General features: G+C 35.7%; 1 protein-coding gene across 1 annotated transcript; it reads left to right on the top strand.

The window, feature by feature from the left end:
* Window positions 1-38,318: 38,318 nt before the first annotated feature.
* Window positions 38,319-54,078, top strand: LOC105049020 (aspartokinase 2, chloroplastic). The gene is given in 15 exon segments (XM_010928554.4): window positions 38,319-38,479; window positions 38,808-39,147; window positions 39,150-39,241; window positions 39,332-39,414; window positions 39,514-39,554; window positions 47,506-47,660; window positions 50,823-50,972; window positions 51,077-51,172; window positions 51,305-51,421; window positions 52,228-52,347; window positions 52,445-52,537; window positions 52,643-52,759; window positions 53,210-53,326; window positions 53,516-53,578; window positions 53,700-54,078. Coding segments are annotated over 14 exon segments (1,701 nt in total). The 5' UTR covers window positions 38,319-38,479; window positions 38,808-38,840; the 3' UTR covers window positions 53,850-54,078.
* Window positions 54,079-72,089: the final 18,011 nt, after the last annotated feature.

The raw sequence follows: 72,089 nt of genomic DNA on the forward strand, positions 1-72,089 counted from the left end.
GAATAAAGATTTTCATGCATGCTTTCCAGTAAGTGTAGTTTGTGCTATTAAATAGTAGGGATCTATTGGTTGATTGGCTTCAATAAATGATGTATCAATTGGTGCTACCATTGATCTTTAACTCTTGATTGTTAAATCAATTGGATCGAGTACTTGCTTCAATACCACTTATTTTTTAGAGACAGCAACTCAAGAAGGGGGTGAATTGGATTTAATAAATTTAAAATTTGAGTAAGAAATAATTTATGCCTAAAATAATTTAAATTGTGTATATGAAATGAAAAGCAAGAATTGTAAAGATACAGTAGAAATAAATAGAAAATAAAATAATCACAATCACAAACATCATAATTTTATAGTAGTTCGGTGATAAACTCAGCATCTACATCCACTCCTTAAGCAAACCTACTTGAAAATTTCAACTATAACCTCTCTAAGATTATAGTCTAATTATTTTTATGGATTCAAAATCCAACCTAATTAGTTTCACTAACTCACCAATTAAAACTTTATAATTCACTATTTTCTTTCTAGCTCACAATCAACCTCGATTGAATTTTTCAAAGATATCAATCAAAACCAAAACTACATCTAATTTCTTAAGCTTGGACCAATCCCAAATTTCTAGATCCAAGAAATTTGTTACAAAAGAATAATAAAAAAGTATAAGAATAGAGTTAAGAACAAATAAAACTCTTTTTGGAACTGAAGAAGTCGAGAGAGCTAAGAATTTAATGCTTGGACTTCTTCCTTAAATGCTTGAGAGGCTGAGGTAGCCTTCTGTTAGAAATATGTCCTAAAGTCAATTATCTAATATATAGATGATTGAGCTCTTTATAATTTGTGTATGAATTATTAATAAATAAAAATTATTTTTGATAAGTTCATCATATAAGTGCATCTTCCTTTAAACTCTTATGTCATGATGAAGTCCTTTAAACTATAATATAATCGATAAAGGAGGATTTATCAAATAATTTTTAAACTTATTTATAACCAAATGATATATTTTTAACAAAGATAATAATATTTATCAAGTATAGATTGTTATGTGCCATATGGTTTAGTTGTCCTCTTAACTAAAGAGTATGGAGATACTGGTATGACATATAGGTGAGATGTAGGAGTACCTCATCACTGAACAGTGACTCACCAGCAGAGCACTCTACTGTCAAGAGTAGCTCGCAAGGATATGGACATAAGTATACCTCTGATCTGAAATCACCATGGTGATTTGTAAGTAACTCACTATACTTTGATGCCAGACTATCTGTATTTCTAATATAATGATTGAAGGCTACTGGATACAATCAAGTACTTAAAAAATCGATGTGTGAGCTAAGATGGAATTGATCCCTCTGGATTACAGGAGTTAATGCATTACTATATTTTAATTTAGTAAAATTTTGATCAGAATAATTCATGTGATGGATTTAAAAGGTTGAAATATAATGTAGATGATTATTTCAGGGTTGATAGTTAAACCCTAAGTCATCTTGAGCATTAGGATCAAAAGGATGGATTATGTGATAACCATATGCCAAAGTTCTTGAGTATTACTTTATAATTATTCCACCTATCCAGACATCGAATATCATTGCTAGATGGTCACTTCGATTAGTATAGGAAGGAATTCCTATGCTACCAGCTTAGTGTTCGAAACTATAGAGTTACGCACAAAAATCAAACAAGGTAGGAAAAAATTGACCAGATATTTATGTTCAATTTAAAAATATGAGATTTGATTGAATATATAAATTAATTTAATTAAAAATTAAGTTATGGGTCATACGAAATTAAACACTGACTATATCCGCTAGCACTGCACATGATGTGCGGGTTTGATTCTGGAGATGAAATTGATCAAATCAATGTTCCAAGTAATGATGAGAGATTGGATTGAGTCCTAATTACTTTAGATCAGATCTAATTTAATTGGATATAATTTTATTATGATTTAATTGAATTAATTATCTAAGTTAAACTTAGACAAGAATCCTAATTAGATTAGGATCAGCAGTCTTTTCGAATTTGATTCGAATCAGATTTGAATTGGATTTGAATTGAATCCAAATCTGATTTGATCCATTTAGCCATATTTTTCTAATATTCTCTCACCACATGGGCTGACCAAGATGGGGAGGGGTCCCTTTTGGCAATGCGGCATAAAAAGAGAAGGCACAAGTGGCATCTCTCCTACTTTGCTTGGAAATCCTTATATTTTAGGAAGTTTGGATTTGATTCAAACATGAAGAGTCCTATTCCTAACATATGAAAGTGTTTGATTTGATCTAGAACCTCTTGTCTATTTAAAGAGAGGTGTGAAGAAGAGAAAATGCAATCAAGCATTGGGCTAGGTGTGAGACTTCCTCCCTTGGGTGTCCCCTTTTTTTTGGTGTGCTCCCCTGGACATCTCTCTCCTCTAGGCATCCTCCCTCCCCTTGGTGGTGAGGCATGTGGGCTCCTTCTTAGCCTTGAGATCTGATCTCAAGGGTCTTCTCTTCCTCCTCCTTGAAGAGTTTTTCATCCCTCTCTTCTATGTTGCTTGGCATGCATGCAAAGTAGAGGATCTATGCATTCGGATCTCGTGAAGCAAATCGACTGAGGAACTTCTTTTACCTTGAACTTCTTTTCGTTATGTATCAAGGTGAGATTTCATAAGTATCATAAAAAATTTTAATTACTAATTTATTTTTTCTTCCTAGCATTCGATGCGATCAAACAATTTTTTCTTCAGCTGGTATCAGAGCCAGACTGTATGTCATGATCGCATAGTTTGATTTCTAGATTTTTTTGATCTAATTTTAAATTAGATTTTTTAATGTAATTAAACTTTGATTTGATTTGATATCTCCTGTATATTTTTAATCTAGTTTTGACCAAATTATCAGATTGAAACTGACCCCTAAATCTGGTCTACTAAAAATCTAATTTAGTAGAATTTTTGTGCAGATTTTTATGCAGATTTAAAACCTGATTACGCATGGATTTAAATCTATTTTTAATAGATTTTTTATGATGTATTTTAGAATTGATGTTTCAATCAGGCTCAGATCTAAATCTATTTGATAGAGTTTCAAATCTGATTTCAACAACATATCTACACATGTTTGATCATGTCTTAAAACAAAATTTTTCTATGCAATCATACATATATTTTGAATAGATTTCTTTATTTTTTCAGATCTAAAATTAATGATTCATGTGATGATATGATTAAGATTGAGATACAAAAATATCATATAGTAGTATTGATCTAATTAGATTAGATAAAATTCTGTAAGCTATCATGTTGAGAATATGATATGAATCAGAATTTTCCTTTTACAAATATGATATGTAGTGTAGATTTTTTTCTTAGTAGCAAACTACTCAGATTGAGTTGATCACCATGGCCATCCGATCATAAGAGAAAGTAGAGATTGAAGTCCCTCTCTTGTCTATTTGATGGATTCTCTCGTGACGTGTACGGGTGCCAATGTGATTGTATCTCATGAAGAAGAATGACAAAAAGAAATCTTAGAACTCTTCTAATCATAAATTAAGTTTAGATTTGATCTAAAAATTTTATGATTTAATTTTTTGCTGATTTATGCAAAATTATTCAGATCTGAACATTAGTTTTACTATCTGAAATTAAGGACACATGATGTAAGGTTTTGCATGAAAACTTTTGTAAAATAGTTTTACAAGTTAAAATTATTTCAATACAGAATTTTATATACTTAATTATGAATTAAGATATGATTATTAAAAGATCTAGATTTGAGAATTGAAAATCTTAGGACATCTCATAAGCCACTAGAGCTATGGGTTAGCTTGAATCAGGTCATCTAACCAGGCTAGACCTAGGATTAGTAACAAATATGGACCACATAGAGAAATTGATCAAATCTAATCAATAATTGAATTAGATTAGGTCAAATTTTTTCTAAGATCAATCTCAATAATTGTAGCTTGATCAAGTCCATATTTTTTATCATACCAAATGGACCTGATTGTGGCTCAGTGGTTGAGCTTGAGTCCTTTAATAGACCAAATCGAAGCTAATCGATCAATTGATGTCTAAGATAAGTTTGACTGATGATTTTTAATTAAGGGCATGCTTATCTGACCTATATGGTGACTAAGGCAAGCATTAGCTATCCTCCCATCAATCTCACTTATCTGACCAATTTGATAGATTATATTAAGATTAGGTTACTAAAAGATTCAAGTTGACCCATTCCATTAAGATTAATCAGTGTGACTGATCCAGGTGTTCTTAAGCCAGCTTGTTTCTTATCCTCTTTGATGACTTGGTGAAGTCAGTGGGAGGATCATTGAAATGCTGATTAATCTCTTCTCTTTTTTCTTAAACTAATTAATCAAATCTTGTAAATTATTAGATCCTTAAAATGAAGATGTCATGGGGATAATATATTCATAGCCTCCTATTAAGGTGGATGATCATGGGTCCAATAGTCTAGGTAGATATTAGAGGCTCCTTCCCCTAGCATTTATTTGGCTATTCGAATTATCATTCATTATATGATGACCTTGTTGTACTATCTGATGAATGATTGGATTGGCTTAGTTTTCCTCAGGCCTAGTCATTCATTAGTTAGATTCACTGAGTCTATTCATGTTAATGGTTGGATCTAACTGGAACTTTCAGTAGAGGCCTATGCCTACTGAAAAGAAACCAAGGGCAAAATCATTATTAAAAATTATTTGAAAAAATAATTGGTTAAGAATTTACCCATAGATGCACATGGATTGGTCAAGCTTTTCTTGGATCCGTATGTAGTCTATGTGGATTTTAGTACCTGCTAAGAAATTAAAGTAATTTCTCGAATTGAAGATAGAGATTATCAATTCATATGAAATAGTAGAAGAATCTTTAAATTAAAGTCTAAATCTTTAGAATTAAATAATTCATATGCTAATATGGTCTTATTTTTTCTTTCAATAATTGCTAACAATTTGTCACTTCGCTCGTTGTTGGATAGCGACAAGCTTATCAGACCTAATTTCGATAACTGGTATCGAAAGCTCAAGATTATCTTGGAGCACGAGAGGATCCTTTATGTGATAATAGATCCTGCACCTAAGAAGCCTACCCCGAATGCTCATGGTGTGATTAGAGACACTTACCAAAAATGGCTCAATAATCGAATCACTGTGCATTGCATTATGAGGACGGCTATGAATGATGAGTTCAGTCACAAGTTTGAGGATGCTCAGTTAGAGAAAATACTTTAAGTATTGAATGAATCTTGCGGTACTCCCGATGATATTGAGAGGCACAAAACATCTTGTCCTATCTTCAACGTCCAGATGAGGGAAGAGGTGTCGGTCACTGATCATGTATTGTATATGATCGAGCAGATCGAGTGCCTGAGCAAATTCGAATTTCTCTTGCACAAGCACCTAGGGAAGGATGTAATTTTAAACTCTTTGCCCAAGTCTTATCTATCTTTTCTTAGTCATTATAGAATGACTAAATCTATAGTGAACTACTATGGTTTACTATGGTTAATGCAGACCTTTGAAAAAGATCACCAGCTCCAAAAGGAGCCCATGAATGTGGTGGGTGGTTCTTCTTATGAACATTATCCCTTTAAGAAAGGAAAGAAGAAGAATAAGAAGAAGGTGCAGCATGCTGGAGCTTAAAAGCCCAGTCAAAGCAAGAAGTCAAAAGTTGATAAGAGCTCAATAGAGTACTTCTTTTACAAGAAGTTGAGTTATTGAAAGAGGAATTATCATCAGTATATAGCCACTCTTGACCCCAACAAGCCGTACAAGAGAAAGCAGCAATCTGTTGCTGGACAAGGTACTTATATGATTACTCTTAATTTTTTTGTTTGTAATACTACTATCCGGATATTGGGTATCGAAAGTCTAATTAACATTTATAATTCATTGCAGGAATTTCAAGTCAGTAGAAAGTTCAAAGATGGCGAACGATTCTTGAATTTTGAAGATGGAAGCCTTGTTCCAGTTCTAGCTCTAAAAATTATTCAGCTTGTTTTTGAATCTATGATTATCATGTTAGATGATTGTCATTATTATTTTTTTTTTATAAATATCATCTCTATAGGCCTTTCGTCCAAAGTTGGTTTTCACTTTTTAATAAAAGATAATTTTTATGATATCATTGTAAATGGTACTATAATTATGTGTGGATAATTAAAATATGACATATACCTTCTATCACAGTCTGTTAATATAATTTACACATCTAATAAATATTCTAAAATAGATAATATTTGTAATACTTATCTTTGACACTATCGGTTAGGTCATGTGAACAAGAATAGGATAGACAGGTTAACTATAGAGGAAATCCTCGACATTAATGATTATAAATCATTACCGACCTGCGAGTCCTGTCTTCTTGCGAAAATGACAAAGTCATCTTTTAAGAAAAAAGATGAGTGAGCCGCTGATGTTCTAAGTCTAGTGCATAATGATATATGTAGACCCATGAGCACAAGTGCCAGAGGTAGATTCAACTACTTCATCACTTTTACTAATGACCTATCGAAGTATGGGTACGTCTATCTTATGAAATATAAGTCTGAATCATTTGAAATGTTCAAATAATTCTATAGTGAAATAAAAAAATAAACTGAAAAGAGTATTAAAATACTTCGATCAGAATGAGGAGGTGAATACATTTTCAATAAGTTTCCAACATATCTAGAAGAGAATAAAATTCTCTCATAATGGACCCCTCCAGAGATATCCAATACAATGAGGTGTCAGAAAAGAGAAATTGAACTCTAATAGACATGGTTCGATTTATGATGGACTTTACGACTCTACCAATCTCCTTCTAGAGATATGTTCTAAAAACTGCTTGTTATGTTCTAAACAGAATTTTAAGCAAATCTGTTACAAAAACTCCATATGAGATATAGATTAGGTATAAGCAAATACTCTCTTACCTTAGGATTTGGGATTATCCAGCTTATGTCAAGCATTTGCACACCAATAAGCTTGGACCTTGATTCAATAAATGTATATTTGTAAGATATCTAAAGAAAATAAAAGGATACTATTTCTATCTCACTGAAGAATAAAAGGTGTTCGTCAGCAATAAGATAATATTTTTGAAAAAAAAATTCTTAGGAAAAGAACTGAGGCCACTAAGATCGAACTTAGAGAAGTTCATGAGATAGAAAAACAGACACCTTTGAGTGAAAATATAGAACCAAATTTGATTGGAGTAAAAATATAGAACCAAATTTGATTAGAAAATTAAATCAGGAGCTTGTTATAGAGGCACCATTAAGGAGATTCGGTAGAGTACTACATCAATAGAACAGATACTATGATTTCTTGATCCGAGATGATGAGGATCCATTCACCTATATAGATGCCATACAAAGGTCCGACTCTGAGAAGTGGCTAAAAATCATAAAATCTGAAATGGAGTCTATGGAGATCAATGATATATGGACACTTATTGATCCATCGAAAGTGATAAAATTCATAGGGTGCAAATGGGTCTTTAAAAGGAAAAGATGAGTGAACAGAAAGGTGGAGACCTATAAATTTTGTTTAGTTGCCAAGAGATATTGTCAACATTATGGTATTGACTATGACGAGATATTCTCTCCTATGGTAATGCTCAAGTCCATTCAGATTATGCTTGCTGTAGCAGCATACTTAGATTATGAGATCTGATAAATAGATGTCAAAAGTATTTTTCTCAATGAAGAGTTGGAAGAAGAGGTGTATATGATACAATCTGAAGGATTCACATCCACAAATGAATCTAAAGTGTGCAAGCTAAACAGATCCATTTATGGACTAAAGCAAGTCTCTCTAAGTTGGAACATGTGTTTCAATAAGACAATCAAAACATATGATTTCGTTAAGAATGGAGAGGGGTCTTATATCTATAAATGGGCTAATGGTTCTATAATCATCTTCTTTGTATTGTATGTAGATGACATATTCTTAATAAAAAATGACATCCCTGCTTTACAGAGTATAAAGCTAAATGTGGCTATCATCGCAGTTCTCTATAAAGTATTTGGGAGAAGCATCCTACATCCTAGAGATAAAGATTTATAGAGATAGATCTAAAAAATTGCTTGAATTATCTCAATCTATGTACATCAATACCATGCTGAAGCGGTTCAACATAAAAAATTTTAAGAAAAGCTATCTACCGATAGGTCAAGAAATTACTTTCTCTAAAAAAGAGTGTCCGACAACTCCTCAAGAGAAAGAACGTATGAGTAGAATCCTGTATGCCTCAGCAGTAGGATCTATCATGTATGCTATGACATATATGAGGCTAGATGTAGCCTACTCACTAGAGATAGTGAGTAGATATCAGTCTGATTCGGATGAGAGCCATTGGAAAGTTGTGAAGATAATCTTTAAGTATTTGAGAAATACTAAAGACCAATGGTTAATCTATCGAAATACTGACTTTAAACTTGTGAAATACATTGATTTCAGTTTTCAGTTAGATCATAATGACAGTAAAAGTATCTGGTACATATTCACTTTATTTAGTAGAGCGACTTGCTGGAAGAGTTTCAAGCAGCACACGGTAGCTGATTTAGTACGTGAAGTGGAATATATTGCGGCATCCGATGCTGTAAAAGAAGTGTTTGGTTAAGGAAGTTCACTGGTGAACTTAGAGTGATTTTCTTAGTTGAAAATCCAGTTCTACTATATTGTGACAGCACTGGAGCCATCGCTCAAGCCAAGAAATCCAAATCCCATCAGAGAACCAAACATATTCTGCGATACTATCTCCTATTCCATGAGATCATCGATTGGGGTGATGTCAAGCTGCTAAAGATTGATGGAAAGAAAAATCTAGCTAACCCCTTCACTAAAGCTCTCGGAACCAAAGAGTTCGATGACCATAAGTAGAAGATGGATATTAGATACAATCCTGATTGACTTTAGTTGAAGTGGGAGTTATTGAAAAATATGTCCTAAAGTCAATTATCTAATCTGTAGATGATTGAGCTCTTTATAATTTATATATAAATTATTAATAAATAAAAATTATTTTTGATAAATTCATCATAAAAGTGTATCTTCTTTTAAACTCTTGTGTTATGATGAAGTCCTTAGAACTATGATATAATCGATAAAAAAATTTATCAAATAGTTTTTAAACTTGTTTGTGATCAAATGATACATTATTAATAAGGATAATAATATTTATCGAGTATAGATGTTGTATGCCATATGGTTTAATTATCCTCTTAACCAAGGAGTGTGGAGATACTAATATGATATACAGATGAGTTGTAGGAGCACATCGTCACTGAACAGTGACTCATCTGTGGAGTGTTCTGCTGTCAAGAGTAGCTCACAAAGGATATAGGCATAAGTATTCCTCTAATCTGAGATCAGCACGATGACTTGTAAGTAATTGTGCTTTGGTATCGAACTATCTGTATTTCTAATATAGTGACTGAAGGTTACTGGGTACAGTCAAGCACTTGTAAAGTTGGTGTGTGAGTCAAAATGAGATTGACCCCTCTGGATTATAGGAGTTAATGCATAACTATATTTTAATTTAGTAAAACCTTGATCAGAATAATCCATGTGATGGATTTGAAAGATTGAAATACAATATGGATGACTATTCCAGGATTGACAGTTAAACTCTCAGTCATCTTGAGCATTAGGATCAAAGAGATGGATGTCGAGATTTTTAAATATTGCTTTACAATTATTTGATCTATCTGGATGTCGGATATCATTGCTAGATTGTCACTTTGATTAGTATAGGAAGAAGTTCCTATGCTTCCGGCTTAGTGTTCGAACCTATGGAGTCGCGTACAAAAGTCAAACAATATAGAAAAAAATTGATCAAACATTTATGTTCCATTTGAAAGTATGTGACTTGATTGAACATGTAAATTAATTTAATTAAAAATTAAGTTATGAGTCACATGGAATTAAATACTGACTATGTCCAGCTAGCATTGCACATGAGGTGCAGGTTTGATTTCGGAGATGAAATTGATCGAATCAATATTCCAAGCAATTATGAGAGATTGAATCGAGTCCTAATTATTTTTGATCAAATATAATTTAATTAGATCTAATTTTATTAAGATTTAATTGGGTTAATTTTTCAAGTTAGACTTGGATAAGAATCCTAATTAGATGAGGATTAGCAGTCTTTTCAAATTTGATTCGAATCGAATTCGAATCAGATGCGAATTGAATCCAAATCTGAACCAAATCTGATTGGATCTATTTAGCCATATTTTTTTGATGTCCTCTCACCACATGGGCCGACCAAGATGGGGAGGGGTCCCTTTTGGGTGTGCGGCATGAAAAGAGAATGCACAAGTTGGTGCCTTTCCTACTTTGCTTAGGAATCCTTGTGTTTTAAGGAGTTTGGATTTGATTCAAACATAGAGAGTCCTATTCCTAACGTATGAAGGTGTTTGATTTGATTTAGGATCTCTTGTCTATTTAAGAAGGGGTGTGGAGAAGAGAAAAAGCAATCAAGCATTGGGCTAGGTATGAGACTTCCTCCTTTGGGCATCCTCTTTTCCTTGGCGTGCTCCACTGGGCGTCTCTCTCCTCTAGGTGTCCTCCCTCCCCTTAGTGGTGAGGCATGTGGGCTCCTTCCTAGCCTTGAGATCTTATCTCAAGGGTCTCCTCTTTCTCCTCCTTGAAGAGTTCTTTATCCCTCTCTCCTACGTTGCTTGATGTGCGTGCGAAGTAGAAGATTTATGCATCCGGATCTCGCGAAGCAATTCGACTGAGGAACTTCTTTTTTCTTAATATTCTTTCTACTGCATATCAAGGTGAGATTTCATAAATATTATAAAAAAATTTAATTACTAATCTATTCTTCTTTTCTGGCATCCGATGCGATCTGACAAAATTTTTTCTTCACCTTTAATACTTGTTTCAATGGTAGTTGGTTGAAATTCAATCACGCTTCCTCTCTATCATACTAATTTAATGTAGGAAGGACTAGAATGAAGGCACCCTTAATTTTTTTCCTTTTTCTCTTTATGGTTTCTTACATTATCCTTTTGAACGTTTCCTCAACGAGCTCCTTTTTCTTCAGAAGTTCTCCAAAGTTAGTTTCCTCCATTAATTCTTTATATTTATTGGCTGAAAAATACCTTCATTTAATACTCTAGCCATTTGGAATAAGAAAATAGTTGTCTAAAATGATTTAGCTATATTTCTAAATTTTTAAAAAATTAGTCATTATTTTGTTAGTATTCTCAGAGTCGACTCACCATTGCACTAAGTCAGCTAAGTGAAACTTTGAGTTGGCTCTATATTAGATGCCAAAAATCTAGTATCCTATCTTGCTCTACTCATCTGAGATGAGTCGGCTCAAATCCTATCTTGGTCGACTCACCTGAGAAGTAGGTCGGCTCACTAAATTATTAGGAAGGCTCAGAAGATTTATTGATTTATACTGCTTTCTATGTTCATCTTCCTCTGAGACTAAGTCGGCTCTCTTCTTCATTGAGTTGATTAAGCTCTAAATTGGATCAGCTAAGTTGATCGATGGGTCGGCTCAAAATATTATTCTATATTTTGAAAGTTTCTATCTTTTCTATCTTCTGATATTGGATCGGCTCATATATGTGCCAATTATACTACAGAAAGTTTTAGATAGTATTTTCTAATCCAACTTGTTTCTAGGCTAGCCTTGCCTTCTTAAACATAGTTTATACTTATTACAAGTGCATTTAAACTAGATTTATCCCTTCAAATCTTAGGCATCTTTTACTTCTAATTTTAAAGATCTTAACTCTGAAAAACTAAATTTTCTTGAGGATATATCCTTTGGATTTTCTTGAGGATATTGCCTTTGAGTTTTTTTGAGGATATAACCTTTTTGAGTAAAATGATTAAACATTTTGAGGTCACCTACAAATATTCTCAAGCATTTCATTAGTAAATATAATTTATACTCAAATATCTTTTGACATCATCAAAATCAATTCTAAAGCTAACATTAATACAATTATTTTTATATAAGATCATTAACAAAAACCTTAAACCAACTAAGCCTCATAACACTTAGTTAACCATACAAGTCTAATTTTGGGCTTGGATAGGTCTTAATCTTCAAGTTTCTATCTTCAAGAAACTTGTAACAAAGCAATTAATGCATTGAATAAAAATTTAAAGCTCAAACATAATAACTCCTTGAAGCTTGTGGAAGTCATTGAAATAGCTTTTTTGATTGCTTTGATTTCCTTCTTAATGACTCAAGAGAGGCTTAATGAATAGTTTTGAATAATTTCTCAATTGGTGGTCCACATAATGAATGCTCTTATCCTTTTTTTTTAGGTAAATTGAATGTGTAGAAGGATTGGAGTTGAAAGCTCTCTTAAATAAACTTCCTATTCACTTCTCTTTATTTTCCATAAGTTCCCCACTTGAATTCCTTGCTTAAATATGTTCAAAAATGATTATTGGGCTATTAGGCATAGAGGGGCTGACAAATCTCATCCAAGAGTCAACTTGTTGCCATCTGGAGTCGACTGGTGAAGCATTGTATCTCAGGATAGCTTTCTATCTTTTGATTGTAGCCTTTATGGGGTCGACTTATGCCATCCTAGGGTTGCCTTATGAAGCGCCGAGGTCGACTTAGGAATAGACCATTATTCACTACTCTCTGTCTTTACCCTAAGACCATTCTGAGATTGACTTATATCTTACTTGGCTTCGGCTCCTATCCTATTGAGATTAACTCATGAGATGCTAAAATTTCACAGCACTACACTCTGAGATTGCTTTAAGGTCAACTCTTTCCTAATGGGGTGAACTCGTGAATTATGTTGGTCTTCTTTAGATTGTCGGATTTGAATCCTCATACCTAGGATCGGCTCCTGAACATTTAAAATAATTATTTGCCTTCTATTTAAGCCTATGGATGTTCATAGGTCAACTCTTATTGGCTAAGGGTCGACTCTTCTCTTCCATCACTTATTAAAATCTTTGAAAATTTTAAACTTTGATTATTTTGAAGAGGACTTCTTCCTGATTTTGTGTACAACTTTTAAGCATTATAAAAAATCTTATAACCACTATCTTAAGCTTATATTAGTATCATTTATACTTAAGTATTTTGGCATCATCAAAATCAATCCTTGGATCAATATAAGAATTATGAGAAACAAAGGAAAGCGGAACCGCTTCCTTCTTCCTCTATCCACCAGTCATTGGAACTCTATTGGCCACCATCCAAGGCCTATAGATACACCTTCCTTCCTAGTGCTTAGCCTTTGCCTCTTCCCCTTTCATGTGTGAACAATGACCTTTGATATGGCCAATTCTGCCACAAAGGTAATAGAAGGTGGAGATGTTCTTATATTGGAGCTACTGCCATGAGTGTTTCCCTTTCGTAATAATGTTAATGCCAAGATGAAAAGCTAAGAAAGATCTATCTAGATACAGGCTTTCACAAATCCACCCCTAATTACTTCCTTCATCCATGATTCAATGAACAATGGAGTCCTGATGATTGAAGCTATCTTCAACAGCATTCTTCTATCCCATGTCTCTATTGACAATTCGAAAAATCTCATCCAAATGGAAGTATGATTTATCGAGTCAATATTAGAGCAAAAATGAGGATGCTACCATTCCATGGCCAAGATTTGTCTAGCAACCACCCATGGTCCATTAGCCAAAACCTAGTCCTGATCATCAACACAAACATATTGGAACAACCGATGGTCACCGCATAAAGAAATAATCCTAAAATCTTTCAATGCGTTCCATCTAGCCTTCAATTCCTTTGAATGAATTCATATATAAGACAATCCCACACATTAAAAAAAAAAAAAAAAGAAAAACTTACTGATTAAACACCAATTCTAGTGCTTGCAGATCCATTTGTATTTCTCATAAAAGAATATCACCGCCTCAGGGAACTTTGCCTGAAGCCTAGCGATCTCCTCCTCTGCCACTTTGCTCGATTCCCACTGATACCTTCATCTTCCTTATGTGATTTGAGCCCATGTAGGTGAACTCTAAAGTAACCCTCCAAGTTTCTTTGCAAGTTTGTTAGTCTTCATCCTTGTAACCATATCTTCTACAAGTGGAGGGCCATCAAGGCCCACTAAATGATGCGGAGACTCACCGCTAGTTCCTCTAGGATGCAACTTCAATGGTTCTCCATCTAGGGTCATCAGGTCATCTTCAAGGGTCATCATGCCTTGTATTGATGGATTCAATAATGAAACTCTTTTTTGCATGCATGCATATAAATACAAATAGTTGGAAGCTTAGATCAGAAACTAGAAACTACCATTATGCTCTCAATGGTTTTTTTTATCTTCGAATTCTCGTGTCATTCTAGAATACCTAACATATTATAACCAAATATACCAAGCTTAAAAATAATTATTTCATATATAAATCATAACTTTTATGAAAGAGTTATACAATAAGGATTCCAACAACTATTTTGTCTATAGAACATTTATATGGAACTAATTTTTTTGCTGTTATTTTCCTCACATAATTTTGTGGTAACTCTCAAAAATCATCTTTTGGATAAGCTATAATGATGGGATCAAGGATCTCTATTATGAAAGGATTGCTGACATCAAACAAAAAAAGTTATATCCAAAAAAGAAAGGATTACACATGTTTGTTTCTTTGATACAAGTGACATGAGTTTAATCTCGCCGCCCCCCTAGTTTTGGCTATATTTTCTCCATTCTAATGCAATAATATATATATGTGCATAGTTGCATGCACCATAACTCTTATAATAGAATTAATTATATAATAACCATAGTAACTGTTAGATGTATATCCTAGAAGTCAATATGGCTGACACATTGTAATAACTCTAGGACATAATTTTATACTTAATATATTGATTTGATCAATAAAAAGATAAGTTTATTTCTCATTCAAGTGTGATGTATTTTTGAATCATCTATAAAATTAACTTTCAATACATATTCTCAAGGTGTTGAGAATTAGAGACATGTATTTAATTTTTAAATACTTTCGATCATAAGATTATCATGAGGACAGTGAATGATCCGGATAGACTGATGCACAGATCGCTTCTTTCGAGATAGATGAGTCTCTAGTCTATAGTGTAGAGTATAGACTAGAGATACTAGACGACGAGTGCGAGTAGTTGTTAGAGAATAACTAGTACTGAGCATGACTATACGAGAGATCACTTGAATTTTTATTCAATCATCAGTGATTGTCTTGATGCTATAGTTATGTGACTAATTTTTTGACTTAAAATGGTACTACTGCTCACAGTGAGACTGTTGGAGTTTGATTGACATATAAACATGAATCTCAATGAGCTCTTATAGTGGATGTTGGTGATAGTTGGTCCATTATAAGAGTAGGATACGCATCAAGATAGGATCTATCGATCTTGATAAAGAAGAGTAGTCTTATGAGATTTGAGAGGTTAAGTCTAAGAATCTGTGGCCACAACAATATGATTGATGAAAAAAAAATTCATAGAAATTATAATTGGACTTGAGCTGATCGAATCTATCATATGATTGATGTTGAGGTTTGACGATTTATCCATGACCTACTATCTAGTCAAAATTTATGATAAAGAGACTGAATCACACGTTACCTATATCTGGAGATTCATTTCAGTTCTATTGGATTGCCACTACATACTGCTAGATATCACTGATGGATTGTGAGAGCTCACTAGAATTATTCTGGATCGATAATCTCTAATGAGTTAGAGTGGAATTGTTCTAATCCATAGAAAAAATTTTAATGATACTTTGATAGAGATCATTGTATATCTCACTATCAGATAGAATTAAATCTATGAGATCACACAATAAAAAAATTTGGTCTGAAATTAGCAATTGAGCTTATGAAGCATTAATTGGATTTAGAAAAATCTGATTAAGTTCAAGATAACCTTGCTAGCACATGGTTGGATCTAATTTTTTCTTTATGTTTAGATTTTTTATTTGATAAGATAATTCAAACTTAATTATCTACTAATAACCTAAATGAATTAGATTCATTGAATATCAATTGTTGGGTGTCTAAGATTTTTGATCAATTGAATTTAGGGTGCAAGTCCCTAATTAATTTTCTTAATAGTTATTTTTGGACGCCACCTTGATTTGATCAAGTTGAGCATGTCCCATGATTAGAGGGCATGTGGATCTTTATTGAAATGTTCCTTAGGTGCACTTTGGGGTGTGTTTGTGTGAGTGCAAGGGCTCCAAGAGTTGATGCCTAAAAGGATTCCTAAAGGAAGTTAAATAACTTAAAGTTATTAGGAAACCTAATGCAAGTAGAACTTATATTATGAGATTGAATAAGATTCAATCCTTATGGCTATTTAAAGAGACCTCCCCTAAGATCCCTAAGCATCCAAACCAGTAGCCCCACACCACCTTTGGAGACCCCCCACATCCTCTCTTCTTCTCTCCTTTTCTTCTCCTTTGGGCGTCCTACACGCCCCACCTTGGGCGTCCCATCTCTTCACGCCCACAAGCGCCTTGGGCATCCCTTGTTTGCTGGTGTTTCTTCCTAGTAGTAGCATAAACTAAAGAGAAAAAGATAAGAGAAGAAGAGAAGAAGAAGATCAAGGAAAGAGATCAAAGAGTTGATCGCAATCCAGGCTTCATTCAGATTCGCAGACTAAATTTTCTTAGAGAAGAAAATTCAATCTTAAGAGGATTGTTCCAGACTGATCTCGAGTGGATACTCATAGAGATCAGATACTTGTATGGTTAAAAAAGAAATTTTCTCTTTCAGATCAAATTTGAAGAAAAAAATTATGAATCAGGTATGTGATTCAATCACATGTTAAATTGCAGCATATGTACAATTTTAGTATATGAAGTAGATCCTTATGATTTATATTTTTATGCATGCATGATATAATTAAAAATATTTTAATCTTCTATTCTACTACGGTATTTAGAAAATAAAATTTTAAAATACACATACATGCCCATACATACGAATTCCAACAGTGGTATCAGAGCCACAGATTTCATATGCATGAAATTATCATACATATTTTGAAAAAATTTCAAAATCTGATTTTTTTTTATACATGAGATGTATAGATAAATTTTTTAAATTTAAAATTTAATTTTGAATTTAATTTTAGAATATATAGTTGATATGTGAAAGCATGCATAAATCTGAATTTTGATCTTGAATGATTTCTAGTTCATATTCACATGATATATAGATACATGCATAAATCTGAAATTTTATATAACCTGATTCATAATTCATATATGAGATATGTGATTGTATGTTTAGGTCATAAAATTATTTTCAATATGATCCATGATTAGTATATGAGACATATGATATCATATTATAGATCTAAATTTTATTTAGATCTTAATTTTACATGCATATATGAGTTATATATTTGTATGTTAAGTCTAAAAATTATTTTTATAATTTAAAACTTACTTTTATATAAAAAATTTAAATCTAAAATTTAATTTTGAAATCTGAAATTTGTGTTTGTGCATCAGGATTTTGGTTATGAAAAAATCAAAAATTAGATCATATAATAGGATTGCATATAAGATTTTGATTTGATTCATATGGGTCTAATTTGATTAAGTAATTGATCAAATCAAGTCAAGTATTGATTAAGGTTAGATCAATTAAGTTAAATGATCATACAATTATTATTGATCAAATCGATTGAATCTCATATGTAGAATCGATTAATCTAGGGACCTAATTTGACTCAATGGTTTGAGCTTGATTCACTTGAGTTAACATGTTTGGACCAATTAACCTATTGGTGTCTAAGGTAAGTAATTGAGACTTGATTATTTAATTGGTTTCATTCACTTATCTGATCAATTTATTGGTGTCTAAAAAAAGTAATGAGGGGACCCCCACCGATCTCCACTTGATCAATTTGGAAGATTGGATCTTGAACAAGGTTGCTTAGCGGTTTGGTTTAGCCCATGCCAATTAGATCGATCATATGATGACTGATTAGATAAAATATAAACCTAAATCTTTCTACAAATATTAAGTCTATAGGTCTTCCACCGTTGTAGATGTGCGGGCATACTATCGACATTGCTTGTTCTCGGCTGGTCACAGTGGTTCAGTTGCATCGAGAACACGCAATAATTATTGAGTGAGAGACCCAATGACAGCCTTATACCTACTTGTGAATGGTGGGTCAAGCTTAACTAAGGAGTATGATCAATAACTATTAGGTAAGTCCACATGACTTAGAGATCAAGTCGCTGTAATATGTTTAGAGAAGTATCTGGGCAAAGAGTTGTCTACGCATCGGTGTGTATGTTACCAATAACTATTAGGTGAGGTCCATGGCATCAAAGGGATCACAGCACCACTAGAAATTCTTTTATCACGTTAGAATTTTTGTTTCCTTCTCAGAGAGTGGAGGGATTCGAAAAATTAGTAGGAGTCATTGTTTGCATCTTAAAATCTCTAGAAGCAAATATAATATTTAAGTATAAAAATTAAACTTGAATCTCTACTTTCGTAATTAAACCATGTCAGCCTCAAATCTTCTAGTCTGCATCTTTGAAACTAATCATTTGACTGAAACTAATTATAAAGACTAGCTCAAAAATCTCAGGATTGTCCTGACATCAAAAAATTTAGGTCGTGTACTCGATCAGGAACCCATAGTGTTATCAAACTGTCCTACTGCTGAGCAAAGAGCTGCTTATAAAAAGTGAACAAATAAAGACAGTCGAGTCAAATGCTATGTGCTGGCATCTATGTCAAACGAGTTGCAAAGCCAGCATAAATATATGCCTACTATCAGGACTATGATAACTCACCTACAAGAGTTATATGGTGAGCAGAACCGTACTGCATACTTCGAAGTATCCAAGAGACTCTTCAACTTGAAGATGTGTGAAGGGCAGTTTGTCCATGAGCACTGTATAACAGTGATCAAGGATATTGAGGACCTTGAAAAGCTCAAACTTGATATACAAAAAAAATTACAGATGGATCTGATCTTTCAATCCCTTACAAGTTTATATAGTCAATTTATTATAAATTTTTATATGAACAAATTCGATTGTACTATACCCGAACTGCTCAACATGTTGATCATTACAAAAGAAACCTTGAAGAGTTCAAGGGGCACTGTTCTCATCGTGGAGTGAATTTCTTTCAAGAAAAAGTCTACTGGGAAGAAGAAGACAAAATCTATTAAGATGCAGAAGAAAGAGGGCAAGCCAAAGAAGGATGCTCCTAAAAAGGTGAAGCAAAGAAAAAGTGTTTCTACTGTGATGCTGAAGGCCATTGGAGGAGGAACTGTCCACTATACTTGGAGAGCCTAAAGATCAAAAAGAATGATAAACCTTCAGAAAGTATGCTCGTAATTGAATCTAATTTTATGATTTCTTTTACTTCTAGTTGGATATTAGACTCTAGCTCAAGTGCTCATATATGTACCTCAATACAGGGTCTAATAGAAAGTAAGAGGTTGAGAGAAAGTGACATGATCCTTTGGATCGGCAATGGAGCAAAAATTACTGCAGAAGTTATTGGCACTTATTTCTTCGATTATCGTCTGATTTTAGATTAGATTTAAAAGACTGTTATTTTGTTCCTGTAGCTAGTCGAAATTTAATTTTCATGTTTGTACTAGCATAGGAAGGTTTTGAAATTAATTTTAATAAAGATTTTTATTTATTTATTTATAAAATAATTGATTGCATGATATTTTTTAATTGACAGTCTATATCACTTGCGGGTTGATACGAATGTGAACTTAAATGAGCAAATAGTGAGTGCCATAGATCAAAAGAGATCCAGAGATGAAATTAACCAAAAGTACTTATGACACCATAGACTAGGCCATATTGGAGAGGACATAATAAACAAATTAAAAAGGATGAGATCCTTGACTCTCTTAACCCAAAATCATATTCAGCTTGTGAATCTTGTCTTCGAGAAAAAATGGCCAAGTTATCCTTTGTAAGATATGGGAAAAGGCCACTGAGTTACTTGTCCTGATACACACCGACATGTGTGGGCCATTTGATGTACAGATTAGAGATGATTATAGCTACTTTATTATCTTTATCGATGATCAGTCTAGGTATGGGTATGTGTATCTGATGAAATACAAATCTGAAGTCTTTGAAAAGTTCAAAAAATTCAGACATGAAGTAGAAAAATAAACTGATAAATCCATTAAGGTTCTTTGATCTGATCGAGGAGATGAATATCTTAGTCGAAAATTTTTGAATATCTTAAGGACAATGGTATAGTCTCTCAATGGACGCCATCCGGACACCTCAGCTCAACGGGATATCTGAAAGGAGGAATAGGACTCTATTAGCTATGATCAGATCCACGATGAGCTTCATTGATCTACTCTTATATCTTTAAGGACATGCCTTATTAACCACCATTCACCTATTGAATAAGGTTCCATCAAAGTTCGTTCCTACCATACCGTATGATATATGATGCGATAAGAAGTCGAGTGTAGGTTATCTTAAGACTTGAAGATGTCTGGTCTATGTCAAGAGATAGATGACTAATAAATTAGAGGATAGATACATAATAGCTGGTTTTATAAGGTATCCAAAAGAATCCATGAGATACTACTACTTTCATAAGATCACAATATGATTGTGAGTCAGAACGTCATATTTCTAGAAAAATAGTTTATCCAGGATGGTGGCAGTGAGAGATTAGTTGAGCTCAAAGAGAAGATCTCTGAAGAGTAAAGAGCTATAGATCCTCAAAAATTCATTATTCATGAGTTAGTAGTAGATATTTCTCTACCATCTCATAGATTTAGCAGGATCTCCCGATCTTCTAAAAGGTATATGGGTATGCTTACAGAAGAAATAAAGAAAATATTTCTTATGGGAGATAGGGGTCATGGTAATCATCCAACACCTTTGATGAGGTGATGTCTGACATCAATTTCGAGAAATGGTTAGATGCTATGAAATCAGAAATTGACTCGATGCATTCGAACCAAGTATGGACCTTAGTGGACCACCTGAGGGATTGTACCCATTGGGTGTAAATAGATCTATAAAAGAAAAATAGGTGCCGATGGTAAGGTAGAGACCTATAAAGCTAGGTTTGTGGCAAAAGATTATAGTCAGTGCGAGGGCATTGACTATCAAAAAATTTTTCATCTGTAGCCATGCTGAAATCCATCCGCACTCTGCTTGCTGTTGCAGCTTACTATGACTATGAAATCTGGTAGATGGATGTGAAAATTGCTTTTTGAATGGATATCTTGAGAAGATATCTATATAGAGCAGTCTTTAGGTTTCACATCTGGTGATGGTGATCACAGATTCTGCAAGCTGCAAAGGTCCATATACGGATTAAAGCAAGCTTCTCGGAGTTGGAATCATCATTTTGATGATGCGATCAAATCATTTGATTTCATCAAAAATGAAAAGGAACTATGTGTATATAAAAGGGTCAGTGGGAGCACAATAACATTCTTTGGATTGTACATGGATGATATTCTTCTTATTGAGAATGATATTCTCATGCTAACTATGATCAAAAGATGGTTGTCCAAAAAATTTTTATGAAAGACCTAGGAGAAGCATCCTATATTCTTGAATAAAGGTCTATATGGATAACCTAAACGGATGCTAGGTCTGTCACAAAAGCTGTACATAGAGAAGGTGCTGAAAGGTTTAGTATGAAAAACTCTAAAAGAAGACTCTTACCTCTTAGACATGGTATTAATCTTTCTAAGATGATGTGTTCGACCACATCTGAGAAAGTTCAGTGCATGAGTAAGATTTTTTATGCCTCAGTCATAAGGAGCCTCATGTATACCATGCTATGTACTCGACCTGATATTATCTTTGATGTGAGTGTCACGAGCAGATATCAGTCGCATCTAGACGAGGAGTACTAGATAGCTGTGAAGAACATCCTTAAGTACTTAAAGATCTGTTCTTGATCTTTGGAGGAGATTCTGAGTACAAGTCAAGGGGTATACTGACTCAGACTTCATTCTGATCCTGATGATAAAAAATCTACATCAGGATATGTGTTCGTTTGCAATGGTGGCACAGTTAGCTGAAAGGATTTCAAGCAACCCATCATAGCAGATTCGATCATAAAGGCTGAGTATGTCGCTGCTTCAGATGCTGCAAAGGAAGGCTTTTAGTTCAAGAAGTTTATCATAAAATTTGGGATTATGACATTAGATGCCATACCACTTTACTGCGACAACAATAGAGCCATTGCACTTGCTAACGAGTCGAGATCTCATTAGAAATCAAAGTACATCGAGCAGCAATATCATATCATACGCGACTATCTCGAAAAGAAACATATCGAGGTACGAAGAGTAGACTCTCCGGATAATGCGGTAGACCCGCTAACTAAGCAGTTGAGCCAACCAAAAATGAAAGTCCACCTTGAGAAGATGAGACTTAGATTGTGGCCAATTGTTTTAGTTCAAGTGAGAGATTGTTAGATGTATGTCTTAAAAACCAATATGGCTGACACATTGTAATAACTATAGGATACAATTTTGTACTTACTATATTGATTTGATCAATAAAAGAATAAGTTTATTTTTATTCAAGTATGATGAGTCCTTGAATCATCTATGAAATTAACTTTTGATACATATCTCAAGGTATTGAAATTAGAGACATATTTAATTCCTAAATACTCTCGATCATAGGATTATCATAAGGATGGTGATTGATCCAGATAGACCGACGCACAGATCACTTCTTCAAGATAGATGAATCTTTAATCTACTGTATAGAGAAACTGGACGACGAGTGCGGATAGTTTTAAAGAACAACTAGTACTGAGCATGACCATACGAGAATCACTTAGATTTCTATTCAATTATTAGTGATTGTTCGATGCTGTAGTTGTGTAACTGTCTTTTATCTGAGATGGTATACTGCTCGCATAAGATTGCTGGAGTTTGATTGACACATAAACATGGGTCTCAATGAGCCTTGTAGTGGATGTTGACGACAGTTGGTCCACTATAGGAGTAGGGTATGCATCAAGATGGATCTATCGATCTTGATAGAGAAAAGTAGTCCTATAAAATTTGAGAGGCTGAGTTCGAGAATCTATGGCTACTGCAGTATGATTGATGGAAAAAAATTTCATAGAAGTCATAATTTAACTTGAGCTGATCAAATCTATCATATGACTGTTGTTGAGATTTGACGATTTATCCATGAGCTGCCATCTAATCGAAACTCATGATAGAGGACTGAATCATACGTTAACTAAATCTTGAGATTTATTTCGGTTCTACTGAATTGCCACTATATACTGTTAAGTGTCACTAGTGGATTGTGAGAGCTGATTAGGATTATTTTAGATCGACAATCTCTGATGAGTTAGAGTAGAATTGTTCCGATCCATTGAAAAGAGTTTCAATGATACTTTGATAGAGATCATTGTATATCTCACTATCAGATAGAATTAAACTTATGGAGTCACACAACAAAGGATTAAGCCTGAAATTAGCAATTGAGCTTATGAAGTGTCAATTGAGTTTAGAGAAATCTGATTGGATTCAAAATAACCTTGCTAGCACATAGTTGGATCCAATTTTTCTTTATGTTTGGATTTTTTATTTATAAGATAATTCAAACTTTATTACTTGCTAATAATCTTAATGAATTAGATTTATTGGACTCCAATTATTGGGTGTCTAAGATTTTAGATCAATTGAATTTCGGGTGCAAGTCCCTAATTAATTTTTTGATAATTATTTTGGGACGCCACCTTGATTTGATCAAGTTGGGCGTGTCCCATGATTAGAGGGCATGTGGACCTTTATTGGGGCATCTCTTGGGTGCACTTTGGGGTGTGTTTAGGTTGGTGTAAGGGCTCCAAGAGTTTGCACCTAAAAGGATTCCTAAAGGAAGTTGAATAACTTAAGTTATTAGGAAACCTAATGCAATTAGGACTTGTATTATGAGATTAAATACGATTCAATTCTTATAGCTATTTAAAGGACTTCCCTAAGGTCCCTAAGCATCCAAACCAGCAGCCTCACACCACCTTTGGAGAACCCCCACACCCTCTCTTCTCTCCCCTTCTCTTCTCCCTTGGGCGTCCCACATGCCCCACCTTGGGCATCCCATCTCTTCACGCCCACAAGGCCTTGGGCATCCTTTGTTTGCTGGTGTTTCTTCCTGATAGCAGCATAAATCAAGGAAAGAATGGTAAGAGAAGAAGAGAAAAGAAGATCAAAGAGTTGATCGCGATTCAGGCTTCGTTAAAATTGCAGGCTGAATTTTCTTAGAGAAAAAATTTAATCTTAAGAGGACTATTCTAGATTGATTCGAGTGGATATTCATAGAAGCGGATACTTGTGTGGCTAAGAGAGAACCTCTTCTCTTCCAAATCTAGATTTGAAGAAAGAAATTACGAAACAGATATATGATTCGATCATATGTTAAATTTCAGCATATGTACAATTTCAGCATATGAAGTAGATCCTTGTGGTTTACATTTTTATGCATGCATGATATAGATTAAAAGTATTTTAATCTTCTATTCTGCTGCGGTGTTTAGAAAATAAAATTTTAAAACACACATGCATGCCCATACATACGAATTCCAATAGTAACTTTGCTTAAATCCATCACTATTTAGTATTCACATAATCCAATATATCCTTTCAAAAGTTTAATTTTAACTTATATTTTTAAGTATTATATATTTTTTAAATAAAACAAAGAGTAAACAATGCATTTATTATTATTTCACTAATATAAGCTATTGTTGTCGGGTTGTTTAATTTTTCTTCCTTTGTAAACATGAATAAATTAAGTCCATATTCAAGCTTAAACCTTGGCAAGACATGCAGGATTATTGTAAGAAAAGTGGCATCTATGCACCAATTCATTTTCCTGTATATTAGTCTACATCTTTTCCTATATTTAAAGCTACCTATCCCTACGATCATGTAATTCAAGTTGGATCAATAGTTCAGACAGATGGTATAATATTCGAGAGGCCCTATGTTTATTATCCAAATATATTATAAATGTTGAAATGATAATAGTTATTAGATATTATTCTATTGTCATGACTGTTTTTTTTTATAAAGAAATAATAGCCATTAATTATCTATTCATCTTATTACGTGACCCCAAATGGTTCACGGTTAAGAAGCTCAAATTGATAAAAATTAATAATGCATTGTATTGTATGAAATGCAACAAAATCTTGTTAATAATGATCATTGAGTTAATATCATTATTATACTATAATTACTATTTATTATTTTGACTACACTTTTAATAATGATCATTATATTTTTAAGTATGTTGTCAGGATAAATAATAATTTTATATCAAGATGGAGATGTTGTACTTCAAAAAAAAAACTAAAGTTACAAAGACGCCTTTCAATTTTTGATGAAAATACTTACACCTCAAAATTTTTATTTTTAATAAATTTTAAAATTATTTTTTTTAATAAATTTTAAAAATTATTATTTCATTACGATATGGTCCAACCATCCATCTACATTAAGATTAATCAATATACGATCATCATGTGATAATAAAATATTTTTAAAATTTTAAAAATATTTATTAAATTATTAAGGTGGTTTTTAGCATCATTCCATCCCACTGCTGCAAATGTCCTAATCCTTTCATAAACAAATTATTTTTTATTTTTTATTTTTATTTTTCATCAATGGTGTTGATAGACAGCTGAGCTTTATACATTGAAAAATTATTTTTTAAAATCTAAATAAAAAAATTAAAATTTTAGCTTGAAAATATTTTTCTCTAAGAAGAAGAATCATTATAATTATTTAAAAAAATTTATTATTTCTACGTATGATGCAGACTGCCAAGAGAAAAACTTTTGTCTCTATCCCCTACAGTTCATCTTCTGCTCTGGTTATTACTTTTACTCAATTTATTGAGCTCTGCTGCACACGCCGAATACTAGTAATAATATAATAATAATAGTAGAACTATTGCACCCGTCATCTTGCACCAATCGAAGTACGGATTTGGGAAGAGGAATCTAGCTACAATGGACGGGAGATGAGCATACACCAATAGTTTTCTTTTGCGAAACCATAGAAGGTTACATTTATCTACTTAATTATTTTTTTAATTATGATTCTTTCTTTTTCTGTTTTTTTGGTAGAAATATGATTCTTTCTTTTTCTGTCGCGTGCTAATTGTGAGAAATGAATCCTAACTTAGTCCATATCCACGTTCCAGGCCCCAACTCTGTCGGCTCCATTCAGTTGGATTTAGACTGAGGCGCTACGAAATCGTCCTTTCGTGGCTGCTTTCTAGAAAGATCCAGCCATGGTCTGGCTTGCCCCCACTTCCAAAGGGTGGTCAAAGCCATCGTCGCTTTTGAAATATAAAACTAAAATGAGCTCATGGTCACCTCTGGTAAGGACAAGCAACCATTGACCCACATTTCCTTTCTAGTGTGAATGAATCTATGAGGTCAAAAGACCATGAAAGGCCTCTTGACTTAACCGGTTCAGACTACCTCCTGAGCCGGTTCCCGTTCCATTCCGGTGAAATGAGTCTCTCCCCCTCTTCTCTATCACACACACATACGACAAAGCTAACTCCATAAAAACTAATCTAGACCGAAACATCCTAATATCCTGACCCGATTTAAAACCTATTATAGGGTCATATCATCACGGATTTATTTTTGAGATTCATCCTCAAATTATAAAAATAATTATACTGATCAGATTTTACAAAAAAATTTTGAAAAAAAATAACTATGCAATGTTCAATCCATTGAATCAGATCTCAGACATCCTCATCGGATAATGATTAAGGCCACCTCAATCAAGAGCATCATCTAGATGTCCTACATCCTCCATACTAAAAAAAAGTTCGACGACAAGCATCATCTGGATGTCCTGCTCCTTCTATGAGAGGATCTTCTTCATTATGTCCTAACTCGGCCTTCAAAATCCAAAAGGAGACAGATGACCGCATCGGACTCCACTAACATGGTCCTCGGCCATAAGTTGAGGACTACATTGCACCACATTGACCACCTAGTCGAACTCAGGACGACAACTTCAGCCGATGACTTTCGAAGACCTAGGAATGCTGAGCCATTATAAGAAAAACGTGGGCTGGCTCTATATCCCTTAAATGTTAGATAGTTATAGTGGAACCCTCGATGGTTACAACCAAATATGACGCATGACTTAACGTCATTAATCACCATTATCCACAACACATCATGGACCATGCTTCTCCGAGACAGTTATCGGCAATCGAGATAATGTGTCCCTCCTCCCCTCTATAAAAGGGGATCCTAAGGGACCTTTCAGTAAGTTTTTGTTTAAGCCAAAAAGCCCCTACTTGTAGCTTCTCTATCTTCTTGTCTTCAAAGCTTTGACTGACTTAAGTATCGGAGGGTCTTCCATCAGAGAATCTCCGATGGTCGAACTTTTTTAGGTTCCAAGGAGTGCTCAAATCCTCCTTGGATCACCACCACCACCTTCTTCCTCCTCGGACCACCACCAACCAAGCTACTCTTTCTTAGATGGAGCATTGTGACCGTAGATTGGCACTAAAGAAAGGGTCCAGCAACCCATCAAAGAGAGAAAATAATAAAATATAACAACTCCAAGGGCTATGCAACCAGCACATCCACTCGTGGTAACGGACCCGCAACGATTCGACGATCTGGTTCTATAGATCCAAGTGTTGACCATCACCATACAACTTATAGTAGACCAAATACAGTAACAGCCACTGCCATCTGCTCCCCAAGTAGTGCCTTCTTAATATAGTCATCAGAATCACTCTCTAGTCCCTGAGAACCCCCCTTGGGGTACACAACGATCTGCTTGCCCAACCAACGATCACCGTCTAGGTGGGGGTCCAAGCATGAAGGGTGACACCACCACTCCCCAGCCTCTTCCGATGGAGACTCTACCCCAGGCTATTCTCCACTCCACTAGGAGGAGGACCTCGAGCAGAAGGTCTGAGAGATCGAGCATCATTTGGGTGAAGTCCAGATGGATAGCCGAGAGAAAAATGAAGCCCTCAACTTTAACTCTTGGCCACCCTTCATCCGCTCCATCCTTTAGGAATTGATTCTAGGTCAGTTAAAAATGCCATAGGTGGAGTCATAGTTGGCTCTATTAATCATTTTGAGGGCTACAAATCCCTCATGATACTCTAAGATACTTCAGACGCCTCTTCTATCTTATCTTTCCTATGACTTTGAAGAAGACAGTGCATATCTGGTACTTCAATCTTCAGTTGGGATCGATTTTTTCTTTCAAACAACTCGGATTCTAGTTCGTTGCTCAGTTCAGCAACAACTGAGTTCAACCAAGAAACTCTGACAGTCTCTTCTCCATCTTCTAGAGGAGGGCAAATCTTTGCATGACTACATGGTACATTTTAATGTGGCCATATTGAAATGTACAATCTGGATGAAGCCATCGCCATATCAGCTTTGAAGCGAGGCCTCCATAATGAGTGCTTCATTTACTCCCTCAACAAGATCTATCCAGGGACTACACCGACCTTCTAATCCAAGCCCACAAATACATACAAACTGAAGAGGGCCAAGTCGCATGTCGACAAAAGGGGGTCGAGCTTCCAACAAAAAAAAGCATGTATGGGAGGATCCACACCCGAACCAATCTGAAGCAGGTCCCTCCCAACTAGCAAAAGCCCCTATCTCAGTGCTACAACAACTATGCCTCATTGATTGCCCCTCAAGCTCAAATCCTTATGGAGATTGAGGGTCAATGATATCTCCATCAACCTTCATCGATGAAGTCCCCATCGATCGGCGGAACAAGCTAAAGTCTTGCCACTTCCATTGTGACCACGGTTACGATACTAAGGAATGCCTCCAACCAAAGGATGACATCGAGGCACGCATCTGATGAGGCTATCTCAGAAAATATATTCAGGGAGAGCAAAATCAAGCATGTATATGTTGAGCCACCTCAGCACTACTCCATAAGAACAACAACAATAACCGACTAACGGCTAGTGTCATTAATATGGTCTCAACCTCGAAGGCGACAAGAGAGCAGAAGACCATACCAAAAATCCAAAGAGATGAAAGACTAATGGCATTATTTCTTTTTCTGATGATGATATCTAAAGAGTTCAAACTCTTCATGATAACACTATCATTGTTTCTATGATGATAGCTAATTATAATGTAAAAAGAATACTTATTGATAATAAAACTCCACAGATATCTTATTTTATGATGCTTTTCAACAAATGAAACTATCAACTAATCAACTAAAACTAGTGAATACTCTCTTAGTCGGATTTTTGGGAGACTCTATGGTAGTGGAGGGAGAAATCACTTTACCAGTGACTCCTTGGAAGGCACCTCGGTAGCGAAGCATGCAACTGATTTTTCTTATCATCATCTACCTTTTGCCTATAATGCAATCCTCGAACGATCAGAACTCAATGCACTTCAAGCAATCATCTCCATGTACCATTTATTGATCTAATTTCCAGCTTGAAGTGGAGTAGGGGAAATCCAAAGAGACTAGATACTTGTCGATAATGCTTTCTCACCATGATCAAAGGAAAGAAGTCAATGGAAGCCCTGCCAATCGAAGATCATAGGAAGGAAATAGAAAAGTCCCGAGGAGAGCCAATCGAAGAGCTCATCACCATCTCCTTCGGAGATAATCTGACCTAGACAATTTGGATCAATTGTCAACTGATGGCTGACCATAAAGGTCGGCTAATGATCTTTCTATGGGCCAATGAGGACGTCTTCGTCTGATCCGGATCAAATATGCCAGGTATTTCTCCTGATGTTATTGTTCATAAATTGAACGTGAATTCAGAATACTAACCAGTGCAGTAAAAGAAGAGGAGCTTTGCCTCAGAGCAGTAATGAGCCATTAATGAGAAACTGGACAAGCTGATGATGGTGGGATTTATCCAGAAGCACATTATCCAAGTGGATCACCAACATCGTCATGGTCAACAAAACCAATGGCAAATGATGGATCTGTATAGACTACACCGACCTCAACAAAGCTTATCCAAAGGATAGCTTTCCTATTCTGAGGATTGATCAACTTGTAGATGCTATTTTGGAACATCAATTGCTGAGCTTCATGGATACTTACTTGGGATGCAATCAGATTTAGATGGATCCCAAAGGATGAGAACAAGACTGCATTCATAATTGATAAATATTTGTATTGTTACAATATGATGCCTTTTGATTGAAAAAATATAGGTGCCACATATCAGCATCTCATCAATAAAGTGTTCAAGCACCAAATTGATTGCAACATAGAAGTCTATGTTGATGACATCCTTGTTAAGAGCAAGAAAATAGATTGGCATGTTGCTGACCTGAAAGAGGCATTCAGTGAGCTAAGGCGATGCCAAATAAAATTGAATCCAGATAAGTGCATTTTCGGCATCGCTTTAGAAAAATTTCTTAATTTTCTAGTGACCCAGTGAGGGATCAAAGCCAACTCAAAAAAAATTCGAGCCCTCCTCGATATGAAGCAGTCGAATACCAAGAAGGACATCCAAAGTCTATCTGGTCGGATGGCAGCCTTCATCGATTCATCTCTGGGTTGGTTGAGAAGTGTCTTCTTTTCTTTAAGGTGCTAAGGCAAATGAAGGTGTTCGACTGGATGGATGAATGCCAAACTTTTTTTGAGGATCTTAAGCAGTACCTCGGATCTTCTCCACTCCTCTCAAAGTCAGAGAAATGTGAGTAGTTATTATTACATTTAGTTATCTCACCTGTGCTGTAAGCTCAGTACTGATCCGACAAGATGCAGGGATCCAGAAATTGATCTACTATATGAGTAAGATTCTTCGAGATGTAGAAATCAAGTACTCCAAGACTGAAAAGATGATCTATGCACTAATTATCTCTGTGCATCACCTCCGACCCTACTTCCAAGCCCACTCGATGGTTGTCTTGACTGATCGGCCTTTGAAGATGATTCTCTAGAAAATAGACACCTCCAAGTGTATGGCGAAGTGGGCAATTGGGCTTAGAAAATTTTATATCAGTTTTCGACCTCATCTATGATGAAAATCAAGCTTTGGCCGACTTCTTAGTGGAATGCACTGTGCCAAATAATGAGCTATCCTCGGCATAATCCGAAGAGAAAAGAGAATTCCACATGGGTCCTGCACGTTGACAAAGCCTCAAATTCACAAAACTATGGGGCCAGCCTCGTTCTCACTAGGTCGAAAGGAGTTGTGATTGAGTATGCCCTTCAATTTGACTTCAAGGCTTCCAACAATAAGACTGAGTATAAAGTCCTCATCATCGGACTTCGACTCACAAAAGAGCTAGAAGTGAAGGATCTCATGGTCTTTCCGACTCCTAGCTCATTGTCGGACAAGTCTAGGATAAGTATGACACTTGCGACCCCACGATAGTGAAATATCTGCAGAAACTCAAGGAGGTATCAACGGTCTTCCAAAACTTGGAGATTCAGTGAATACCTAGGTCAAAAAATACCTGAGTAGATGCCCTATCTCATTTTGCCACCTCAATCCTAATCGACCATAATAAATGGATTTTTGTCGAGCATCTATAGACTCAGAGCATTGAAGAATCCATAGTATGCAGTTTGGGCATGAATTGAGCTGGATGGACCTTATCACTGACTATCTGGTCAAAGATAAGCTACCTACCAATCCCATCCAAGTCTGAAGTGTTAAGTGTCAAATGCATGGTATATCTATCTACATGGATGGAAGACTTCATAAAAAATCTTTCCGATGCCTTTACTGTGCTGCTTATGTATGTCTGAGGCGGATTATGCTCTTCGAGAGGTCCATGAAGGGAGCTATGACAACTACTTAGGGGGCAGATCTCTAGCCTGTAAGATCATCCAGCAAGGACACTATTGCCGACCTTGCAAAATGATATAGCCGAGCTTGTTAAAAGGTGCGAGCCATATCAAAAGTATGCCAATATTCAAAGAAAATCAATATGGCTGAGCTCACATCAATCATTACCTTCTACTCTTTCATTATGTGGGAAATTGATATACTCAATCATTCCCTCCAGCCACCAGTCAGAGGTAGTTCTTGATCGTGGCTATTAATCATTTCACCAAATGGATCGAAGCTAAGCTCTTGGTATAGATTACTGAGGCAAAAGCTTGGAATTTTATGTAGAAATCTATCATCTGTTAGTTCGGACTCTTTTGAGCAATCATTACTGACAATGGATGTCGATTTGATAATCAAAAGTTCAAGAATTTCTGCTCAAAGCTTTACATCGACTGTAAGTTCATCTCGATAGGACATCCATAGTCAAATGGAGAAGTCGAGGTGACTAATTGGATGATCCTATAGAGGCTGAAGATAAGACTCGGCCCAGCAAAAAAAATATAGATAGAAGAGCTCTACAACATCCTATGGATATATCGAACAACTCAAATGGCAACTGGAGAAATCCTCTTCAACCTCGCCTTCAGAGCTAAAGCGGTTATCCCTATCGAAATCAAGATACCATTGACCAAATTCATGATCTACGACGAGCAAGAAAATACAGATCACCTTCGAATGAGCTTGGACTTGCTTAAAGAAATAAGAAAGCGAGCTCAGATCAGGATGGTCTCGTACCAACAATAAGTAGCTCGTTACTACAATGCTCAGGTCAAAATAAAGACTTTTCGACTTGAAGACCTCATCTTGATATGAGCTGAAGTATCCAAATCCAAAGAATAAGATAAATTAGTCTCGAACTGAGAAGGACCATATCAAATCATGGAAGCCATCTAATTGAAGTGTACAAGCTGAAGACTCTCAACTGTACTCAGATTCCTCGGACGTGAACTTTGAGAACCTCTAAATAGACTATTAGTAAAAGGTGTAACCACTTTAGCTTCATCAATAAAATTATTTTTCTCTCAACTTTATCTAGATTTTATATAAGTCAAAAAGGTCAGACAATGACCGATGACGATTATACATCCTCAGCCACAAGTCGAGTATGATGATCATAGGATATTCGGACATCAATCTAAATCGGATGACTAGATTGAAGGACTAATCCCTTAGAGATATCTCAATTCAGATTCAGACCTTCGAAATTTTGCTTGGCATGGTGCAGATGATAAGGAGTTATTCTGATCCAAGTTGGGACCTCCGCAAGCTAAATATCTTGAAGGTAATCTGATGAAACGTTACGAGGTTAAATGTTAATCGATGCAAATGACTTGGCAAAATTCTTACCAAAAAGTCAATTCAAAATAGCCCTCGCATATCTACATCGGTTAAAACATAACTTCAAGATCATATCTCATTCGAAAAGATAATTTCAGGTGAATTGATCATCGAAAGATAAAACTTCATAGATTAATCAATGATGTGAAACTAAATTAGACTTCAGCCAGTAAGTAACCAATGATGTGAAACTAATCGATGCTAACGACTTGGCAAATTGACTTTGGAAAAGACATTAGATAAAAGATTACTTTGACATCTGTTTTGTTCGAGAACTTTGATTATACTTTGAATAAGCCAGCAAGTAAGTGTGCATTTTTGACAAAAAGAAATTCATTTCATTCAAAAGTTTTTATTACAAAATTACTGAAGACAAATGAAAGAGCAACACGTGAAGCCAAAAAAAAGAACAATCTCAAAACTCCTTGATAATACTTTGGCTTCAGCATCGATGATCAGAACTTTGGCTACAGTCAGCTCAGCAGTAGGACTTTTGGTTATGGCTGGCTCATTGGTAGGAGGTTCAGCTACAATAGACTCGATGAAGGCCCAGTCATCTTTCAACTTGTGGCCGATCTTCTCCCTCAACATCTACATTAGGGTCAAGTTGACTAACATCGACCTCAGGAAAGAAGTGTGCCACCAGAGCCTTGCAAGCATCAAGCTGTACCCATAGGCCACCAAAGATCCTTCTATAACCTCCCCATCAAACTTTGATGAGGCATTGTACTCCTTGACGGCCTTCGACTTGGCCTCGAGAACTACCTCCACCTTTTTGGCTTCTGCCCGAGCTCCACTAACTTAATCTTGTCTTCAACAGCCTTTATCACTACCTCCTCAAGCTGAAGACTCATCTCGAGCTCGACAATCCTCTTCTAACACATCTTTGCAAGCCCGTGCTCCATGATAAGAAAGCTCTCAAGCTGTGTGATCCACTCCTTTACAGCTAGAAGCTCGAACCTTGCCTGAGATGAATCCTCCTCGAGGCCTTCTTCCAAGCCTCTGCATCCAGAAGATCTCTCTCAAGCTTCTTTTTAACTTGGTTGAGACCAACGACCACCTTGTCGAGATAAGCGACATCATGGATTAACTGTAAAAAGAAATTGAAAGTCAAAAACTTCAAAAGTAAGAAGGCAAATCGACTAAGTCAGGGACTTACCTTTAGAAGATCTCTAAAAGAAGAAGACAAAGCTTTGTCCAAAAGTTGGGCCTTTGTCTCAACCCAGCTAGATGGTAGCAGTAGCAACTTGATCATCTCTTAGATGAGTTGGTGATTGTGGAAATCCGAATCATCTCTCTAAAATCTCTTCACCAAAGTGATGAACTCTTCCTCAAGATGCTAACAAAGAGAGATCTACTCCTTGTCGAGCTGTGCGAGTTGGAGCTATTGGAGAGATCGGGAATGATTTAGATTAGGTCGGAGATGAGGCTCGAGGGAGGTGGTGGAGTCACTGCTCGAATGGATTTTAGAGTGGTCGGGATAGCTACCCTCAGGGGTAGTATGATGATGACTTCCTGCATGTCATCAATCTTGATGGGATCCATGCTGGAAGTCTCAGTTAACTTGCTAGGGGCAGGTAGAGCTGGAGCTGAAGAAGTGTCGGCTCATCTTCTTCCTTGAGGAACCATCTGTCAAGATGAAATTAGGCCTTTTCTTCTGGAAGGCTAACTTGATTGATTCTAATGTGGACCTCATCGCTGCAAGATCGAAGGCAAAACTTTAGCACAAAAACCAAAGAAGATCAAGTAATCGACAAAGTAAAGAACTTAGGTATACCCCAAGGAAGGGCTATACTAAGATTGACATCGTAAAGATTCTACTCGATCACCTGCTCATTCAACTTTGGCACTGTGATGTCGAGCAGTTTATGGTAGTCCTCTTCATTCTCAGGAAGGACCGACTTCTCCTTATTCAGAGAAAGTTGAGGATTGCTCCAGACATAGCAGAAGCCCCAAGAAAGATCCGAAGAAATGAAGAAGAATCGGCCTTTCTGATTATGAATAGAGAGAGGAAGGCCGGAAATAAACTTGCATCCATACCGAGGACTAAAATACCACCATCTTTTCTCATGTGGGTGCCTCTTAAGGATGAACAATGCCCTGAAGAGTGAAATCCTCAGTTAGATGAGTTAGATGCTGAGCCAATCATCCAAAATGATGAAAATAACAATCACTCGAATGGAGTTTGGAGTGATCTGAGTCGAGAAAATTTCCAAGAAGTCAAGAATTTTGGTGGCAAAGGGATAGAAAGGTAACCAAAGATCAGTTCTAAGAGTCTCCTCATGCAAAGCGACTCGACCCTTCAGAGCATTGGAGACTCGATCTTCCCAGCTCAGGACTTCAAGCTGGAAAGTAGAAGGAATGGAGTATTAAGATCAAAACCTTCTAAGATTGGCCTCAGTGATGGATGACTCCTCATTTTTAAGGCTGAAGAAGTTCTCGAATTTCTACATAGGATTCTTCGACTTGCGCGGCTTGAAACCTCGGTGCCCAAATAAGGAGGCAACCTCAATAGTGGTCCGAAGACTATCCTCAGAACCGACCAAGGGAGGATGTAGTCGAGAACCCTAGCCACCTCGATGACTTTCAACCCGATCTTCTCTACTGAAAGGCATTATAGAAGAAAAAAAAGCTGAAAGGGAATAAAGAAGAAAATAGATAAAAAAGCAAAGTGAAGGAAGGATCAGCTAAAAACAGACTCGAAGAAGGGAAACTAGAAAAATGGGGGCTTGATTGGAAAACAACTGCTAGAGTCGGAGAAGAAGGCAGCACAAGCAACAATAAGAACTCTTTGATAGAATAGATGCAAAGGCAATGGCAAAAATTGGCAATAGAAAAAATAAAAACTAAAAGAGGATAGGACTATTTATACTATGCATGGACGGTCCAAATCGAAATCCAAAGCCGCACGTAGGATTTTGGCCACATGGCTCAGATTAGGACCACCTAATCAGGTGGCTCTTTGATGCACCACCTCTCTGATCCGGCCATGTAGGCCGATTTGTGCGAAACTACATTAGACCAAACAACATCGGTTAAGTGGTATTTTCTGGCTAGCTAGCCTGTAACCATCGATTCCTGACTTTCGAAGCAAAAATAATGATTTGCCTTGAGCCATCCATCCCTCATAAATATGTTGGGATCTGCGAAGTGTCGAATCTCCCTAATAATTAAGGCATGATTTGCGAAGCAACTTATCAAATCAATGTCAGGATTCGTGAAACGACACATCGATTTGATTCCATGAAGTACAAAGCGATGCAACTCAAATTTGCTAGCTCAGACAAATACCAAAGATTATTTCTAAGAACTGCTACTTTTTTTGCCTGCGACAAATACCTCAGGCTCGCAAGTGGGGGGGCAAGTGTTACGAGATCATATCACCTCGGACATTATCCTCGGGGCTCATCCTCAAACTGTAGGAATAATTACACTTGTTAGACTCTACAGAAAATCTTTAGGAAAGGATAGATGTGTAATGTTCGATCCATTGAGCTGGACCTAGGACATCCTTGTCAAATAATGGCCGAGGCTCTTAATTAATCCGGATCAAGAGCATCATCTGGATGTCCTGCTCTTTCTGTGAGAGAATCTTCCTTAGTATGGCCCCCAACTCAGGCTTCCGAAAGTTAGAAGGGGATAGGCGACTGTATCAGACTCTACTCACATTGTCCTCAACCATAAGTCGAGAACTATATCGCACCATATCCGACCACCTAATTGCACTCAGGTCGATGACTTCAATCGACGACTTTCGAAGATCTAGGGATGCTGAGCCATTATAAAGAGAACATAAGTCGGCCATACATTCCTTAATTATTGGACGGTTACGGCGGAACTCCCGATGGTTACAACCAAACATGGTGCACAACTTAGTGCCATTAATTGCCATTATCCATGGCATGTCATGGACAACGATTTTCTAAGACAGTTACAGGCAATTGAGATAACATATCTCTCCTCCCCTCTATAAAAAGAGATTCCAGAGGATCTTTCAGTAAGTTTTTGCTTAAACCAAAAAGCCTCTCAGAGGACCTTTCAGTAAGTTTTTGCTTAAGCCAAAAAGCCCCTACTTGCCACTTGTCTTTCTTTCTGTTCCTAAAGCTTTGATTGATTTAAGCATCGGAGGGTTCTCTACTGGAGAATCTTCGATCATCGAACTTTTTATAGGTTCTAAGGAACACTCAAATCTTCCCGGATCACCGTCGACCACCTTCTTTCTCTTTGGACCGCCACCGACCAAGCTACTCCTCTTCGGATTGGAGCATTACGACAACATCTATTATAGTTTTTATATTATTAACTTAAATCTATTATTAAGAAGAGACAATCCTAGCTTCATTAGAATCTTATTTTTGCATGATTAACTAGAATCTATTATTATCAAAAAGTAAATAGTGCTTACCGACTTTGACTTACAGATGAACCGGCAAGCAAAATTGATACTAATGAATATTTTTTTTTTAATGGTACGGTACTAATGAATTCTTTGGTAAAACAAAGAGTCTTAGATCTGGGTTTTTTCACCACAATATTTCCAAATTCTTTTCAAGTTAAGTCCATCCTTATTGAATATCTTTTTATTTTTACCCAAAAAAATATGATTATTACAACCTCAAGCTGGAGTGTGTATTTGCTATATATGAGCCGATCTTTTGTTTTAAGAACAAGTAAGCTGTCTATTTGCCATATATGAACTGATAATAATGCAATGTAAGGCATATATTAGCTGATTTTTGGTGGTTAAAGATGGTAGTTAAGCTGGATGTAGCAATATTTTTCTAGTTTTTCTTTTGATAAAAATATAATCAAATTCATTTCTTCTAGCTCCGATCTCACTCCATTCAACGGCGTCAACACGCACGGCGCGCTGCGGCTCCCGCATCCGGCCAGACGCCCGCGTACATTCCTTGAACACCGCTCCCCTTTCGTTTCGCTCACTCGCGGGTAACCGGACCGGCGCTTCCCCGAACGGCTCGCTTGGGCGGTGACAGTACCGCGGATCGCTGCCCTCGCTCCCACCGTCCACAGCGCGCCGCGGTTTTCCTTTCCACGTCAGGGTTCAATCTGGGCCGTCTGTTCGGGCAAAAGAAGCGGGAGCGAGTATTCGTTTACCCGTGCCTGCCATTTATAGACCCCGCCCTCCCACCGCTCCTTGCGCCGCCCCCCTCCGTTCTGTCCCCCTCCCCTCCTTCTCTCTCCTCCATCGGAGCTCGAGAAGAGAGGAATAGAGGAAAGAATAAATACTAGAAGAAAACCCTAGACCTCTTTCTTTCTCTCTTATCGATCTCGAATTCCAGGTACGATTCCATGGCGCTGTCTCCTCCGGATCTTTCGCTGATCTTCGTTTCCGCGTAGATTTTGGCTTTCTTTGCTCATTTATTGGATTTTGTGGAGTTCATCAGTTTTCTCGATTCTTGATGCGTTTTCTTGGGGGGTTTGTTCGATTTCTTCTTGATTTCTCTAGCAATCGGAACAAAGGGAGTCAGATCTCCCTTCTTTTCTAAAAAAAAAAAAAAAAATCCAGATCGGTGTGATTGCTGGCAATTCTCGTTCTTTATCTAGATCTTCGAGGAAATAGTGAAGAATAGATGTGGTTTAGTTTGATTAACGCGAGTATTTGTATAGGACCTGGGGAAAGTGCTGCTTTTATTTTGAAATATGGCGGTAGCTCTCCAGTTGGGACCTCGAGCTCACTGCTCTGAAGTCGCGAGGGATTCTTGGAGCTCTCTTGCTTTCTCGTCGAGCTTTCCAAGTAAACGTGGCTTCGAGTCATCTGTGAGGTTAATTTGTAGAAAGAGAGAGAGGAGCTGTGGGGGGAGGGGAGGTTTGAAGGTATGTTGCGAGAAAGGAGCATCTGCTATTGTGGAGAAGCATGAGGTGGTGAGGGAGGATGCTGATGGAAATGCTGCACAGCTGAGCATCGTGATGAAGTTTGGAGGGTCATCGGTGGCGTCGGCTGACAGGATGAGGAGGTTGCTGACCTCATTCTTAGCTTTCCTGAAGAAAGGCCAGTGATTGTTCTATCTGCAATGGGGAAGACAACAAACAACCTTCTGCTGGTATTGACGCATTTCTCCTCGGAATGAGTTTTCTGTGTCTTGTCTTATGTTCGGTTCATGGAGGTGGCATCTATTGTTTGTTTAATCTAGGCTGGGGAAAAAGCTGTCTGCTGTGGGGTGAGCAATGTGTCTGACCTTAAAGAGTTAAGCTTTGTAAAGGAGTTGCATCTTAAGTATGTTATTCTTTTCTCATTTGTTGGTATTGATAAGGCTTTTCTTTTTTTTTAAAAATCTGTGCCTTTTGATGACATCCTTTTGCCCCAATTGTTCAGGACAGTTGATGAACTTGGAATTGATAGGTCTGTCATTTCTGGTGAGTTTCCATCATCCATTTTGTTTGTTTATCAATTTTTTGCTTCATCAGGATGGTAGTGTGCTATTGGGTCTTAGTTAAATTCAGTTGTCATTTTGTGAATATAAGATTATGCACCATCATTTTACCGTACATCCTGAAATAAGCTCAACAACTAGTAAAGTTTGATGATTACTAAAGGTGGCATGTAGAATTGCACTATTTTAACAAGCCTGAAGAATTTAATACCTAGGCTTATGTACTAGGATAACAACGTTTGCTCTGTAAGAAAGCTTAACTGACACAGTTTACAGGTCTTGGGGATGTTATCTCACTGGGAGAAACTCACATCCTCTTATTTCGAGTTTCCAGTTAGTTTTAACTCAAGTGAACAAGATGTCCTACAGACCTGGTGCTATTATGGTGTATTGTTGATAGTTTAATCGTCTAATTCCTCATCATTGTTTATGAGTCAAATCACCTTCATCAACTGCTCATGAAATCTTTAAATACTAAAGCACTAAGCTATAGGGCTGATTTCATGGTGTTTTTTTGGTGCTGTTAAATTACTCATTGATCATAAAGTAGAATAAAGGAGGGATCAAACATGGTATGTATTCATTAGGAACATGTAAATGTGAATCATATGCATAGCTATGATATATACTTCAGAATGGGAGTTTGTCTTTTTTCCCTTAAATGAAAACAGGAAATATGACATATACTTAGAAGGAAAATTTGGAAAATAATTCTATAGGCAGTTAGTTAAGATATATACTTCAGAATGGGAGTTTTGTCTTTTTTTCCCTTAAATGAGCAAAGGAAGTATGACATATACTTAAGAATTTGGAAAATAATTCTATAAGCAGTTAGATACTATATTTGTGTGTGTGCCTATGCCTGAATAAGATGTAGGCTTAAGATTGGTATTTCTCAAGATTCCAAAAATCATGTGGATCACTGAAGGAGCAAGTGAATAAGGACCTGAAGCCGAAACATTGCACAAACTTAAGATTAGTAATGATTAGGAGCCTAAATGCTACATGGATCTCTTAAAGAAACATGTATGCAGGGCCTTGTATTTATAAGTAAATACAGGCAAAAGGTTTTGGCCTTTAAAGAAACCAACGATGGTATGGAACGTATCATGCACTTGTACATGAGAATCATTTAAACCCTAAAGTACTGTACACTTGAAATCCTACATGATGATTGGGATCTATGACACACACTTTTGGACCTATTGTGTTATAAGGGATCTAAGTTAGCCAGTTTGGATGTGTAAGAATCCACTTAATGTCATTATTTGGTTTTGACGGCTGCTTGCTCTTTTATGACTTGTATGATCGCTATGAGTTCTTTTAAGTTAATGAGCTCTATATGGCTTTGTGGAGTCAGCTTTGAAATACATGGATTGTGGCTTTGAACTTTGGTTTTGTTTGATTGGAATGTAGACCACTTAGATGTTGGCAGAGAATCTAGACCATTGTTTGAACTGGTTAAGTTTTTCAAAGGTTCTTGAGGGAGCCATGGAAGGCTTCAGCAATGGTGGATCTGTCCTTGTGTTCAAAAAGTTGTTTGAGTTGTTTATTCTTCAAAGAACTTGACCTTGCCCGTAGGGAGCCACATGGGTCAAATGAGTACGAGGTACACTGTCTAGAAAGCTGCAAGGGTTCCTTTAAGGGTGAACCTCATGCTTAGGAAGCTATGGAACACTTTGATGCTGGAAGGTTCAACTCTCTGGTCAAGGAGCTGAGAGAACCATGTAGGCTATAATGAGATTAAACAGAAACATTTTACATAGTAAAATTTTGAGATTAAACAGAAACATTTTACATAGTAAAAATATGAGATAAGGATTGATGTTTTGCATAGGAGCATTCAGTCTTTTTCAAAAAGCCTTGAAGGTTATGCTGTTTTGAGAGAGGGATCAAACTCCTAGTGAGCCATATGAGCTTTGGTAATGGAGGACTTGCTTCCATCTTAAGATCTGCAATAGTTTAATGAAGGACCAATATCCACGTAAGGGTACTTAAACTCTATTTAGATAACTGTGATGCCTTTAAAAAGATAGAAAACAATGAGGCCTTTAAAAGAGGGCTTTCCCTCTTCTTATTGGGGATCCCATTATTCATGATTGAGATAGTTGTAGAATTAAATGGAAAACAATAAGTATTAGAATTGAAGAATAATGAAGAGACTTGCCTTTTCTTCTTTAGGTAGTTGGAGAGCAAATTTGTGTAAAGTGCTTTTAGAAACATTTTTTAGCAATTTATTTTTTATTTTTGGAGAAAGTAGTGGAGAACATGTGCTTTCTTAATTTCAATATCAAGGAAGTTAAAGCCTCTTCATGCCAATCATTTAACCTCATCGAACAATGTAGTATTATAACTAAATAAGTGGTTTTGTTAGAGGTTAGGAGTGGGATATTCCTCACATTCTTTAAGGTAAGGTAGTCTATGGTTGCAAAGTTCCATTAGGATGCCATAGCCTGAGCATAAAGTTGCTGAACAGTATTCTTGAAATTCCCATACTTTTTAGGTAGTAATAGTTCAGGTTTGGTAAGAGTTTTTGATATAATCACGACATGACCTGGCTATTCAACATCAGTAGCAGGGTCGAATTACGGTTTGGGTTGACCCGCTCCCAAATATTTATCTATTGAGAAGTATTATATATTAAATTTAGAATTAGATTTAGCGTCTAGTATTAAATGTTGATCTAACAGTTTAGTGAGGGGAATTAAGAGATATCTTGAGGGGATAGGGACCTTTCTCTAATCCCCTCCATCGATCACTACTAGATAGAATACATTGGAGGCCAACGATGGGTAGAAGAACCTATAAGTACCTGATATGCTTTCTTTAGCCCCAAAACATCTTCTACTTTTTCGGTTCAATTCACTCTCTCTTATTGTGAAATCCTCAAATTCCATCCTTGTTCTCAGTTTGATCGATGAAGCAGTAAACAACTTTCTCATGCCCTAAACTTTGCTGCTCAACTTTTCACTCCTGTCGTACCCCTCACACTGCCTCTGGATTTGATGTCAGCAAGGGAACAGTGTTGATTAACATGGTCTTAAAGTACAACCAAAGGATAAAGAACCCAGCATTAAGAGAGTTTTTAAGAGCCCAGCATTGATTAGCATGCTTTTAAAGTACAAATAAAGGATAAGTATTTTCCTCACTTAATTCGTGTTGTTTCTTTTGTTAATTGTAGTGTCATTTGATCTTTGGTTGCTTTGAAGCTTTAGAGATTCTTTAATTGGCATCAGAAAAGAATCTGATGCTGTGTTTCTTAGTTTGGTTGGCTTTAGATTCTTTTTATGAGCGACCAAGGGTGCATGATGGTTTTACCAAGCCTGAGAGATATCCCAATTTTTTTAAAAAGATTTTTCCAATGGTGCTGGACCCAACATGTAAATTTGGCCTGCAGACCAGCCCATATACATCCCATTGGATGGCCAAATCAGGTTGTACGATTAAATTTTCATGATAGGTTCAGTGGTACGCTGATATTACTGAAACCTGACTTGTTCACAGCCATAATTATAAATATGGTGATTCTCAATCGCTACGGGTGTCCTGCGTCTTTCTTCACTGATGTAAGATGTTAACTTATTGTAAGATCCTGTACAGAACTTCCTATCCAATCATGTGATTGCATATAACAGGATTCCTTGTTAGATTTGACCATTCAGATGCAATGGAGATGCTACAAACATGTCAAGTGCATGCACACTCTATAGGAAATTGCATAGAAACTTACATATGTAAGCTAGGTAAACCCAACTTCTTGACATAGGCAAGTTCTAATAAAGTCCTAAAGAGCGCATGTTTTTGCTGATTTCACTTCCCTCATCAAATGTGGTGCTTCCTCTTGATGCTGCTCTCAAACCATGCTCTTAATACATTTGGTGGGAGCATAGGCATTTTCAAATTTCTGTGGTGGGTACTTCACATGTAACATAGTTGGAGGTTACTGATTGGATCTATTTTGTGAATTTTCTAGCTAATCAGTGCTGTTTGGCTCAGCGACTTGATCTGGTTTGTCCTTGATACTGACTGATGCAGACTGGACATGAGCAACCATATGCCTGCATAAGTTCTGGACTCATCCAACCATAGTTACAAAGTTCATCATATGAAACTAAATAGACTAGATGAACATATTAAAGATTTGGGAGCATACATCAAAAGTTTGAAAGAAAAATTATAAAATTATAATTAGCAAAATAAATTTGAAAAAATGTAAGCTTGTAGACATATCCATATAGTGGTTCATGAACAAGCAAGCATGGAAGAGGCTGTAACAACAATCAACAGTAACACGACTCCAACCAGCAATTGTGGATAACATCATTTCGTTAGTCCTCGATTATTCCGAAAAAGAAAATTACTTATCTGTTGAAGCTTCATAGAGTTCATTTTTTTAATAAAAATGTTGAGTAATATAAATATTCCAGAATAGTTTGCCTACCCATGCAACTAGTTATTAGTTGTGAACAATTTGGATGTTTTCTTGGAAAAGTTGAAATTGTTGCTATGTGTCAAAGTAGGCTGTTTTGGCTCTGACTAATCAGTTCAAGGCCATTTTAGCCAGCAAAGTGGTGAGTTCACCAGGTTTTTAGATGATGTGACCTATGTGATTATTGTTATGGCTCTAGGAACTTCAGATCTGATAAAGATACTGATTTTAATTTCCTACACTAGTCTTTTAATGAGCTACCATTCAAACTTGCTGTTTCCACAGCTTATTGGTTTATCTATGTAGTATTCCATGAACAATCTAGCATGCAAGAGGGAAAAACAACAATCAACAGCAATATCACTACCACTAACAATGCTGGGTAACATCATTTGTATGCTTCCTTGATTCTTCAGAAAAAAAAAATCATGAATAATTTGTGCAAGCTTCATAAAATTTGTATTTAAAGAAGTTGTTGAGTAATATAAGTATTCCAGAATAGTTTGGAAACCCATGAAACTAGTTAATAGTTTGTGAAAATTCAGATATTTTATAAAAAAGTTGGAAATAATTGTTTCTATGTATCAAAACAGGCTGTTCTAGCTCTTATTAATCTGTTCAAGGCCATTTTAGCGATATAAGGGGCCAGTTCACTAGATAATGAATGGTGTGACCTATATGATTATTGTTATGCCTGTAGCAACTTTAGATCTGATACAAATAATGACTTTAATTTCATTTATGCTTTTTTTTGATGAACTATCGTTAAATTTGCTAAGTCCATAGGTTTTCACACTCTGATAATTATATTCTTGTTAAATGTTAATGTTTACAAAATATATTTTTAGATTCCTCAACTATATATATATAAGGTGTTTAAATTTCATGGAACGGGACTGTTCCAGTTTTTTTATGAAACGGAACGCGCCATCATCCCACCCCATCCCAACACTTGGGATAGGAGATGTCTCAAGATGTCCCGATCGGGATGCTAGGACGCTAGCGGGATGCATGTATCCCAACAAATGGGATGGTACCTATCTTGGTATCCTGTGGGACATCCCGCTGGAATTTGAATCCTTGTACATATATATATAGCTTGGCCTTTTTTATTCATATTGATATGTTCAATCATGGGACTTTAAGCTATCTAATGTATGGCTTCCTGAATCGGTATTGGGTGCTGTACTTATCAAGAATCGGGTTAGTATGACATAGTAATGTGCCAGATAGTATGTAAAAGCATATTGATATGGTATCAGTTCAGGGCTGTATAATCTTTTCTTTCTTCTTTATTTTTTCAGTTTCTTTTTGGATGTTAGGATTGTTTTAGGCAGTGTCTTAAGAGTCGGTCGGGTCAAGTTGGTTAACCCACCCGATCCATGACCCCTAAGCCAAGACAAGTAGAGTCAACCCCAAACTTGGATTTTGTTCAACCCAATATTCAACCCATGGTTGACCCAAGGAGGTGTTGCCGGCCGCTGAGCCCTTTGTGAACTTGGCCTAGATCTCCATATTGACAAACTGACGCTCAAACTTGTCCATAGTCTCAGACATGGAGGTTGTCAATGGTGAGGGAGATGTCAAGGACCTTGTTTTTGGAGGCCATGGAATCACTAATGGTTTGCACCTTGGCATGGGTTGAGGCAGGATGGAGTTCTTGGTATGGATGCAAGCATTGAACATGTCCCCTTTCTTGATTGCCTCCCCACCTTGAGCAGCCATGGAAGGAAATGATAAGGCCATACTCAAAGGTGTGGAAGAAGATGACCACAAGAAGTAGTGGATATTTGCATTGCCCAGCAAGATTGCCACCATGTTCTCTTTCCTAATCACATTAGAGAGCTTGAAACCCTTCTCCCATGTGCAATTGTAGGGTTTGGGTTAGCATTCCAACTAGCAAGGGAGCGAGTGATCGGTGGATGGATCAAAGGAGAAATTAATCCCAGAATCAAGGTTCTAGCGAAAGATCAATTGCTAGTTAGTGGATGGGGAGAGCTAGGTTAGGGCAAGGGATCGGATACAAGGCGAAGAAAAACAACAGAAAATATCAAGAGGGAGATTGTACCAAAAAAATATGGAGACGGCGAGCAAAAATCTTTAACATATGGTTTAATGGGTCAACTTGTGGTTAACCAAGGGTTGATCTGCTAACATGTGGATAGACACCAGTTTCTGGTCGGTTTCAGAACATTAGGTTTAGGATCTGGAAACTTGGATTAGGATTTTATGAATTTGTTTGTTATATTTTTCAATTTTTTATTTCACATTGATCTAAAATATTGTATGGCTACTTTGTGCAAAATTAATAAATGAAAATGGATAATCTATGATTTTTAGCTTGGAAGTACATATATCAAATAAATTTGAATTGCAAAATACATGCTGATGGCTGGCCACTTGTTGAGTTCATATATTGCTCGTAGACATCGAGATCTCTTTCATAATCTAGGCCTTGGACCTGACTCGAACCCAGATACTGTGCCCAGCATTGCAAATACCGTGTTCGCTATCCTATCTTATGGAAGATCGAGGCAGCCAAGCCTAACCCATAGTTATGCTATGGAGGATAATATTAGTAGCCACTGAATCATCTCAGACAGATGGTATGCATATGGATTGTATGCTGGCTGTGCATAATAGTATCTGGTGTATGATGATGCTCCTATGATGTCCAGGGTTCCTGCTCTGCATGCCACATCATCTGTTGTAGTAGTTCCACATCCTGAACCATCTTGGAGGGCCCATCTCCTATACACTATCTCTTATGGGCTTTACGTTGTACCCTGTGGTCTACATCCTGCATGGCATACGTGAAATGAGACTCACTGATGTGTAGACCCATGCCATATGATTGAGTCATATGCATCCTCGCCATGTCCATTACTACAAGCCTACAACCTTAGTCACCATATGCATGATTGCTTGTACTCTCATTATCAACATCACTCATATCATGAGATAATCTAGGCAATTGGTATTCTGAGGGCTTAGCAGTCTCAAAATTTTGGCATGATTTTATTTTATTTTGCTTACTTTAGCCTTGAAAAGAGAAAGAAAAGGAAGGAAGAAGGAAGAGGATCATGCCTAGGTATGGATTGGATTAGACTGAAAACCCATGCAAAACACCTCTTCCCAAGCTTTCCCTCTCCTCTCCCCCCCCACTCCCGGCTGCTTTGCTGAGAAACAAGCGGACAAAGGCATCCAGATGCCTTCTCTCTTTTACTCACAGGAGGTCCAGGAACCAGCAGGGCCAGATCTGCTTTGTTTAACTTGTTCTGGTGATTTCTACATTTCCCTCGACTAAGATGCAAAACTGTCTTGGTTTTGCACTGATTTGGTATTGTGCATCCTGAACCAGGCAATTCGGGATGGTTCCACCATCCTTGGTCTAATTGATTTTCTTTTCGCCAAGTACTTAGTTTTTATCTAATTTTGGTAGGTGCTTGCCTGATCATCAAATGGTTGCTCTATGCTCATTGCTTTGTGCATTGCAAATTTGCAGGTCTGTTGGATGAATTGGAGCAACTTTTGAAAGGAATTGCCATGATGAAAGAACTAACACCTCGTACAACGGACTATCTAGTTTCATTTGGAGAATGCATGTCTACGAGAATCTTTGCAGCACATTTGAACAAAATTGGTACTAAAGCACAGCAGGTACTTTTAATCACAGCTTAGAAGAATGTGAAGTGTTTAAGATTTAAGAAAATGGAGTGACTCATTCATGTTGCAATATCAGGACATATTGGTTGCTAGGTATGCAGATTAGCTTTTCCAGCAATTGCGAATTTTATATTATGGAGAAATAGCAGAATGACCTATATAAATTGCACTTTATGTAGATTTTGCATGTTGGTTTTTTCCTGTTTTAAACTTGTATAGTAAAATTGATGTCTATCCAACTAAATTTTGTCCTTTGACATACTGTGACTCATATACAGTGCTTTATGTAACATGTGATCGGCCTATGATATTTTATATTGATTTTCTTCATTACAAAGCTGTGTGCAAATATTGCTGCAAAATTACTGCTTACATTGAATTTTCAGACCACTTTGTAGTACTATTGCTTGAATAATGAACCCTTGTTTATCGGATGCTGAGTCTCTCTTGTTGGATTCTAGTTTGTCTTCTTACCAATAATGAGAATAGTATCGGATTGTCTTCCATGTGGAGAAAACCTTTTTCATGTAGTGAAGCATAAGGTATTCTTAGAATCTCTCATTTATCTTCTAATGCCATCTTTTTTTAAGTATGCACAATAAAAAAAGAAGCTGAAGGACAAATATCATACAGTGTTTAATAGGTTCATGTAGGAGTTAATGTAATAATTACTATGGGTTTAAAGTGTGTTTCTTTGATTTCTTTCTGTGATTGCAGTCTTTCATTGCCCCTAAAAATTAAGATATGCCACACCCTTTCCATTCATCTGAAAGTCTTCCATTTTTCACCTATAAAAAAGAAACTAAGCATTTGAAACCATTTCAAGGCTCTGAAAAGTGGCCATATGGTTTGCTATGAAGTTTTGAATTATTTGTTTAATTTTGAAGTTGTCTGTTAAGTAGTTAAAAAAATTTATCGTAACTGTTTAAAATGTTGTCTAGTGACTGAAAAATTTAGTCTGTGTCTGGACATGCATGCATATGTGTGCGCGCACACACACGAATGCTCGAACTATAGAGGTGGTCTGATGCTGTCTCCATGTTCCATATCAAAGTCCTTTTTATATTCTCACAACCAGCAACTGAATTTAGTTGCCATTAGAAGAGATGTCTTCTCTTCGATAGCCTGTTTGTGATTGTTAGATGCTTTGTCTGCCTCTGTTTCTACTTCTTCTTACTCCTATTCTTCTCTCATTCGATGCCTATATATCTATTTCTCATCTTCTTTTTATCCCAGTGTTATAAAATTTCTATTGAAAAATAAACTCGAAATGTTCACTGAACCGGTATCAGGGTCCATTCTGATCAGCCACTGATATAATACGGTACCAACTCGTACCATACTAACATGGTACAGATTGGCATACTGGTCATGTGACAGGTATGCCATTTCTTTATTTTTCTCTTTTTTTTCATTTTTTTTGTTTCCAATTATAATTTTGATAATATGGTTGAAATCAATGATGTGCTCCTTCATAAGCTAATGGACCTCATGCGGGCATTTTTGATAGGCAGACATGTCGAGATAACTACCAGCTAGATGTTGTTTGAACCCTGTTAACCCTCCCGTCGAACTCTGTCTCATCACTTGCACCTTTAGGTGTAACCTCATGATCCCAATTATGTTATGATCTGGCTCTTTCCTTACTAGATCCATTTTTGCAAATCTACCGAACACAAGTCAAATATTTTTACATCAATTGATAATTATCTAATTAATTATTTAAAAATTAGCAAAATTATATTTTAATTATAGTATCTCTACAAAATGCAAATCTTTAATAATTTTTGACTAATCAAATATTTTTAATTAATTTTTATATAGTAAATTGATATTTAGTTGGAAAGTATCTTGAAAATTTATTTTAATTCAGAATAATGTAGCATCCAATGGGGTTGCTACATATATTTTTATCTTAGATCATTGTTATTTATTTAATTAATTATTTAAAATAATGAATTTTCATTATAATGCAAAAAAATCTATTTGTGACTTTAGAAAATACTTCTGAATTATCCATATGTCATACTATTTTTTATTTTTTCTATTATCTATATATTTTTAATAAAAAATAATGTTTAAATATAAAATATTCAGAAAATAAGTATGATTTTGGATCGGTGTAGCATCCTACTAGAGATGTTATATATATTTTTCTCAGCTTGTGGGCATGCATCAAAAACCACTTAGTTTTCAAATTTATTCAAATTTAGGTCTATATCTTTACGTGCATGATCATGCCCAAACTTAAATAAATTGGTATCGAATTTTGATAGAGAGTAGCATGCATACCTCTAAATATGCTTCTAATTTTACAAAATTTTTGGTAATTATCTTATTTTTTATTAACTTTAACTCAAATATGTAGATATTTCAAAAAATTATAGAGTTAACAAAAAATTATGATTTCAGTAGCTTTGCATGGATAACCTATAGATCTACAATATATCATAAAATCATGCCAAAATCCAAAATTTTGGCATGATTCCTCACTTTCTCAAGCCGATTTTTGACATCAAAAGGAAGAAAAGGAAGAAGGATGGGGAGGGGGTTGGGGTGAGATCTGCAAAAAAGGTCCCTTTTTTGATTTTCTGGAAGTTAGGAAAAAATGGGGAGGGAGAAGCTGAGAAGGCATGGAAGGCCTTCTCAGCCTCCCCCCTCTATTATTAAAGGAACAGCATGATTTGGTCTCAAAATGGCTGAACCAAGACAAGCACACTCGATTTGCCTCAGTTTGGCCTATTTTCCAAGCTGATAGGACAATCCATCTGAATTCCCTATCGGTACAATTCTGTACGCCCCAAACCATGCAGTACAGCCAACTATGCTAGAAATGCTGCAAATTTTTTTTTTTTGTATTGTTTTTTTATCTGAAAGGATTATTTTTTTCAGATTATATATAACTTTTATATCTGCTTAACCATTTAATGACCCACTATAATGCTAAATATAGTGTACTATTGTTTACATTTATGTGAAAATGTAACTTTGTTTGAAGAAATATTTCTCTCCTTTTCCTCCATTAACTTTTGCATGTTGGCAAGCTTCCGTACAATATTCAGTTGGTAGCCTCCATACAGTATTCAGTTGTTATTTGAGTTTTGACATATTGACCTTTTATAAGAGCTATTCATGCTTTTGCTAAATCTTTTGCAGTATGATGCATTTGACATTGGTTTTATAACAACGGATGAATTTACAAATGCGGAGATCTTGGAGGCAACTTATCCTGCCATTGCAAAGAGATTACATGGAGATTGGATTAATGATCCTGCAATACCTATTGTGACTGGCTTTCTTGGAAAGGTCTATTGCATTCAGTCTAACTTTCATCTTACATTTTAATTACCTTTAAAGTTTTTATTTTTTGGGTGAACCTGGAGTTGAAGCTTTTGGTATACCATTTGCAGGGTTGGAAATCCTGTGCTGTTACTACTTTAGGCAGGGGTGGTAGTGACTTGACAGCTACTACCATTGGTAAAGCCTTGGGATTACGAGAAATTCAGGTCAGTTTTAAAGTCAATTACTAACTCTATCGCCATCCTTTCACTGTGCTAAGGCAACCTTTGATGTTTCTTATTATGTCAATTCATTGGTGAACCTTTTACATGTCACATCTTGTTTTAAATTCATAACAGGTTTGGAAGGATGTTGATGGTGTTTTGACATGTGATCCTAATATATATCCAAATGCAAAGCCTGTACCACATTTAACATTTGAAGAAGCAGCTGAACTTGCCTATTTTGGTGCACAGGTTTGCTCTCTCTCTTTCTGTGTGTGTGTGTGTGTGCGTGACAATATAATTATATTCTAGTTGCACTTGTGCTGATATTCTGAAAGTCTGCAAGATTTTGTTATAACTCACCCAATACTTGTTTCCATGGATACAGAATCGCAGTAACCTACCCTTTTCTTCTTTTGAGAAATGATTAAGTGAAATAGTTTGTGTGCTTTTATGATTAACTGGTTCGATATGGTTAACAACATTTCATGTATGTGCATCTTACTCAAACACTAATTGTCGTTTCCATTTAGTATCTTCTTGGTCATTATTCTCACTGAAAGAAACACAATCTGAGAGGCTGGGGAAGAAAAATCAAGTGTTATTGTCTATGGGTTTCCTGATGGTTATAGTATGGAGTTAGAGAGCAATTTCTTTATTCGAATGCAACATAAAATGATAAGATGGGACCTCATCCTTTATTGTACTGACCTTGTCTATCAAGTTTATTTAATGTTCTGCAAAAGGTTAATTGCCATGCTATATAATGGGTTCATGTTGCAAAAGTTTTCATTAACATGCATCTAAATCGTAATGAAATCTTGCATTTGAAACAAAGATTTCATTATCATTTAGGCCCCATGTGAATGAAATTTTTTGTAATAAAAGCCTATTGTGAGAAATACTTGGTTTTACCACTCTTTCGCTCAAGGAAAAGAAAAGAAGGGGCTTTTGTTTCTCTTTCTTTGCTAATGCCTATGATACATCTACCTGTTGCATTTTTTTTTTTTTTATCTTTCTTTGCCCATATCTATGATACATCTACTCATTATCTCTAGGTTTTGCATCCCCAATCAATGCGACCTGCCAGAGAAAGTGATATACCAGTTAGGGTCAAGAATTCATACAACCCTCAAGCTCCGGGTACCCTCATCACTAAAGCAAGGGATCTTAGCGAGGTTTGTAGCAGCATGCCTTCTTTTTAATGATTTTCTCAGAAATTTATAATGTTAAATTAATTGATATTGACCTATTTATAGTAAATATGTAATTCAGACTATACTGACCAGCATAGTTTTGAAATCGAATATCACAATGTTGGATATAGTGAGCACTCGAATGCTAGGCCAATATGGTTTTCTAGCAAAGGTAAGAATTTTGCATTCGTCGCTTAAATATATCATAATACAATTTGGTTCTTTTTGTAATTTGCAATTTCAATTTCAATTTCATTCTTGTAATCTTCAAGCGCAGGTTTTTTCTATATTTGAAGACTTGGGTATCTCTGTTGATTGTGTGGCTACGAGTGAAGTCAGTATTTCCTTGACATTGGATCCTTCTAAACTTTGGAGCAGAGAACTAATACAGCAGGCACGTATGAACTGAATCTGACATTCGAACCAATGGCTCTTAACGAACCTAAAATGCATCCAGTTTAGTTCTTCAAGAAAGATTAGAGATTAGATTCTCATTCATTACTTTCTATACCTTCTAAGGAACAAGCTGAATGTGCCAGCACACCTCGAAAATGCATGCACTAGTTGCATGCATGTATTTTAACACTAAATTGCTATTGTTCCTTGTCTCACATGCTTGCACATCTGTTGTTTCAACTTTGTTAATTGCAATAGCAGCTATGTATAATCTAAACTTGTATGCAAAAATTAGTAATACACATTTTCTTCGTCCCATGTCCTGATCAAGTTGGATAAAATTTCAGAAACAGAATTATCGAGCAGCTTGTGAGGGACAGCAATTTGCTTTCTATTTGTTTTCTGGTTGTTCTTATCATCTAGTCTATCCAAAACAATCAAATGGCAGGAGCTTGATCATGTGGTTGAAGAGCTTGAGAAGATTGCAGTCGTTCATCTCCTTCAGCACAGATCAATAATTTCCCTCATTGGAAATGTGCAACGGTCTTCTTTGATACTAGAAAAGGTTTGAGCATGACTCCTTGGAAAGATGAAGATTTCCTTCCCTTTATTTCTCCTTTTTTTTTTTTTTACTTTATCTACTGTTCCTCTATCCTTTCTATGGTTGATCACAGTGCATATTATCGTCGACACCAAAACAAGGTTAAAACTAATATTCTCCATCCTTGTCGATTATGTGTTCATATCATGTCAGGCATTTAATGTACTCCGGAAGAATAAAGTCAATGTCCAGATGATTTCTCAGGGGGCATCTAAGGTATCTCTTGAGATCTTCTTTTGTGGTTCTTCTAAACTGGCGCGAGCACTATGGGCATTTGTAGATGCATGACGTATCCAGTTTTGATCTGATTCTACTTGATTTTTCACTTTCCCAACAGGTGAACATTTCCTTGGTAGTTCATGACTGTGAAGCAAAGCAGTGTGTTAGAGCTCTTCATTCCGCATTCTTCGAGAATGGTTTCCTGTCAGAAGTGGATGAGACAGATCTTTTCCAGAATGGCTCTGCAACTCTGCCTTCTGCACGCTGAGGATACCCACACCCATACCACTTAGATGTATCACTGCCTTGCCTCTAATATGTAGTTGTAGGTGTAATGGTTAGACTCTTCCTTTTTCCCTCACCTACAGGTTCTTCCTTGCTGCTAATCCATGCTTTGATAGTCGAAATGATGGTTTCGTGTTATAATTAGCTATAATTAGCGGGGAATAACTGTTTTCTGATTAATAAATTAAGTGCATGAATTCTTCTCTCTCTCATACGTTGAATTAATCATTTAACTAGACAAATTCGGAAATCTCGCTACGTTTAGAGCCATTCCTCATTTTAGACTTTCATTGCATCCATCCAGACTAATGTCGGTGGCGCACCTAAAACTCACCAGCTCACCTTCATGTCTAACCCATTGAGCTGCACGCGGGCATGCATTCCGTGTTTCAGCGGTGTGTCAGGTCATCACGTTGTGCGTATGACAGTCTTACGTTAGGCGTGACTCCCAAACTACCTTCGTCTTCTTCCGTCGTTGGGAAGTAATCCCTCAGCGCCTCCCTCAGAGCCCAAAGAGTAATTTAATGTATATTGCATGTGGTGTAAAAAAAAAAAAAAAAAAAAGTACACCTTATTGTAGGGTGATAAATATGTTTCGATTGTCAATTCAATATGTTGATCATTATAAATAGATTTAAGTTTGGACTAAATAGATTTGGATAAGATCAATCTGTTTAATCTGTTTTTTATATGGATCGGGTTCAATTAGGGTTATCTAACCTGCCTGTATAATTTTTGGGTTGGATTTGTATATTATCAATTGGGTCGTCTAAATAGTCTAAGTAATGGGCTAATTGGGCTCTTCCGCTTCGTGTTGCATGATATGGTAATTGGATCCCGTCAAATCCCATGGTGGATGGCATCTTTGTTTCTTACAAATTCCCAATCGCGCCATGCCCACGCTGTCTCTTGTATCTCGTCAATACCTTAGGTCTCATGGTTAGGGTTTTCTACGATCTTCCCCTCCCTTTCTTTCTTCTCTGGTGTTGCTGTTTCGGAGACTATTGAGGCCGAGTTTGACACTTCGATTGGGCTTGCCGCTTGTCGGAGGCGAAGGAACCGGTTGCTTGTCAGAGGTGAAGGAACCTTAGGAAAAAGAGGCGTTGGGGCATCGATCGGAGGTGCTCCCCAATGCCACCATCTATGTCGTCGTCAAATCCTCTTTTAGGTTCACTCCCTTCTCGATTGCAATGGCTTTCCCCTCTCCACCCACTCCATCATCGTGCACGCCATCCGCTTACCCCGCTCTGCTCCAACGGCCAGCAAATCTCATGCTCCTGCTCTAATAGCATTGACAGAAGCTATGGCCTGTGGATCCCACTGCTGTGCAGTAGTGATCGATGACCCAGTGCCTAGTGGACGGCACCACTGTGGTCCACTACGCCCATGTGGTGGCGCAGCTTGGAACAGAGCGCTGGAGCCGGAGGCGGTCAAGAGAGCTCCAATCAGGTGGAGTTGGAGGCTGTGAGAGTGCGGTCAGGCGGAGATGCGACGAGGGCGGTCGGGCGGAGGCCACGGAGCAGGTTTTAATTTTTTATTTTTTTAAACAAGTTGTAAACGGGTTAGATTTTATTATTTTTTTAATTAGATTATAATTGGATTGTAAACCGATCAGATCAGGTAACCTATTTATTAAATAGGTTAGATTTAGGTTTTAAAGTCTAACCTATTTAATAAATATATCGGGTCCAGATTCAGAATTTTTGGACTTGATCCGTATCTGACCCGACCTATTTATATCCGACCCGACCCAATTGCCATCCCTACCTAATTGGGTCACGTAGATATCGTTTTTCAATGTGTATTTAATGCTTATATTTTACTTTTTTATTTTAAATTTTGAACGATGAAAATACTCTTTTCTAAAAAAATTATGACATTATGTGACCATATTATGACATCCTGCGGTTAAGTTATGACTTTCTATTCATAATTTAGCTATTTGATGTCATAAGGAAGGGATATTTTTATTATTTAAAAATTTTATAAATTTTCAGTGATGAAAATATTTTCTCTTCTTTATGACTTCTGAAAAAAATTATGACTTTCTATACGTGGAAAGTTATAATTTTACCACAGGATGTCATAATATAACCACGGGATGTCATAATTTTTTTTAGAACAGAAGGAATATTTTTATCATTCAAAATTTTAAATAAAAAAATAGAACTGTAGGTATTAAATATATTTTGAAAATCGATGGATACATACTTCAATATAGTTAGATGATACGCTCCACGTCAATTTTACTGCACTACACAAGGTGCACAAAAATCTCAAGTCCAAATATTCTGGCAAAAGAAAGAGAAATTATTGCATGCACCTGGTGGTGCAAGTGAATCAGGGCAAATCTTGGAGCATATGCATGATGGAGTGCGTGCAATCGAGAATAGGTGAAATACAAGGGTAGCGTGGCATGTTATCCACCATGGGATTTGTACGATCCAATTGCACTTGGTGCATGCGATACAGAGGCCAAAAGAATAGGGCTTGCCTTGTTGCCATGAACCCATGCTAGCAGAGAACTGCTCCACTTCGAGGCACATGAGTTCTTAAATTCGCTTGCTTATTATTCTCATAGCAGCCTGTTATAAATTATAAATTAACGCTTTTTATTATTCTCTGAAGCCCGGTTTGGAAGGTGGAATAGAAACCGAAGAAGGGAGTTATTCCATCCTATTCCACCCAAACAGAAAAAATGGGGGTTGGAATTGTTGTTCTAGCTGAATAATAGGAACCTTATTCTCCCTAATTATCCTTTGTTTCTTTATTCACTCTTCAATCTCACCAAAAATTGGGAGGGAAGTTTTATTTTTATGATAAAATCCATACCGTTCATGAAATCCAATGGCACTTTATTTCTTCTCCACTTATCCCTTCAAGGAAATACTAAAAACCAGTTTGGATGCTCTATCAAGGTATCCCCTAAATAGAACCATATATAACAAAGGCCGGAAGAGTGTAGGGGAGTGAAAGCGACGGACACCCAGGCTTTTTTTTTCCCCCTAATGAGTAGGGGTGACGAGGTATGGATAATATCTGTTTGGATTTATTTTCATATCTGAATTAATCTAGTTGTAGACAAAATTTGAAGATCCGACTAATATCCGTATCTATATTCATATCCGTGAAAGAAAAATAGATATGAATATGGATAGACAACTATTTGATCCATATCCAAATATTCAAAAATATATATGATCCTATATAATTTTATATAGCATTTATTAAGTTTTAAGAGAATCATATAAATATATTTTTAACTTATTTTATCATCTATTTAGTAATATATTTGATTCTATAGTCATAAAGTTTAATTATCCAACTTATATTGGTATTTATATCTAACTTGTAGTATTCGAATTGTATATATATTCATTTGAAATAAATATACATATAATTTTTTTTTTATATTCGAATAATATCTGTATTCATATTTATATTCGTTAGACAAAATAAATATGGATATAGATATGTTGGCATCTCATCTATATCTGATTTAGTTTCAGCCCTACTAATGAGAGAGTTTGGATTTTAAACTATGTTTGTTGTAGAATAAGGTTTGCCGAAATAGAGCGGGTTATTTGACTTATTTTGGAGGCATAGGGCCTTTCTTTTTGAGAGAAGAGGCATAGGGCTATTCCATGGAATAAGAGATTTGTGTATGTAGTTGGATAAACTTTGGGAGTTTTTTGTGTTATGATTTTTTTTTTTTTTTTGATAAGATGATTCATGCAAATAGTTTTTATGAGAATACAACCAAAGGAATCGAGGGATAAATGGTTATCTTTTATTTTATAGGCACATCTTCCCTTCCATCCTTATGGGAAAATTGGCTGTAGTATGATGAGGCGAGCGTTCCACCCCGACCCCCCTTCCCCGCGGCCTCAAGAAAAACCGTAGACGCTACAAGTGCAATTTTCATTATGTATTTTTTTTTATCTGAAAATGGATATTAACTTGTAATTGTAATAATAAATTGTAAATATTCATTTTCTTTTTTGCATGCATATGCAAACATCGCTGGCACCATTCAGATATGATTCCTGGACGTAGCAAAAAAAAAAAAATGAAATGATTAGTTCAAAAAAAAAAAAGAAGAAAGGTTTGCTCCAAGAGACGAACTTTTACCCAAAAAAAAAAAAAAAATGCAAGAGACAAACAAAACGACAAGAAGTAGGACATAGATCACCACGCGGAGAATCCGGTGCGTACCGCGAGAGGTAGCTGGCACGTCATGTCAAGGAGCACGTGGTATAATAAGCGCAGGTCGCCATCTGCCATGCCCGTCACAAGGAAAAAATTTTTGTTGGACCGCAACCGACTAGAATTCGACACGCATAAAATTCTATACGTGTCACTCCGTTAATTCTTTTATTTTTCTATATACATATTTGTACATATTGGCTCATAGCTAGACCGATGGATTGCTAAGCTCGTTACAATGCTGTAGCTGCTCCTCCAAAAGTCATGGTGGCTGGGATGTGGGTACCATCAATGAACCAGATACATCAACAGTTATTGTAGTTCTAATAAGTTTTGGGTCATTTAATTTACCTTGAAGTGGGATAGAAGTTCGGGCTGTCAGGAACAAGAGGATACATATTAAGGCTCATTGCCATTGGAGGGACCGTGTACTCGTATTCAAGATTTCCCGGGATGCATATTTTGCATCATAAAATGCTGTATGCATTTGACTGCGACCATCACGGTCATCAAATAAAATATGATATATAAAATTATTTTATTTGATCATTATTTATTTTTGATGAAAAATATTGCAGTGTGCTTAATTAGTGCTAGCTATTCCGTTCCTGGCAACAAATGCATCACATATATAAAGCGTTGAAAATTGCTGTGGTCATCCATAAACAGCCGTATCCCATGATCTGGATGGTGCATTAAGAATTTTCCACACGAGCATATGTCTTGTATGTAAATGGAATCATCTCAACACATCAGATATAGAAAAAATAAAAATTCAAAATTCTGACTCCGTCATGGTCATCGTCAGTATCCCTTCTCCATGTATCCATAGGATGGACAAGGAATCCATATCCATCCTAATAAGAAAACAAGCCTGTTGAATAATAGTTAACAACAAACAAATAGATGGTTAATTCGCAAATCTAATATACTAATTATGATGATGTTATAGTGATACACCGCATATCATCACATTGAGTATTCTTTTGATGTGATATCATATATTATTATAAATAATATACTAATCATGATGATTTTTTAGTGATGCACTATATGCCACCACCAATTGTATCTTTTTGTGACAATATAAAATGTTGCCACGAATAATATACTATTGATGATGGTTTTTTAGTGACGCATGATATATTGTTATAAATAAGATTTTAAATCTTATGGGACAAAGATATTCTGATTTTTTCATGAAATAGGATATCCCACTGTTCCGTCTCATCTAGCAGTTTCGGTCATGTATCCGATAGATATCTTCTATCTTTCTTTCCTTTTTTCTTCCTTTCTTCTTTGATTTTTTTCTTTCTTTCTTTTTTATTTTTTCTCTATCCTCCTTTCTTTTCTTTCCTTTTCTTCTATCTTCCCTTATTTTTTTCATTTTTATTCTTCTTTATTTTCATTTTCTTCATCTTTCCTTCTTTCCTCCTCTCTCCATGTGGATGAATTTCAAAGTCTTAAATTTGTTTTCGCATGGAATGGGATCGAATAGTCGGGATGCCCCTTGTCCCATCTAAATGTAAAATCTTGTCATAAATAATATAACTTTTATTAGGACAATGTAATGTTGTCACAAATAAAATACTATTCAGGATGACTTTTTAGTAGTGAGTAATATATCGTCACTACTACTGGATCTATGGTGATGATATTATATGTCATCACTATTATACTTGATATTAGTGATAAATATCAATGATTAAAAACTCGATAGTAGTGACAACTTTTCAAGTCATCACTGTTGTGTCATTACTAATACTCTCAATTCATGTAGTATTGATATGCAACATGATAACAATATATAGAGATAGTGCAGAAAATAGTAGCCAAATAAGCATGAGCATGAACATGCTAGAATACAACTTTACAATAAATAGCATTATCTCATTTTCTATGAAAAAAATTAGGGATATCAGATGCGTATCAAGTATAAGGTAAAAATAAGTTATAGCACAAGAACATACATATAGATCTAGATCATTGAACTAAGAGCTCCTAGAAAATGATATCATATGATCAATCCAGCACATTAACATAGTATCACTGTAGCCATATAGTTGCTTCTATTATTCTCATTATTGAATATATCCAACAGAAGCAATTCAACCTTCGTTGAAAAGTCATCTACAGTTATGTCAATCTTGTACATGTACTCCAAGATGATTTGTGGTATAGCCTCTAATTTCGATTTTTCATGCTTCATGTCTACTTGTAGCTTTTGCAAGGTTGTGTGGGAAGGCTACCTCATTTTTCACTTGCTTGTAGTGTAACGAACAAAGATGACTGCAATAAAGCTCTCATTTTTTTAATGTCTTGTTTCGTGCCTTACTAACGGTAGGATCAATGCCACTGAACATAGGAGTAGAACCTAATGAGGTTGGGGGTCAAGAGATGACTCTCTATGGATGAAAAAGTACAGCATGTGGAGATATCTCTTTCTACAATCAAGAACTTGATGCCACAGATCTCTATATTGCAGCTACATTATCCATCGAATCCATTTTGCTGCCTTATATATTTAAGGTACAGTCCCTCTTATTGAGATCAAAGATGTGGTTTGGAGTCACCACCTAGCTAAAGTGCCTCGAACATATCTAATAAGATACGTTTTATCACTGAGGATCTAGTTAACAAAAATATACTACTCAAGTGAACTAGCATCATGAAACAAGAGTATGGGTGCATGTATTTGCATATTTGTATGCTTGAGAAAAGAAAGTCTATCTATTTTATTTAATATTACAAGTAAAAAAAGTCCTCATCTTAAGAAATAGCTACAAGAGTGATTACCCTCATTTAATTGATTTTCCATCATACAAAAGGATCTAGTTGAATGATGTGAAATAGCACATGAATGCACCCTCATCAACCTCTTTATGAGGAGGTCCTAAAAAGTAATAGGTCTCCTATTCCAATCTTATGATGTTTGCATGCACAACCAGAGTAGAAGAGAATGAAAAGAAAAGAGATAGAGAAAAGAAGGAAGAGGAGAAAGGGGTGCAGGAGCCTGGTGCTCCTTTGAAGCTCCTTCTTTCTTCCTTATCAAGTGGCTAGTGGGGAATAGGATTAAAATTTTAGTAAGGAGAGGAAAAGAAAGATGCTAAGAGAGATGCCTAGGCTCAAGAAAGATAGAGTTTCCCTAGAATCTTTTGAATTCTTGCTTATTACTGAGGGAGAAAAGAGGAGAGAGGGTATTTCTAATGAGAGGTGAGAGATTCTAGGGCTAGGGTTTAATGAGAGGTGAGGTTATCTTAAATCCTATGGCAAAGAGAGGGAGATTAATTGGCCTCTTTTTTTCGAATGTTAGGTTTAAAAAGAAACAAGTAAGATGGCACAAATAGATGGTTGAGATAATAGAAGAGTGTCTTTTCGTGAGTTATATTTTATTAGAGGGCTAAAAATTAGGATTTTGTTGAGAGGAGATGGATTAGTTTAAGATATTTGATCCAATTCTATAGGATTTAACACTTATGATGAATATGAGGTGGCAATACTTTACTGACAGAGGCGTATGGAGAGAATTAAAGAGATCGATATTGTAGATCTAAGGAGGGTGCATTTGTTTGATACATATGTGTTTCTTTGGAGAGCTTAAATCAGAGGAGAGAGAAGGATAGGATATGGACAGACTGTGATCTAAATGTGATGAGGGTAGCTAGATGGAGGAACTTGATTGGATGTTTTCCTTCTCACAAAGATAAGTGGTGTCAAGAATAGGATGATGGCTAAGATGGATTTTGGGGGGGGGGGAGAGAATCTAATTGTGTAGGTTATTGGTGGCATTATGTGAATATTATTAGATCTAAGAAGAGGGTTTAGGGTTATTTAAATCTTTTTCAGAAAGAAAATGAGGGTCAACTATTGGTGCCAAAATTAAGTCAATGCATATCCAAATGGATAAAGTTGATCACGAGGGAAAATCTTAGGTTTGTCATTTAATAGAAATAGGATTAAATATGGAAGTATATAAGAATTTTTAGATAATAGACATATGGCAAGAGAAGAACAAGTTGGTTAATAAAGTAAAAGCCTTTTGGTAAATCACTTGGCAAGTGGTTCTAAGAAGAGAAAAGAATGATGGTTTAAGGCGTGTTTTATCATAATGCACCTATTAGTAAGAAAAGATTCTTCTTGTGGTACACTTATGATAAAGGGATATGGTTCATTGGGGTAAGGATGTCAAAAGATCTAATAACATCTAGATTTGATCTAATTCTCACTCAATTTAGGTACAAGAGTAAGATTTAGGGGCTAATTAGGCTCTTGTGCTATGTTTGGCCCTAGGGATGAGTTGGACTGGATGGGTAAGTGATTGATCGAGCACAATTGATCATGGTCAAGTTTGATCTTTAATATAAGCAAATGGATTGATTGGCCATGTTTGTACATGGGAGGGTTGATTTGGTCAACTAAGGCTAAGATCGAATTAGACTGGATGGACTAGGATTCAGGTTGGGATAGTTTAAGGTTTGGGTCAAACATGCTATAGTTTGTATTGGATGGACTAATGCTACTATATAAGGAAATTATTTTCTCTGAAGATGAGGATGTAAAACATGGAGGTCCATTCCGGTTCTTTAGCATGTATGAATCTATATATTTCCTGTGTGCATATTGAAATAAGCTTCTCTAAAAAATGATATTGTGGAAAGGACATGTAATGGCGTCTCCTGTACCTCTCATCTTTTTGTACATTCATGGCATTATGATACAAGATTAATACAGGCATTATTTCAAGAATAAGAAGAATCATATAAGTTTATATAGAACAAGACTACTTATTTGACTCACTATCCCAACCCCTAGTCACTCACATTTACCAACTCCAAATACCACCTGAACTAAGTCTCAAATTTTTGTATCCATTATCAAGGTGTGCTCAAAGAGATTATTAAAAGAGAAGTTTAATTATATTGTATGCTTGCAGCATGTAGGTTCATATCTATGAGGTATGACTTTTTTGTACGAGGTGTATAGTGTGTTTAATAAGATAACTTGTATTTTGCTTAATGCTCAAGTTATTTATCCTAGGTCAAGACACACTCAACCCAGCTTTTTTTCCCACTCCTTCTAGGGTTCTTAGTTATCTTCTTCTTTCCCATATCTACATGCATTTTGATGAAAAATTAATAACTTTTAGAGTAGTAAAATAGATACATATTCAAAAATATAATTTATATTTAGTAATAGATTAATTACTGAAAAATTCTATACTTTAGTAGCTTTTTCAATTTTAACAAATCATTCCAATTTTTCAATCAGGTATGTGTACTTTATAAAGTATTGTTATATTGACCTATCATCAACCAATATTCGATTTTATTGTTTAAATGATCTTGTGGACATGATATAAAATTTCAAAAATGACATATAAAATAACAACAATGAGGTAGAAATAACATAGAGTAAATCAGGTTAAATGAAAAATAAAAAAAAAATTTCATCATCATCCTCCTACCCAAACCCCTCTCTTATCCCCATCCCTCCTTTGCCACCTCTTTCTCAACTCACTCCACCTCCCCTCCCCCCTTCCTCCAATTTTCTTGCCATGCATCCCTATGTATACGAACAACTTGAAGCTAGTCCTTCGCTATGACAATCTCAACAACAGGCTGTGTAGTAGCCAATTCTAGCATGAACCTCTTGCTGATTATCAAGGTAAGGAGATTATTATGGATGACTTATAAATTTAAAATAATTTAATAAAAATATTATATTTTATTATATTATAATTTAAATATTTCATTTCATTTCATTTTATTTAATGCATACTTAATACTTTTGAATGTGTTTATTCTTTTTATATCTTTTAATAGATAGAGAGGAGATAGTGAGGACGAATGAGAATCCATATGAGCAAAGAATGTATGGCAAATGCAATCAACTAGGGCAGCCCATCAAAAGAGCTGGAAGCATATGAATAGACTTTCTAGGATCGGTTGGATGGAAGGGTCAACTATGCCTGTTCAACTATGCTAGGTGGAATAATATGCTTCCTTCTTATAAGATTGAGCTTTTACGAATTGTACTAATAAAAATTAGATTTGATATTGTATCTTAAATTGCTAACGATCATAAGTATTGATTTGATTTAATATTTGTATTTTTCTTTACTTTATTGTAAAGAAAGTTTGTGCTCCCTCTAGAGAGCCATAACTGGATGCTAAAATCCCTCAACAGTAGATAAAAAGAATTTAGAAAAAAGTTGAAAAGGCTATAAGAGGGAGGGCATGACAAAGGAGGAGGTTGCTTGTAACTGTCCTCTCGATTTATATACCCTTATCAGTGGAATAAACTTGTTCACTACTAATTTTTTGAGAGAGAAGCAATTGTGTATACTCTTTCAACACCCTCTTTTATGCATTATTAATATAGATTGCACATATATAAGATATATTATATTATTTATTTTATTTGGTGGTTGTACACTCTAATATTGCAGAGCTATACGAGCATCTCAATTAGTTCTGGACACATCGAGCTCTAAAAGTTACGTGAGGCATAGAGTGTTGGAAATTATATCCCAAAGTTAATCGTCAGCCTGTTGATGATTTACTCATAATTATAAATTATATATAAATTTTTATTAATAAAAATTATTTGATTTTTTCATCATATTTTATCCATATTATTTGAACTTTTATATTGTGATGAAGTCTTAGGATTATAATTAATCGATAAAAGAAGATTTATCGTTTAGTTCTTAAAATATATTCATGATCAAATGATATGCTGTTAATAGGAAATAGCTATATCAAGTATAGATCGTTGTACTATATAGATTGGTTGTCCTCTTAATCAAGGAGTGTGGAGACACTGGTATGGCATGTAGATCGAATGAAGGAGTACATTCACATCGAACTGATCATTTATCGAGCACTCTACTGTCAAGAGTAGCTCGTGAAGATATGGGTATAAGTGTCCCTCCAATCTGAGATACCACAGTGACTTGTAAGCAACTCATTGTACTTAGGTACCAAACCATCTAATTTTTAATTCAGTGATAGAAGGTTACTGGATGCAGTCAAATTTTATCAAGTTGATGGGTGAGTCAAGATGGAATTGACCCCTCTGAATAAGTAGGAGTTATGCATCAATGTATTTTAATTTAGTAAAATCTTATCAGGATAATCCATATGATGGATTTGAAAGTTGAAATATAATGTGGTTGACTATATTAGGGTTGACAGTCAAACCCTAGATCACCTTAAGCATTTAGGATAAAAAGATGAATTGTACGGTAACCATACACCAGTAGATTCTAGAATGTTGCTTTGTAATCTTTCAACCTATCTGGACGTCGGGTCTCATTGCTAGATAGTTACATCGATTAGCATAGAAAGTTTTTCATACTATCGACTTAGTTCGAACCTATGGGGTCACACAATTAGAAGATTCATCTGATCTGATGGCTGAAGAGTCCAATTGGATGTGACTCTGGTGAAGAGTCCCACTGAGATTGAGACTCTGGAGGAGAGTCCCATTGGACTGAAACTCTGCTATTAATAAAAATTTATTAGTAATTAGATTGTTGATTGATTCAATTTGATTGAGCAAAGAGTTTTGGATCAAGTCTAATTGAATTGGATTCAGTTTGACTTAGATTGGGTTTGATTTGATCAAACCTAATTGCAAGAGAAATTTTTCCTGATTTGATCAAGACTTGGACTCAATTAATTTCTAATTGGGTTAAAAATTTATTAAGGTGATTGGAATTTCTAATTAGATTAGGTTTCTTCCTCTCATTGGGTTCAAACCAGATTTGATTTGGTTTAGAATCAAATCAAAATGAAGAGTCCAAGCCAGCAGGGACTCTATCTCTTCTCCTTGTGCCACCTTGGACCCACCTCTTCTTCTCAATGCCAAAAGGGTTTTGGCATGTGTTTTTTGGCATGAAGAGAGAGAGTGCAGATAGGGTGGGCGGTATGCATGTGTGTCATGGTCCTTATCTCCTGTCTAATTTGAATGCGATCCGAATTAAAGATAAGGAGATAAGAAGGAAAGATATTTTTTATGTTTGGAAAGAAGGGTGGTGCCAAATGATTTTTTTCTTGAATTCTTTGATGAGTTTTTTTGGCATGAGAAAGACTAGATCTCTTCTTCATGCCATAACCCATTTTTGAAATTTTTGGGATGCCATAAATGGTTTTGGCATGGAGACTTTGGTACCCCTCCTCTTGACCCAAAACCCTAGTCCCTTATTATTTAAAGGGGCTCCAATAGTGGATGCCCCATATATGTGTTCCTTGCAGATTTTATTTTCTATCAGAGCTCTCCTCTCTCCTCTCCTTCTCCATAATTCTTCCTCTCCTTTAGAGCATCCAAGAGATCAAGAAAAAGAAGTAGTTCAGCCTTTGAAGATCCTTGCGAGCTAGCACTCCTGAAGAGCTTGATCTGCATCGACTTCATGTGGACGATTTGTAGAGGTCGGACTTCTTAGTGTGATTGTGAGTAATTTGAAGGAACTCTCTACTATGCAAGATATTTATGGAGATCAGCAACCCACAATCTAGTAATGAGTTTTAAACTTGTTAGACTAGTTTTGATAGACCTAAGGGTTAGATCTAGTCTGCACGCAGCATCGATTAGATCAATGCAGATTTTTATTTTTAGATCTTAAGTTCATATTAAATCATATCATAGTTCTTGGCATGATAATCTAGATTAGATCTTATGTATATAAAATAGATTAAAGTATTTAATCTAATAGTGAAAAATTTTAAAATTGCATGCATAGTCCTGCCCTACTTTTTTTTCAAGCGATATCAGAGCCTTGTTCTTTATGATATAATTTTTTATGTTTTAGATCTGATTATATGTTATTTAAATTAGATCTAAATATATTTTATTTTTAGATTTGATTTTTAATCAGTTCTGTACTATTAGATTAGATGATCTGAGTAGCAAAGTACTCGGATTGGATAATCACCAGGCCGTCCGATCATAAGAGCAATAGAGTTACATGACCCACTCTTCTCATTCAATGGGATATTCTTATGACATGTAGGGGTGCCACTGTGAGGTTCCATAAAAATAAAAATAAAAAAAAATTATTTTTTTATAAAATTTTAGATCTTGAAATCCTAAGATTTGTTGTATGTGATGCAAGTTGCAAAGAAAAGTAATTACATCTAATCTTAATAATCAAAATTATTTTAATTTAAAATCTGAAAGTTTAGATGTGATCTAAAAGATTTTATGATTTAATGTAAAAAGTTTATGTGAGAAATAGTTTCAAACCTTAATCTAAACCCATGTTGATGCTGAAATTTAATTAAGAATTAAGTATAGAATCGATTAGATCTAGAATTATGATTTAAGATCTAATGACATTACATAAAATATAGAGATATGGGTTAGCTCAAATCAAATCCTCTTAATTGGGTTAGATCTAAAGTTAGAATCAAAGAGTTAATGAATCATATAGAGAAATTGATTAAATCTAACCAAATATTGAATTAGATTAAATCAAAATTTTCTATAATCAGTACAATAGTTGTAGATGGTCAAGTTTATATCTTTGATTAGACCAAATAGACTTTGATTGTAACTCAATGGTTAAACCTGAATCATTAAGCTGGTCAAATTAAAACTAATTAACTAATTGATATCTAAGATAAGTTTGTATTTGATCGACAGTTTTTAATTGAGAGTGGCTTATTGACCATTTCGATGGTGTCTAAGGCAAGCATAGTATACCCTCCCACCGATTTCACTTACCTGACAAATATGGTGAATTATATCTTGATTAGACTGCTAAATGATTCGAGTTATCCATGCCATTAAGATTGATCAGTGTGACTGATTTAGATGCCATTTCAACCAGCATAATATTAATCTGATTCAATGACTTGGAGAAATCAGTAGGAGGATTATGGTTTACTAGTTGATCTTTTCTCTTCTTTTTTTAATTAATAAATTAAATTTTCTAAATTATTAGGTCCCTTAAATGAGATAGTTATGGTGATAACTAAATAATAGCCTCCCATTAAGTTGGATGATAATAGGTCCATTGGTATGATATCATTGGAGGCTCAAAGGTCTGGTGCTCATCTTCTATTAGAATTATCATTCATAATATGATGACTCAGTCGAGTCTCTCTAGCAAGTGGTCAGGTTAGCCAGTCAAAGTCAGGCCTAATCATTTGATAGTTAAATTCCTAAGTATGATCATGTTAATGGTTGGACCTAACTAGAGCTTGCAGAGAAGACCAAAGTAAACTAAAAAGTTACCTGGAGCTAAATAAATTACTAAAAATTATTTGATGAAATAATTGGTTAAAGAACCTACCCATGGATGTACTGGGTGAGCCAGCCAAAGTCAGGCTTGTATGCAGTCTGTGTGGATTCTAGTACCCGCTAAAGAATTAAGGTAATTTTTCAAATTGGAGGTAGAGACTATCAATTTGTATAAAATAATGGAAGAACTTTTAGACTAAAGTCCATATCTTTAGGCTTAATTAATTCATATACTGATTAGATTTTGATTTTCTTTTATGCAGATATAGCCTCAAACTTGTCACTCCGATCACTGTTAGATAGTGAGAAGTTGATGGGACCTAATTTTGATAGCTGGTATCAAAAATTAAAAATCATCCTAGAGCATGAGTGGATCTTGTATGTCATTATAGATCCGACACCTGGAGAACCTGCTCCTAATGCTCGTTGTGCGGTTCAAGATACTTACTTGAAGTGGCTCAATGATTTACTATGATTTATTGTATAATACGGGCTTTCATGAATGACGAGTTTAGTTAAAAGTTTGAAAAAACTCAACTAGAAGACATGCTCACGATGTTGAGAGAGTCTTTTGATACTCCCGACATATTTAGTGGCACAAGACCAGTTGTACCATTTTCAATGCTCGAATGAGGAAGGAAGCATCGATCATCGATCATATATTATATATGATCGAGCAGATCGAGCGTCTGAGCAAGCTCGACTTTTTTTTGTATGAATAGCTTGAGAATGATGCAATCCTGAACTCTCTATCCAAATCTACCTGTCATTTCATAGTCATTTTAGAATGATGAAGTCTGTAGTCAACTATCACGGTCTGTTGGGGTTGCTACAGACTTTTGAGAAGGATCACCAACTCCACAAGGAGACGGTGAATGTAGTGGAAGGATCTTCTTCAAGTGGGCGTCATCTCTTTAAGAAAGGAAAGAAAAAAAGAATAAAAAAGTGCAAAGTATTGAGAGTCAAATCCAGAAGTCCAAGTTCAAGGCCAACCAAAGTTAGGCAGAGTGCTTCTATTATAAAAAATAGGATTACTGGAAGAAAAACTGTCCTCAATACATAGCTTTTTTTAATCCAAATAGGCCAAAAAAAGAAGAAGCAATCGATTGCTGAACAAGATAATTTTATGATAACACCTTGTAACTTCTCAGTTTTTGATACAATAATCTAGATATTAGATACTAATAGTCCTATTAATATTTGTAATTCGTTGCAGAACTTCAGATTAGTAGGAGATTTGGAGACGGTGAGAGATTCCTGAATGTTGGAGATGAAAGATCAGTTCTAATTCTAGCTTTAGAATTATCATGCTTGTATTCGATTCTCATTTTATTATTCTTAATGATTGTCATTACTGTCCCAGTTTTTATTGAATATCATTTCTATAGGTCTTTTGGCCAAAACAAATAATGAAATTTCAATAAAAAAAGTTTTTGTGATATCATTTTGAATGGTGTTATTATAATGACTGGACAGTTGAACAATGATATTTATGTTGTATCACGACTAAATATAATGTACACGTCTAATAAACGTCCTAAAATAGTCAATGTCATAGATGCCTATCTTTAGCATTGTAAACTAAGTCATATTAACAAGAACAGGATGAACAAGTTAGCTCAAAAAGAAATTCTTGATACAATGATTATGAAGCATTGCCAACTTGTGAGTTTTATCTACTTGAAAAAATGATCAAGTCATCTTTTACTGAAAAAGGCAAATGAGCCAGTGATATTCTGGATCTGGTACATACTGATGTATGTGGATCCATGAGCACTAGTGCCAGGAGATACCACTATTTCAATACGTTCATAGATAATCTATCTAGGTATGGGTACGTCTACTTGATGAAACAAAATCTAAATTGTTTGAAATGTTCAAACGATTCCGTAATAAAGTAGAGAAATAAACTAAAAAAATATTAAAAATCTTCGATTAGATCTAGAAGGTGAATTTTTTTTGATGAATTTTTGATATATCTTGAGGAGAATGAGATTTTCTCTCAATGGATACATCTTGAAACACCAAACACAATGGTGTGTCGGAAAGGAGAAATCGAACCCTGTTGGACATGATTCGATCTATGATGGACTTTTCTAATCTATCAATATCTTTTTAGGGATATACATTTGAGTCGGCTTGTTATGTGCTTAATAGGGTTCTTAGTAAATCTGTAAGTAAAATACTATATGAGATATGGACGGGACGTAAGCCAATGCTCTCTCACCTTAGGGTTTGGGATTGTCCGGCTTATGTCAAACATTTGAAAACAGACAAACTCAGAGTCAGGTCTGACAAATATATTTTTATAGGATATCTCAAAAAAATTAAGGGATATTATTTCTATCTTGCTAATGATCAAAAGGTGTTTGTCAGCCTTAGGATAGTCTTTTAAAAAAAAAAAAATTTGAGGAAGGGATTAATGGCTCAAAGGTTGAACTTGAGAAAGTTCAATAGGTAGAACCGACACAATCTAGTGACTCACAGAATCGGATTTGATGATGTCAAATCCAAACCTATTGTAAGGGCACCATTAAGGAGATCCGATAGAGTATCATATCAATCGGATAGATACTACGATTTTTTGATTCGGGATGAAAATCCTGTTGAACTTGATGAAAACAATGAGGATCTGATCACCTATATGGATGCAATGCAGAGGTCTGATTCTGATAAATGGCTTACAGCCATGAAATCTGAAATGAAGTCTATGAAGATCAATGATATATAGACATTAGTTGACCCACCTGAAGGGGTTAAACTCATAGGGTGTAAATAGATCTTCAAAAAGAAGAAGGATATAGACGGAAAGGTAGAGATCTATAAAGTCTATTTGGTTGTCAATGATTATCATCAGCGTTATGGTATTGACTATGATAAGATATTTTCTTCTGTGATAACGCTCAAATCCATTCAAATTATGTTTGCGATAGCGGCACATATGAACTATGAAATCTGGCAAATAGATATGAAAATAGCTTTTTTAAATACAGAGCTAGAAGAAGAGGTGTATATGATACAGTCTGAAGGTTTCACATTCACAGATGAGTCTAAAGTGTGCAAGCTTCAGAGATCCATCTATGAATTAAAGCAGGTATCTAGGAGTTGGAACATGCATTTTGATAAAGTTATCAGAATGTATGGCTTCGTTAGGAATGGAGAAGAACCTTGCAATTATACATGGATAAATAACTCTGTGGTTGTATTTTTCGTACTGTATGTGGATGATATTCTCTTAATCAAGAATGACATCTCTGTATTACAAAGAATAAAAGTCTGGTTATCCTCTCAGTTCTCTATGACAGATCTGGGAGAAGCATCCTACATCCTTGGGATAAAGATCTATAGAGATAGATCGAAAAGATTATTTGGATTGTCCTAGTCCATGTACATAGACATCATATTGAAATGGTTCAGCATGAAGAATTCCAAGAAAGACTCTCCCGATAGCCATGAAATTTCTCTCTCGAAGAGAGATTGTCCAACAACTCCTCAAGAGAGAGCATATGAGTAGAATTTCATATGCTTTGATAGTGGATTCTATAATGTACGCCATGATATATACAAGATCAGATATAGCATACTCATTAAGAGTAGTAAGTAGATATCAGTCTGATCAGGAAAGAATCACTGGAAGTCGTAAAAATTATCCTTAAGTATTTGAGAAATACTAAGGATCAGTGGCTTGTTTATGATAAAATCCACTTGAAACTAGTGGGGTTCACCAATTCCAGCTTTTAGTCAGATCATAATAATAGTAAGAATTATCAGA

The sequence above is a fragment of the Elaeis guineensis genome, chromosome 7 (assembly GCF_000442705.2).
Source record: "Elaeis guineensis isolate ETL-2024a chromosome 7, EG11, whole genome shotgun sequence".
NCBI lineage: Eukaryota > Viridiplantae > Streptophyta > Magnoliopsida > Arecales > Arecaceae > Elaeis > Elaeis guineensis.